The sequence below is a fragment of the Bidens hawaiensis genome, unplaced genomic scaffold (genome assembly GCF_021521415.1).
Source record: "Bidens hawaiensis isolate Kalapana, Puna unplaced genomic scaffold, B.hawaiensis_p1.1 tig00009159_1, whole genome shotgun sequence".
Lineage (NCBI taxonomy): Eukaryota > Viridiplantae > Streptophyta > Magnoliopsida > Asterales > Asteraceae > Bidens > Bidens hawaiensis.
In genome coordinates, this window is record NW_027491673.1 from 549,572 (window position 1) to 618,779 (window position 69,208).

The 69,208-nt window shown below is 37.5% G+C and overlaps 5 protein-coding genes and 2 pseudogenes across 7 annotated transcripts in view; 1 reads left to right on the top strand and 6 right to left on the bottom strand.

The window, feature by feature from the left end:
• Positions 1-26,864: 26,864 nt before the first annotated feature.
• On the bottom strand, positions 26,865-29,663 carry LOC143531393 (subtilisin-like protease SBT5.4). Its single transcript, XM_077026703.1, has 6 exons — positions 28,598-29,663; positions 28,411-28,505; positions 28,073-28,318; positions 27,848-27,962; positions 27,559-27,766; positions 26,865-27,465 (listed from the first exon to the last, which is right to left on the bottom strand). The coding sequence occupies exons 1-6, from the start codon at positions 29,150-29,152 to the stop codon at positions 26,927-26,929; spliced, it is 1,758 nt and encodes a 585-aa protein (XP_076882818.1). The 5' UTR covers positions 29,153-29,663; the 3' UTR covers positions 26,865-26,926.
• A 3,383-nt stretch (positions 29,664-33,046) lies between these two features.
• Positions 33,047-36,891, bottom strand: LOC143531339 (uncharacterized; annotated as a pseudogene). Its single transcript, XR_013135004.1, has 8 exons — positions 36,792-36,891; positions 36,557-36,706; positions 35,744-35,920; positions 34,848-34,942; positions 34,709-34,773; positions 34,345-34,446; positions 33,335-33,445; positions 33,047-33,228 (listed from the first exon to the last, which is right to left on the bottom strand). The product of XR_013135004.1 is annotated as an uncharacterized LOC143531339 (transcript).
• Positions 36,892-38,012: 1,121 nt separating this feature from the next.
• On the bottom strand, positions 38,013-39,915 carry LOC143531340 (small ribosomal subunit protein mS33-like). Its single transcript, XM_077026660.1, has 2 exons — positions 39,560-39,915; positions 38,013-38,321 (listed from the first exon to the last, which is right to left on the bottom strand). The coding sequence occupies exons 1-2, from the start codon at positions 39,766-39,768 to the stop codon at positions 38,198-38,200; spliced, it is 333 nt and encodes a 110-aa protein (XP_076882775.1). The 5' UTR covers positions 39,769-39,915; the 3' UTR covers positions 38,013-38,197.
• Positions 39,916-43,046: 3,131 nt separating this feature from the next.
• Positions 43,047-47,696, bottom strand: LOC143531341 (vacuolar cation/proton exchanger 3-like). The gene is made up of 12 exons (XM_077026661.1): positions 47,424-47,696; positions 46,672-46,739; positions 46,556-46,584; positions 45,552-45,748; positions 45,231-45,464; positions 45,032-45,166; positions 44,834-44,950; positions 44,705-44,758; positions 43,902-44,018; positions 43,726-43,816; positions 43,559-43,630; positions 43,047-43,384 (listed from the first exon to the last, which is right to left on the bottom strand). The coding sequence occupies exons 1-11, from the start codon at positions 47,694-47,696 to the stop codon at positions 43,581-43,583; spliced, it is 1,365 nt and encodes a 454-aa protein (XP_076882776.1). The 3' UTR covers positions 43,047-43,384; positions 43,559-43,580.
• A 1,707-nt stretch (positions 47,697-49,403) lies between these two features.
• Positions 49,404-52,952, bottom strand: LOC143531342 (uncharacterized). The gene is made up of 7 exons (XM_077026662.1): positions 52,881-52,952; positions 52,724-52,794; positions 52,000-52,133; positions 50,708-50,853; positions 50,551-50,622; positions 50,362-50,454; positions 49,404-49,829 (listed from the first exon to the last, which is right to left on the bottom strand). The coding sequence occupies exons 1-7, from the start codon at positions 52,942-52,944 to the stop codon at positions 49,645-49,647; spliced, it is 765 nt and encodes a 254-aa protein (XP_076882777.1). The 5' UTR covers positions 52,945-52,952; the 3' UTR covers positions 49,404-49,644.
• A 3,929-nt stretch (positions 52,953-56,881) lies between these two features.
• On the top strand, positions 56,882-59,488 carry LOC143531394 (pyridoxal 5'-phosphate synthase subunit PDX1.3). Its single transcript, XM_077026704.1, has 2 exons — positions 56,882-57,433; positions 58,926-59,488. The coding sequence occupies exons 1-2, from the start codon at positions 56,923-56,925 to the stop codon at positions 59,339-59,341; spliced, it is 927 nt and encodes a 308-aa protein (XP_076882819.1). The 5' UTR covers positions 56,882-56,922; the 3' UTR covers positions 59,342-59,488.
• A 5,495-nt stretch (positions 59,489-64,983) lies between these two features.
• LOC143531343 (sesquiterpene synthase TPS1-like) overlaps positions 64,984-69,208 on the bottom strand; it is a 4,441-nt pseudogene continuing 216 nt past the window's right edge. The window contains exons 2-8 of the transcript XR_013135005.1: positions 68,581-68,854; positions 68,400-68,505; positions 66,285-66,564; positions 65,979-66,189; positions 65,744-65,882; positions 65,347-65,595; positions 64,984-65,277 (exon numbers count right to left, since the gene is read on the bottom strand). The product of XR_013135005.1 is annotated as a sesquiterpene synthase TPS1-like (transcript). The remainder of the gene's footprint in view (positions 65,278-65,346; positions 65,596-65,743; positions 65,883-65,978; positions 66,190-66,284; positions 66,565-68,399; positions 68,506-68,580; positions 68,855-69,208) is intronic.

Genomic DNA, 69,208 nt, shown 5'->3' on the forward strand with positions numbered 1-69,208 from the left:
TTAAGAAAAATTTAGAAAACTACCTCATCATTCTTATGCCCATTTTATGTTACTTTTACGTGCAAAACTTACCTGGCAACCTTCAAAACCTCTCGTGTAGTTGGTGAAGATTCCTTGCAATGACTCGACGACTCAACAAAACTACAAAAAAACTAAATTTAGCGACCCGACGAAACGAAAATAAAGTAAAAGAATTATACAAACTCTACACTTGAGTTTTCACTCAAGAACCCATGCTAAGCGAATCACGTGGCGGATCGAGTGGAGCTTCCTCCACCTCGGTAAAACTCGAATGCTCTCAAAGATACCGAATCACGATCCGACCATTCATCAACCTTGATCTTCTTCTTTCTAACTCTACGAATCTTCTCAATCTTTCGCATACCACCACCTTTTTCTCCAACATGCTTCACCATTACCCGAGAGCTAGAAACCGCTCGCTTCTTCCCCACACTTAAACTTACAGAACGGGAACAATCAATACTAGGATCCATGCCCGAGATAAATGATTCTATCGAGTAAACTGGGTGACATGGATCAATGAGACCGTCTTGACCACTCGGATGTCTCATGGACTTCGCCAAATAAGTGGCACTATCATCACCGGCTCTAAGAGTGATCTTACCCTCAAACACGTCGATGACCGCCCTAGCAGTGCGTAAGAATGGACGACCCAAAATAATAGGAACTCTTTCATCGGCCTCCATATCTAAAACAACAAAATCTGCGGGAAAAACCAAATTATCTATCTTAACGAGCAAATTCTCCACAACACCCCTCGGATACTTAACGGAACGATCGGCTAAAGACAACGTCATACGAGTAGGGGTGAGCTCTCCTAGGTCTAGCTTTTCATACAAAGAATATGGCATGAGGTTTATGCTAGCTCAAAGATCGGCCAATGCTTGACATGTCGTGTCACTTCCGAAAAGGCATGGAATGGTAAAAACACCGGGGTCGGGTAATTTCTCCGGTACTTTATTAAGAACCACCGCAGAACACTCTCCATTTAGCAGTACAGTCGACAGCTCCTCCAACTTATCCTTTCTTTTAAGAAGGTCTTTCAAAAATTTGGCGTATTTAGGCATATGCTGGAGGACTTCGATGAACGGGAGGTTGACATTCAATTGGCTAAATATATTAAGAAAATGCCCGTAATCTTTCGTATATTGTTGATTTTTCAGACGAGCGGGATACGGGACATAGGCAGGGTTAATGATGTGTGTTGGTGGCCGGACTCCAACCATCTTCTTCTCGGTGTTTTTCTCAACTCGCGGCTCTATAATTGGTGTTGTACTTTGTGACTTACCTGGAGCCTCCATCTCTATCTCCTCATCCACCAACTCGTCATCCCCATATTTCTCAACTTCTATACTAACACTCTCCGGACCGAAAACCCTACCACTACGAGTGGAGATGGCCTTCAATTGAGCAGCCGGATTAGTTTGAGGAATACCTGAAAACTGACCTGGGGGCCTTTCTTCTAAACGACGAGCAATATCACCAACAGTTCTTTGAATATCGAGAATAGAAGATTGTTGATTCTTGAAGAGAAAATCGTGATCGGCTAACTTTTTCTGTGTAACTTGATCTCTCTCCAAGATTAGCTTCATCATCTCTTCCAAACACCCAAGTCCACCGTTCGAATCCTACACATTATTTTGAATATTAGTACCATCGGTTTTATTATTATTAAAATACTGACCTTGTCCTTGATTATAAGAATTTTGAAATCCGGGCGGTGCACCCGACGGACGCCAATTAGCATTATTCCGATTCAGGTTATTGTGAGTGTTCCAATTCTGACTGTCGTTGTTGTAATTGTTGGGAAACCTATTCTGACCAGCAACAAAGTCGACCTGTTGATTCGTCACCGGGCACTCCAACGTACCATGTCCACCCCTACAAAACTCACACCTGTCCACCTTGGCCTTAAGTTCCTTAACCTCTCGGGTTAGTGATTCCAAAGCAGCAGCCACACTAGTATCCAGATTAACCTGGTGTACACCTCGAGCGGATGAGGATGTACTGCTGACAGGAGTGGAATTCCCGCGTCGTGGCCCTTTGGTGAGGTCCGATTGAGCGAAGCTCTCAAACATCTCGTTACATTCGGCGGCATTCTTCCTAGCCAGTAGACTTCCTCCCGCGGCCGTGTCGAACCAAACTTGGGTTTCGTAATTCAACCCATTGTAGAATTTCTCCACGAAAGCCCATGATGTGAGACCATTCTGTGAGCATCGAGACAACAAGCTTTGAAAGCGCTCCCAAGCATGACAATATTGCTCATCCGGCTCCATGTGAAACGAGTGAATCTGATCGCGAAGAACAGCTGCTTTAGCCGGTGGGAAGTATCTCTTGATAAACGCCAACGTAATACTTCCCAAGTGGTGAACGTGCCAGGTGGCTGCGTGTCAAGCCAAATAGCTGCTTTACCTGTAAATGAAAAAGGAAAAAGATGTAAGAAAATTGCATCTTCATTAGCACCTTGCAATTTAAAAGTTTTCAAAACGCGGTAAAGTCGGTTAATATGAGCCGGCGCATCCTCGTCATCGTTCCCATGAAACTGATTAGTTTGAACGATGTTGTTCATGACGTATGACGGAATCTGCCACGAGTTGGGGTTGTCGATCGCGGGGACAACGATGCATGACTGGTTTCCTGTTAAGCCATCGAAGGCTTGAGCAACAATTGTTCTGTCGTCGGCCATTTGAACGTCTGGCTGACTTCTCGGGCTTTCTAGTGGTGAACTTTGTGGTGACGATTTTTGTGACGAACTAGCCTTGGTCTTCAACGAGGACAAATTCAGATTATCCAACGGTGGTCCTTACGAACGAAGATGTGGCATAAACCTGAAAAACGCAAAAGACCAAGTGAGTAGACTCGAATACTTAAAAATAAACTAAAATAAACTTAAAACTTAAATTAGACTCCTACGACTCAAACGAAAATAAAACAAATAGCACGAATATAGCAAGTAAGTCCAAGTAAAGCTATTAACGCAATCGCCAAGAGTCCCTGGCAACGGCGCCAAAACCTTGATGTGCTTAAAACAGTCAATTAAATATTAACTAAATTAACAAGTAATAAAAACTAGACTTAAGACTCAACTACACAAAACACCGGCAAGTGAACCAGTCAATTGTACTAAAGCTAAGTAAGTCTGGAATATCGAACCCACAAGACTCTATAAATTACGTTAATTAACTAATTAGACTTGACTTATGACACGACTATTTATTATTAATGTTTTAAGGGGGATTTTTAAACTAATATTAAACTAAGATTAAACCAAGAAAGTAAATAAACAAGCAAACGAGAGACAAGCAATTAAACACAAGATCGAAAGCAAACGAGAGACAAGCAATGGACAAATAACATGATTATGGCAACTGATTTCTAAATATATTCATCTAACAAAACCCTAAGGACCCTTGACTAAATCAAACGAAATCCCAAAGAACAATTATTAGATTATTAAGCACTCAGTAATATTGATTTCCGCAAAGTCATCAATTATGGTTAATTAATAGTATCTTAGGCAAGCAATCTTACGAAACACTAAACCCTAGATAACTTGATAAACTAACATGACATCATGAACATGGATCAACACAATAAGCAAGAATATTGTCACTATCTATCCTAGCATGCAATTGACCAAGACACATGAATAACTCCTCACCTTACAGCTATTGGAATTTAGCAAAACATTTAAAACCCTAACCAACTATCAACAAGCTTCTATGATCTAATAGGCCTATTCAACCATAATAATCAAAACACCAAGTAAAGATTAAACATGAACCCTAAGATCTAAATAACACAATCAATAGAAAACAAGATCCATGTGAAGCTATAATTAACAATCAATCAAGATAATAAACATTCATATGCATCATGAAAGCAAAACAAGTCATTTACTATTAAATTAACAAACCATAATCAAAACATAAGTCCAAAGCAAAAATCAAGTCTCAAACATGTTCATCAAACCTAGGTAGACATGAAGTCTAGCCTAGAATCATTATTAAAAACAATCTTAAACAAGTAAAACAAAAGAGAATCATGATAAATAACAAGAACGAAGAAAGTAGAGCGATAAAACCCTTAAAACTCCTTCCTTGATTGAACGAATGAAAGCTCCTCGATCTCTAATATAATCAACCTCCAAAGAACCTTCAAAATCTTGGTTTTCCTCTCCAAAAACGGCTGCAAACTCACTTCGGATCGGCTAGGGAATGAAGATGTTTATATAAGCGAGAATGGGCTTGGGTTTGCAATTTTTGGCTGACCAGAAGGCCTAGGCGCCCGGCCTAGGCATCCTGGGCATTTGCCTAGGCGCGGCGCGGCGCCCTTTGGGGGTGAATTTTCGTTTTTTGCTATTACTTCTTGTTTATTCATGTTAGGTCGCTTTCTTGAACTCCAAGTAACGATGAAAAACTTCTAGAACTTCTTTTCCTTGACTCCAAAGCCACCATATACATGAAAACAAATCGAAACTCTAAGTGAACTAATCATGTAGTCATTGACGAGTAAAACGGACAAAACACAAACTTAACCTTCACATGATATGATAGAAAGAAGTAAAGCTTAACACTCAAGACACCAAAAGATATAAAACATAATAAATAGATAAAACTTGACTCAAAACCTAAATTAATAAAAGACAAACAAAACTCGAACTTAAACGAACTTAAAACATTAAGTAAACATAACTTTACAAGGGATTCGCGATGTATAAATAGACGTATATCATCGCATTATATAGTTTCCTAAGTCGTACAAAATAGAAATTCAAATAACAACAATGATAATAATAGTAAATAATAATAAGCCTGTCAACAAAAGGAAAAAAAATGGCCCTGAAAATGAGGTTTTTACACCACTATCGCTGCCGCTCTACCTGACTGCTACCATCGTCGCTGTCACCACTGCCATCGCCACCGATTCACCACCAACACCACCACATTCGCAGCTACTTGACCCTTGCTACCCCCATTATTACCACCATTGCTACTGCCACCACCACCACTATCACTGCCTGACCATCACCCGTCGCCACCGCCACCACCGTCCCCATTGCAATTTTATTTTATTATTATTATTTTTTTATATGAGTATTTTTATCATTTCTATTTCAATTTTGTGATTTTCTTCTACCAAACAAGACAAAAACATGATAATGATTCATTTCATTTACTTGTCCATTTTAGTTGTTCTATAATTTCATTCCTCTTTATTCCATTACCCTCAACCAAACACATACCTAGTTTTCAAATCTAATGTTCCAAAAAGCTTCAACAAATAAATAAGAGAAAATGGTATACTAGTAAATCTAATGGTGTAAATGTTGTATTTTAATTAGAGATTACTCTATAAAATAGTAACAAAGTTTTGAAATTTTTTCAATTAGTTCACTTATAAAATATTTTGTTTTAATTAGGTCGTTAAAGTTTTTTTTTTGTTTAGATATTTTACCTGGATAGCATTATCTAGGGTTTTTTTTATTTTTAAATAGTTTGACATTGCAAAATATTTTTTTAATTAAAGTGAATAAATTAGTAAAATTGAGAAAAGTAACATTTTAAATTGCGAAAAATGGCAAAAAAAAAAGTAGGAAATTTTTAAGTTACGGTTTTCTAGAAGAAACTGCATTTTTTATAAAAAAATATTCAAAAAGATAGTTACATGAAATTAAAATAATTAATTGCTTCCATACAAAAAAATAAAAAATAGGAGCATATTAATTATATTGTAATTTTGTGCAAATTTTCAATTTTTTGGTTCCACTTTTCAGTTTTTTTCGTAATTTAAAAATTATTTCACTTTTTACTATTTTTTTCAATTTTTAAAAAATATTATGCAATGTTAAACAAAATAAAAATAAAAAATAAAAACTAGATAACCCGTTATACATGTAAAATATATAGGATTGAATAAAAAGAAAACTTTAATAATCTGATTGGAACATAATTTTTTATTAATGAAATGAATAGAATGATTTTAAAACTTAGTTATTATTCTATAGTATAATTCCTTTTAATTAATCTTAAATTTGGGGTTGTCACTACTAGAAAATAAGTCATTTTCTCACAAAACTTTCCTACAAATTTCCTTTTTCTAGTAGTGTGTTAAGAATTTGACTAATGCATTAAGTTATAACGGACACAATAACACGGGAGTAAATGTTGGTACATTTTGCATTAATTAGTGTAATTACAAATTATTTGCATTAATTAGGTCAACTGACATGTCAAATAGACTGCAATAAATTATTATTTTTTGGTACCACACATTAATTAGACTGTCTGTATCAGTTCAGGGTAATTCTTTCTATAAACAGCCTAGTCAGCATGCCACATAAGCTTTACATTCATTTTTTCCATAAACACTTTTTACCTACAACAATAACATATTCATTCTTCCCACAAACAACCTCATAATTTTCACATCACCAACATTGAGGACCCACCAACCACCATCCTTGAGGAAGGATCTTTAAGGATGGATGGCCCTCCACAATACATGTCTTTTCCATCCTTTTAATAAATCTCCTCCACATAAGCCATGGATGGCCTTGATACGGAAGGTCTTAGAGTTCAAATCTCATGTTCAAAAATGTTTCGTATTAATTAGTTTATAACAAAAGCAATTAAATGGGTTTAAATGTCCCTATATATTGCATTAAATAGTGTGGTTACAAATCATAGTTACATTACAAAAAAGTTGTTTTTAGTTTTTAATAAATAAAGAAAGATTAAATAATATATGACTTGATCAACAAATTTTGTTATATTCTCAAGTGTTATTAATCTCATGCATACGAACCTAACGAAAAAAATGATGAGAAAAAATTTATATTGGTTTGAATTTTTTTTATTTTTTATTTTGATGTGGGGGGAAGAGTTAAGAACAAATATACAATACTTTTTTGTATTGTTTTTATAATGACATTATACCATTATCCGGCCCAACATGCTGAAATGGGTGTAAATCATAATCGGTTCTTCAAGTATGATTATAATACATGCCAAATCGATCGATCCTGTTGGGCTGAAGCTAATACTATTTTTGTGTCCATTTTTATTTATGGGATCAATAATTATGTATGTAATGGTTACAAAAGTACATAACTTTCATCATTAATTTAAAGATTTTAAACCACTTTTAGATAGATTCGGTGAGCATGCCCTCCACTGTAAGGAATTGCCGGGATTCAAGTATCGTTATGACTGGGTTAGAGATGTGTTATGGGATGTGCTTAGACGTGTCGGGATCTCAGCCAAGAAAGAGGCACCTGTTAACTTTTTGACTGATCCGCGTGAGGGAAGATCTACCCTGCGTCCTGCGGATGTTCTTGTGTTTGGCTGGGCAGGGGGTAAGCATGCGTGTGTTGACCTCACTGGGGTGTCCCCGTTGGTGGGGCTGAGAGACAATGGCTTCGTACAAGGACAGGCGGTTTTGAAAGCGAAGTCTAGGAAGGTTGCAAAGCATGAGACATCGTGTTTGGAGAATCAGCACGTGTTCATTCCATTTGCCTTCGACACTTTTGGATCCCTCGCTCCAGAGGCGGTTCGCTTCTTGGAGCGGGTGCAGAAGGTGGTCCACAGTGACTCGCAGAGCCCGAGGAACCAAGGATTTATATTTAGTAGAATAGGTTTTGCGATTCAAAAGGGGATAGCGGCGCAGCTTGTTGCTCGCTTACCCATTATCCAGATGTAGTTCGGTTTGTATTATATATAAAAAGATCAATATTATCTGGAAAAAAAAAATGTTAAGTATTTTTGTAAAAAGCCTTACAAATTTTGCATTTCGGTTTCTCTGATGGGTTCTTCCTATTTGTATATACACTAAAAACATATTCTTTTTCAAATCTCATATAGGAATTAATGCCGTATATGAATGACAAGACTTTTAATTAAGATGGTCAAATGAAATAGTTGCCTCATCGAGTTAAGACCCGGGTCAATGTGATGAAAGTGAAGATCATTCTTTGTTAGTTTGAACAGTTTAGTTATTTAGAATATGTTAAATAATTTGAATATGGTTATACAAATTTGCAATTTTATAAGATAATCTATGTTGTAGTGAAATATGAATTATACTTGAATTAATATATGCATACACACACGTAAAAGTAAGTTATACCTGCTTAATTTAGTATGTATATATTTCAATATTCTCACTTACGTACACTCAAAGGCTACATTTAACAAATTTCGTTCGTTTGAACTTTACTAAAAATTAAATTCAGTAATTAAGTGGCGTAAGTGAATTAAGTGTACGTTTAATTAGTGAAGAATCTTCACTGAAGATACAAGAAGTAGTGCCGTACCAAATTAAACAAAATCTATAATTAGCTAGAAACTAATTTTAATTGAGTGGATGATTAATTAATTTGGAACTTCGATTTCAGCCTCTACACGCATTGATTTAAATGTAGATTACTAGTGCAGTGTACGTCTCTCTCACTCTCACTCTCTCTGTGTGTCTGTATATATAATGCATGAAGTCCAAAGTCTGTTCATCACCTACTCAATATTTCTTGCAACATGATAAATCTCAATTGTGTTATAGTTTTTCTTATTGCCATCCACATAATCATTGGTAAGTACCTACCTGTGTCTATACACATTACACACACAATATATGTATATACCACATACTTTTTGTCTATATAATTAACGTGTGTCAAATAATGTTACTTATTTATGCGAAACTGCAGCGGTGGCAAGAAATGAGCCATCCCGTCACAATGATGTCACCGATGTAAAGCAGTTACATGCAGCAGCAGGAGAAGAAGGTAAAGAAGGTAGTAATTAGTTAATCACAAGAAACTAAATTAACAAAGTTCAAGTATTTATTTTAATTGTTTTTATTTTTTGTTAGTATCATCAGATAGTTATGGTACCGACAGGTACGGGCTGGGACGTCATGAAGGATGCTCAACAGAAAGCATCTATGTAACTCAAGGGTCGGCTGGTACGCTTCCCAAAGGGATCCCTGCCTACGTGGTTGAGATTTATAACCTATGCAGTCCGGACATAGAAGGATTTTGTAACATCTCAGATATTCACTTGAGTTGCAAGTGGTTCGCGTCCGCCAGGCTGGTAAACCCGAGATATTTAAAACGAATCGCCTACGATTAGGCGATTCGCTTAAAATATCTCGGGTTTACCAGCTTGGCGGACGCGAACCACTTCCAACTCAAGTGGATATTTGAGATGTTACAAATTCCTTCTATGTCCGGACTGCATGCGTTACCAATCTCAACCACGTAGGCAGGGGTCCCATTGGGAAGCGTACCAGCCGACCCTTGAGTTACATAGATGCTGCTTGTTGAGCATTGAAGAAAAACGGATCCGCTCCCCGGGTATGGGTCCTGGATCCAATGAGTCCACAGGGTAAGATACGATAATTACGACCAATGACCAGAACCTGCAAAACAGACACCGTGAGCCTCGTTACAGGAAGGACAAGAGGGGGGGGTCAACCTGTAACCACCCTCCGGCGTGAGAATCAGTAACGTTCGTAAATAGAGAAAGTACTGAAGTAAACAGACTAAGTGTAGTCAGAATGCAAGTGAGTGAATGAATACCTCATACTGTTTGACAAGGTATTTATAGCCGAAGGATGTAGGAAGGTGATTGGGCCAGCTGTCCTCTTCTAGAAGATCTTCAATAACCGCCTAGACGCGTGTCCTTTTATGATAGCTTGAGCTATACGTCCCATGTGCATGGGTATAACAACCCGGACACGTGTTGCCCAATGATAGGACGGATCGCACCCTGGCCATGCGCACGGTTATAACAACCTGGCCAGGTGTCCTTTGTTCATTGGCTGGTAGGTCACGTATTCCTCACGTAACAATCGTGGATATTCTTCTAGAAGGTAATTGGTTGGTGACAGCTGTTCCGCTGGCACTTCCTCTCGATCGTTTGGGCGGACTGATGTCCTATCCTGCGGACGACTTTCGAGGGTGCAAGGATGCTTCCGCGCGTGACATGAGGACATTCTTCCTCTATCGTGATATGCGGGTGATCCGTATGCCCCGCGGGTGGCTTATTAGAGGTTCCTCTGTGACCCGTGGGTGGTACTTAAGGGTATTTGGGTCTTTTTGGTACCCTACCTCTATAAGTCCCCCCAGTCCAGTGTTTCTTCCGCGTGAGGTCTTTATGCGGGTGAAATTTTGGACTCTAATGAGTTTTGGGGATTTTTGAATTTCGAAGTTTAGGTAAAAATATCTTCTGTTGGTATGGATAATCATGAAAAAAGGACAAGTTGACCACTCGCAGGAGCGTGAATAGATGATGGGACGTTTTTGACGGCTGTCACTGTACCCGACTGTGCAGCTTTTTCTCTTTTTCGAATTTCCCACGTTACGTGGCAATCACTAATTGGGCGATGATCTTCTCTCTCCACTGTTCATATCCCAACGCATTAATTGCGATGGGTATAAAAGGAAGAGAAAACTTCCTATTGAAGCTTTATCGCCTTTGATTTTCCTGAACATCCTTTTGCTTTTTCTCTGATAAAACACTGAACTTTCTTATAATCCTTCTACAATGTCGAATGTTCAGACCGAAGTTGATGAGATAGAGATCGCTTGGGACCATTCAGAATATGAGAAGCTACTAAAGACGTATGGCATTCCACCGAAATGGGAACCAGAGTTTCCTTCATCGGGTTCGATAGCCAGTCTATCTCCTCCTGGGAAAATGGCTGTCTATGCCAATTACTTTACATGTGGGAATTTCCGTCTTCCTTTAACGAAATTCCTTATGAACTTGCTAACCGCTTATGGGATTCATTTGTCCCAACTACATCCACGTGCTATGATGCGAATCCGACACTAAGAATTTGTCTGTATAGCACGGGATCTGGTGCCACATGTTGATCGATTCCCAGTTTTCTACCGTCTTGCCATCCGCGATGGTTGGTATTCCTACCATGGTTTTCTTATCGAAGTATTGGATATGAGGTCGAGAAGGTGCCTTCCGACTGGCGTTGCAAATTTTTTTTGATTTCTGAGGACGTGGTACCCGTTGCCATGGTCCATCGTCCGGTCAACTCTCATCTTCCGGACGTTGCTACAGCTGCTCAAGAAGGTCGTGACTGGTTCCGTAATCTGACGATGGAACCAACGCCGACGCGGGCACTACCAGAAGAAGCTTTGGTGTGGGCAGGCATGAGTCGCTTGTGGGCCTCATAATTTATGGAGCCTATTTTTGTTATTTATATGAACGTAAGTTATCCTTACTGTTTTTCCTTCTTTTGCGATGTATTCTATTATTAAATTTTTTATCACCTCAGGTCGAAGTTCGATGTTCAATGCCCTTTTTGAAGATAGGGGTTGTGTCCGACATGGCATCCGGGATGCCGGTGACTTGAGAAGACTAAGTCCCGCTTCCTTTTCCCAAAGAAGGTGCGGGCTGAGCCTATTGTCTCGAACGCCACTTTTGAGACAGGTGCGTATGTTCTAAACCCTCATCCGCTTTTTGCTATTACTTCTGACGGGACGATCGCCACTTTATTGTCGAGTGATGATGACGGCGATAGTTCTGACTTCTCGATCTCCCAAGGGGAGAGGGAATCTGATGATGATACACCTGAACCTTCTTCTGTCTCCCATTTGTTGGCAGAATTAGAGAAAAAGAGAGCTTTTATGGCTTTTCAAGCAGGACAAGCAGGCTTCAAGACTGCGGATGCTGAGGCGGGTCCTTCAAAGAAGAAACGAAAAATTCGCCGTCCTAAGAAGCCACAATATAGCCTTGCTGACCGTATTGACACTGTTGAAGGTACATATTAATCTTTTGAAGTACTATACTTTCATAAAATGTGTAGCTAAAAATAGCTTTTGTTTTTGTAGACTGATCTTTAGTGAAGGTGTCTCTGAGAAGTTGCCTACACCAACTCCTCAAACTGAACAGCAACCATCTCCTTCTCCAGAGAAGAATGTGGAGAATAAGCCTCCGACTCCTCCTAGCAATATTAACACGGAGGATCAACCATCCTCACCTTTAGTAGAGGAAAGGGTGCCAACCCCTCCAATTGATACTGCCACTATGGAAGGATCTAACGTCCAGTCTGAAACTGATACTCGTTTTGACTATCTTTTTCAGGCTGGGGGTGGTACAGGTGGTCAGCAGGACAATCCTGTTGTTAATGAGGAGGATTACAGGACTGAGGAGTCTCCTCCTCAGCCTCCTTCCCAACAACCTTTTTCAACCCCAGCTCGCCTTAAACCTTCGGGTTCTCGTTACTTCGGGGATACGGTCCTGGGTGATACACATGAATTGTTTGTCCCTCCATGGGGCATTACAAACGGGTCACGGTTCTCTCATCCTAGAACGTGTATGGATTTCGTTGAACACTGTATGCCACCTACTGAAATGGCGTATCAACGCGATCTTTCCTGCCATGACCTACATACCAATGTGGCCTACCACCTAGCTAATGCTTTAGCCGGTAGCCAAGAAAATCTAAGTGAGTGGTGTACCTTAGGCGGGAAAGTGGGAGAGGCCCGGCGGGCCACTGAGGCTGCCAAGAAAGAGGCTGAGGAGCATCGCATTGCTGCCCAAACTGCTAAGTGGAAGCAGGCTGATGCAGAGAATGCCCTCAAGAGTGAGCAAGACCGTAATGCTAGTGCAGCACGCCGATGGAAAGAAGCTTGTGAGAGGCAAAATGCCATTCGTGAAGCTGATCGGGCAAAGGCTCAAAAGGATAAAGACGATTTAGCCCGTGCTCAGGAAATCAATTCCTCGTTGAAAAATCAAGTGGCCCTTCAGGGTGCCCGAATTCATGATCTTGAGGCGGAGCTAAGTTACAAAAAGAGCGAGTCGAACTCAAAGACCAGAGTGCTGCTGAAATTCAGACTGCCTATAACTCTCTTCTTCAAGCCCATGAGGAATCCATCGCGGAATCAAAGGAGTTCCGAGCGCGGGCGGAACGTGCAGAGCAGGACCGTCAATGGTTCCTTACTCGGGGCGTTGATGCTGTAAGTTATTCTTTATTACTTGTTCTCTTACTCTCATTCTTTTGATATTGAGAACTTATGTTTTTGTCCTAACAGGTCGTCCGCCATATCAAAGGAAGTAAGGAGCTGAATGATAGTTTTGCCAATGTGATGGATGCTTCCTCTTCACTTGGGCGTGTGGCGGGCTTTCATGAAGGGATGAGTTATGCTCAGAGCAATCGTACATTTAAAGATCATCCGCTTCATGGTGTAAATGTTAAACAATGTCGTGCTAATCGGGTTAAAGAGCATGATACTTTGACCTTCCCTTCACAAGATATGCTCCCGGAACTTGCTTCCGCAGATGACGGCTTGCAACTTTTGAAGATCTATCTTGGTGAAGAGTCTGAGGATGATTCATCGGAAGATACTTCGTTAAAGGGTCCGGAAGACCCATCAACCTCGAATCCTTAGGATAGGCTTAGATGTTTGATACTTGTAATTTTCCTTTTCTCTTTTTGCAATTATGTTTTGAATAATTAATGAGAAAAAGTTTTTTGACTCTTGTGGACATTCAACTGTTTGAAGAAAATATCTCTTAAAGATATTTTTGAAATTTATAACTTTTTGAAATGTTTGAACGTTTGGATAACTATGATGACGTGGCGGAGAGAGAAACTCTTTGAAGACAACTGACAAGACGTGGAGAACGCCGGTGACAGCCTGTTTCCATTATCTTGAAATTCCCGCCTGACGTGTCAGCCATCTGGCGGTCCGCGGTTTCTCTCTCCTCTGTCACTTTATGGATCGCATTAATTGCGATCGGTATAAATATAACCCTTGCGATTTCCATTTAACCTTTATCGCTTTCAGATTTCTCCCAAAGACTCTAGACTTTTCAACCTTCTCTGAGATTTCTTCTACTTTTCTGAGATTTTGTCATCTTTCTGTTATTCAAATGGCTAAAGAAAAGAAGAGTACCCCTACTATCAACGAGGTTGAAGTCTGCCTTAAAGAAGAGGATTATAATGACGTTGTAAACGTATATGGATTGACGACGGAATGGGAACCGGAGCGTCCTGCTAGTGGTTCTATTGCCACTAGTCCTCCCCCAAAGAAAATGGCTGTCTATGTGGACCATTTTACAACGGGGAACTTCCGGATTCCAATTATCAAGTTTGTCGAATCGATTTTGACAACTTATGAGATTCATCTTTCCCAGATCCATCCGTTTGGGATGTTGAGATTCGACATTTCGAATTCTGTTGCCAATCTCGCAACCTTGAACCGACTGTCGGCATGTTTGCCATGTTTTATAAAATGACTTTTCGCGATGGATGGTACAGTTTTGCATCCATCGAGAAGAGGACCATAGGTACAAAGTGGCTCGGTAGTCTCCATGGCTGGAAGCCAAAATTTTTCTGGATCCGAGAAGACGTCATTCCCTTCAAGATGACAAAACGCAAGGCGGACGCTCCCATGCCTGTGGTTCCCGCCAGCGCTCATGAGGGCCAGGCGTGGTATAAAACGCTAATATCCACGCCTACTCCCTTGCGCCCAGTTCATGAAGGGGCAATGGTGAGCGCCAAGATGAGTCGTTTGTGGCCATTCCCCAAGTTAGAACCATATTACGAAATGACCAACAAGAGTAAGCTTCGTGTTAAATCTGTCTTCTCTTTTTGTTGTTGTTTTTTTATTATGAACACCCAATTTTTGACTTGTTTTATTGTTTGTATAGGTGAAGGTTCCGCCTTCAGCACTTTGTTGGATCATGAGGGGGGAATGATGGTGCGCCGCCCCATCAATAAGAGGGATGCATCCTTTCTTGAGCGCGCTCGTTCTAATTTCGTATTTCCCACAGCTTTCCGCCCGGAACCCAAAGTTTCCGAGGCGATGTATGCCAAAGGTGAGGCATATGTTAAAGATTGCATCCAGAAAGGTGAGGGCATTTTGAAACCCCGACCTGTGACTGCTATTACTTCTAGCGGAGTGATTGTACTCTTTTCATCTAGCGAGGAGTCATCACTTTGCGAAGAAGGTTGTTCAACTGATGTTAATAGAGCTGTGGGTTCAACTGCAGGTCTTACCCGTCAACGAGGCATTGCTAGTTAGTCGGCGGGTCAAGATGACGCTGGTACTTCTGCGGACGTCAAGGGTCCGGAAGCTGATGATACCGCCGCTGAGGGTAAACATCCAGTCGTTGATGCGGACGTTTTCAAGGTGGTGGGCAAACGTAAGGTTAATCCGGTGAAGATTGTCTTGAAGAAGAAAAAATCTAAAAAGACAAATCCTGATGCCTTGGAAGCTCGTCTGGAACAACTTGACGCGGAGGATCCTTCGTTAGGTATGCAAAACCTTTCTTTATTATGTTATCTTATTTGGATTGGAGTACTCCTAACCTTCCATTAATGGTTTTCAGTGAACCTGGATAACCTTTCCGAAGGTATTTCTGGTTTAAAAGACTCACCGCTTCGTCCGCCACCACCGCCTCCTAACACTGCCAAGGAACCCATTGAGGTGGCGGACGACTCTCCTTTGAAGAAAAAGGAGGCTGACACTTCTGAGAATGCCCAAAGGTCGCCTTCTTATTATGTTCATTCTTTTAGAGATCAAGGAGGCGTGAGCATGTTCCCACACGCTCCTCAAACTTCTCCAGCTCCTCAGGAGGAAGATCCCACCCCCCATCAACCAAGCTGGACATTACGTCGGAATTCTACATTCCGAGACGTAGATGTATGTTTCGAATTTTTGTGGGAGTGTCTTCCTCCTGCTGAGAGGGAGCGTCGTCGCCATAGTGTTCGTCAAGAGTTATTGAACTCCCATTCTTACTATGTGGCGAATGCTATTTCCTCCAGCCAAGAGATAACTAGAGATTGGTTGGCGATGAATGAGCAGTGGGACGAGCTGGCGGCCTCTGCAACTGATGCCAAGGAGGAAGCTCGTAAAGTGATGAGCGAATCCCGAGAGGTCCGTCAGGATCTTGAGGCGGAGAAGGTTGCTCGGTCCGCTGCTGAGGAAACCCAAGTCGCTCTTCAAAAGCAACTAGAAGAACAAGCCAAAGCGATGGCTGAACAGGCCAAGTTGATTGAGGCCCTTCAAGCTGAATCGGCGGCCAAGGATAAGCGCCTATCTGATCTTAATGCCAAAAACCGTGACCAAGCTTTAGAGTGTGCTAGCCATAAGATGGGGCTTATTCAGGCCAAGGCGGATCAAAAATGGTTATTGGCAGAAGCCATTCCCAAGGTATGTCTTTTGTTTGTTCCCATAAATAATCTAAGTATTGAAGGTCGATTAAACATAGTTGTTTTAACAGGTCATCGCCGATGTTCGGGCTAGCGATGAGCTTGGGAATTGTGTTGTTATCCTTCTAAAAGCTTCTAAACAAGCTGGTCGCCAACTGGGCTTCCAAGAAGGTTACCAATTTGGCTCAACTTCGAAGCGTCTTGAAGAGTACATCCTAGCTGGGCAAGACACTGTTGCCATCCTCAAGCAGAAATCGAAGGATTTTGATTCGTTGAAGTTTTCTTTGACGAATCAGATATCCGATCTCGCTGATAAGGAAGACAGCATCCAGCAGCTAAAAGCTCTTCTTGAACTTGATGAGGAAGAAGAAGATGCGGAGGATGCGGAAGGCAAGGATGCTGAGCATGATGATGCTACCACATAAATTTTTCTGTTCTTGTAATTGATCCTCTTTTTATCTATGTTGTAATCCCTTTTGAGTAAATAAAGAAAGTTTTAATTCTGCATCCGGTACACTTTGTTTATTTGTCATAATATAAGTGTTCATAGGATCTTCGTTGTGTGTCAATAAAGGATTACAAGTCATAAGTGACTGAAAATAAAATTTCCATTAGAAAGGCATAAGCCGAATTACAAGAATCAAAAATACATAAATTGTAAACATTCAATTGGGCACGCAGGCCAGAAGAACAAACTATATATAACATTTCTTTAGTTGGGCCCCATTCCAAGTCCTAGGGATCTCAGTCCCATCCAACTTTTCCAACTTGTAGGCCCCTTTAGATAAAACTTTCTGAATTTTATAAGGTCCTTCCCAAGTTGGGGCCAACTTGCCCAGAGGCTCTTGCCCGGAAGCTTCATTATTGCGGAAGACAAAGTCTCCCGCATCGAATTCACATCTTTGAACCCGCGAGTTATAATATTTTTGCAACTGTCGTTTGTAATTATGCTCGCGGATTGATGCTAGTTCTCTCCTTTCCTCGAGGAGATCAAGGTTCATCCGGAGTTCATGATCATTATCCTCAATCATAAGAACTCTGGCGGATGGGATACCAATCTCAGCGGGAATCATGGCTTCTGTGCCATATGTTAAACTGAAGGGGGTTTCGGAATTACTGGAATTCCTTTGAGTGCGGAAGGCCCATAGTACATGGGGCAATTCATCCACCCATCCCGTTCGTTTCGTCCCTAATCTCGTCTTGATTCCCTCTTTGATCGTCCGATTGGTTCTTTCGACTTGACCATTCGCTTGCGGGTGGGCTACAGAGGTGAAGATTTGAGAAATGTGTAATTCTTTTAGCCATTCTTGTAACCCACTGTACGCGAATTGTGTTCCATTTTCACTAACGAGCTCTAGGGGGAGGCTGAAACGACATATGATGAATTCCCACAAGAATTTTTTAACACTCGCTGCTGTTATAGAAGCAACTGGTTTGGCCTCCACCCATTTTGTAAAGTAGTCGATGGCTACTATTAAGAATTTGACCCGTCCAGGGGCTTCAGGGAAAGGTCCCATGATATCAATAGCCCATTTTTGGAACGGCCAAGCTGAAGTGACTGGAACTAACTCGTTCTTTGGTCGTAGCGTGTTAGGGGCATGCCTTTGGCAAGAATCGCACTTTTTGATTTCATTCACCGCATCCAAGTGCATCCCTGGCCAATAATATCCGGCATTCATTAATTTCGCCATGACCATGCGCGGGCCAGCGTGAAGACCACAAATGCCTTCGAACTTCTCTGATTAGGTAGTTCGCGTCCTCGGTATCCACACATCGTAGTAATGGTCCGAGGAAGGAACGTCGGTACAAAACACCGTCAAGTATCTGATAGTTCAAGGCTTTGTACTTTATCTTCCGAGCCACTACCTTTTCTTCCGGAAGTGCTCCGGATGACAAGTATGCTGTTATGGGTGTCATCCAGGATTCTACTCCCGTTTGGATCACTAAAACTTGATGCTGCGGAACAGACGGGCGATCTAATATTTCGATGCGGATGTCTTTGGCAAAATATTCAAAGTTTGTTGAAGCCAATTTGCTGAGAGCATCCGCTGATTTGTTCTCGCTTCTCTTTATATGAATGACTATGCAAGAAGAGAATTGGAGCATCAGATCTTTCGCCTGTGACACATATGAAGCCATGATATCATTTTTTGCTTCGTATGTGCCGTTGATTTGTCCCGCAATCAACATGGAATCTACTCGGGCTTCCAAATGCTTAACCCCAAGCTTTTTAGCTATCCTTAAGCCTGCCAAGAAAGCTTCATATTCTGCCTCGTTGTTGGTACTTTTGAAGTCCAACTTTATGGCATATGTAAACTCATGGCCTTCGGGATTGACTAGCCTGAGGCCTGCGCCACATCCCTCACTGCTTGAAGCTCCATCCGTAAATAAGGACCAAATCTGTCCTGATTCTGGAGGTGCTTGGGGTTGTTGCTCAATCAAACATTCTTTTTCTTTGTGATGTGGGACCTCTGTCACGAAGTCCGCCAACACTTGCCCTTTGATTGTTAGCCTAGGTTTGTATTCTATTGCGTGTTCACCTAGCTCGATGGCCCATTTGGCCAATCCCCCAGATAATTCTGGCTTGCTGAGAACATTTTTGAGCTTGTATCCAGTTAAGACATTGATGGGGTGCCCTTGAAAGTACCTGCGGAGGCGTCGTGCAGCATAGACCAGTGCCAAAACCAGTTTTTCTAGCATGGAATATCTTGTTTATGGATCAGATAGTGTTCTGCTGACGTGGTAGATCGGTGTCTGAACATTTTTGCGATCTGTCAGAAGGACGGCCCCAATAGAAATGTCTGAAGCTGATAGGTATAACGTCAAAAGTTCTCCCGCGTGAGGTGCTGTTAACGTTGGGAGTTCCATCAAACATTTTTTAACCTCCAAGAAAGCTTGTTCTGCTTCCGCGGTCCATTTAAATTGTGCTTTCTTGAGGCAATTCCTTATAGTTGAGATGAAAGGATGAGACTTGGCTGCATGATTTGCCAAAAAACGATTCAAAGCAACCAGTCGGCCATTGAGTGTCTGAACTTCCTTAAGGAAAGATGGAGAAGGCATGCGGGCTATAGCTTGAACTTTATCTGGGTTAGCTTTGAAGCCCGCATCCGTGACAATCACTCCCAGAAACTTTCCTTCTTCCATTCCAAATGAGCACTTGGCTGGATTCAGCTTCATGTTAATACCTTTCAAGGTTTCGAACGTCTCTTCAATATCTCTCAACATCTGGTCTTCCTCAACACTTTTTATTACGAGATCATCCATATACACTTCTAAATTTCGGCCAGTTTGATCTTTGAACGCAATGTCTATTAATCGTTGATATGTGGCTCCCGCATTCTTTAGTCCGAAAGGCAACATTTTGTAGCAAAAGGTGCCTTGATCAGTGCGAAATGCCGTTTTGTCCTCATCGCCCGCTGCCATGCGGATCTGATGGTAGCCCTTGTAGACATCCAGGAAGCATTTGAATTTGAATGGTGCTACAACATCAACCTTGAGATCTATTTCGGGTAAGGGATAACAATCTTTGGGACATGCTTTATTTAGATCTTTGAAATCAATGCACATCCGCCATGACCCATTGCTTTTGGGAACAATAACTGGATTAGCAACCCAGGTCTGATAACGAATTGGGCGGATGATTCCAGCTTGTAAGAGGTCCTGGACTTGCTCATTCATTGCTTTTGTTTGTTCCGGACCCATCTTACGTTGTTTCTGAACAATTGGCGTAAACAACGGTTTTACCCTTAATTTGTGTTCCGCAATGTTTCGCGGGACACCAGTCATATCCGCGGGTTGCCACGCGAAAACATCAATATTCTTTGATAATAACTGTTTTAAGAAGGTCCGTACTATCTCGGAAATAGCAGGTCCAATTGTTACAGTTTGATCAGGAAATTTTTTGTTCAAAACCCATTTCTCTGGTTCAGTCTTCACAGTTTGTTTTGGAATCTTGCTTGGTTTTGAGCTCTCGGTTGCAAAGCAGTGCCGATTAACATAAATTATTGCTATGCCAGTGCAAGTTGAGACTCCTACTGCACCGTGTGCTGTGGACGGATGAGCATTAAAGTCACCAATCGCTTCTCGTTCAAGAATAATGTCATGTTTTGATGTTGCTGGCAGAACCAGAAATTCGACCTCCTCGGTCCTAGAATGAATTCCGTCACTTAGGGTGACTGGGAATGAAATTACACCTCGCGGGTGCATTATTTCCCCTCCGAACCCCTATACTGGAGCGTGGATGGGTTTTAATCTTTCCTTATCTTCCTCGTCAAGCTGTTCAAAACATTGTTTATACATAATGTCGGAAGTACTACCGGTGTCAAAGAAGACGTATTGGGAACGGTAATGTCCGAATTGGGCAGTGATGATCAAGGGGTTTTTGTTATTCGGGCCCCCCTTGATACGAGGAAAGATCACTGGCTCATTCTTCCATTCCTCATCCTCAGACTCCTTCATCTTTTTCCTTGTATCGTACCCGCCTTGTATCATATGGACGTTTAAATCTCTGACTTGCTTTTTACTCGGGCCCTGGATATATCGTGCGGGAGCTTTACCATTGTCAGGTTTCCCACCTTTTACCAGGTGTCCAAGTTTTCCAGACTTTACAGCCGCTTCAATTTCATTTTTTAATGTTCTGCACTCATTCGTATTATGACCAATGTCATCATGATACGAACAACGCTTTTTCGGGTCAAGGAATGACCTTCTCATCAGTGGCTGCGGTTTTCTAAAATTCACATTCTCCGTGGTGAGAATTTCGGTGGGAGTCTTTGAAAGAGGAGTCCAATTATTGGGACCTCGGTTCGAGGGTCCCGCTTTGTTTTTGTTGCCTATGAGGGATCGTGCATCAAATGGTTTTGATGCTTCCGTACTTGGCTGAAGTCTCGACCAGATAGGACCTTTCGCCTGTCTATTTGGTCTCGGAGTTTAAAACTCGACTTTAAATTTTTGCTTTGAGTTACCACTTCTCAATGTTTTCTCAGTGTTCGCATACACCTTTGCTGCAGTCATGAGATCGTCCCACTCTTTTGGCATTCCATCTCTGCCAGTAAGTGTGCGGACTAAATCATCACATCTGACGTTTTTGCAGAAGGCACCCCGAAGCATGTCTTTGCTAATTCCACCAATGTTCAGGCTCTCGTCATTGAACCTGGTGATAAAATCTTCTATAGACTCGTTATCGCGACGGACGACATCTAAAATTTCTGATTGGTCCCGCGTATGTTTCTTCTGCTGACTGAACTGTTGAGAAAATTTTTTTACCAAATCATCCCAGCTAGAAATTTCATCGTCAGGTAACTTTTCAAACCACTCTCTTGTTGCCCCTGTTAGTGTCAACGCGAACATGTGAAACCAATAGGGAAGCGTCCAACCACTAACACCACCTACTGCCACAAAGTTTTGGAGATGATCACTTGGATCAGTCATACCATTGTATTTACCTACCGATGTAGGTATTTTAGCATTAACAGGAAAGGGTGTTGTGGCAATGCTCGCTATGAATTTTGATTTTTTGGCGAAAGCCGCGGGGCGGTATGGTTTGGTAAAGTCTCGTTCAGCATTGCTATGGTACTCGGTGTGGCGGACTATGTCATGCGGACGACTGCTTCTCGCCTGTGAGCTCATCCTACTATCCCCGGTATACATACTGTAATCTCCCGGGTGATAAGATGAATCGTAACTATCAAACTCGTCCAATTAGGATGGTATCCGCATGTCTATGCGAGGACGAGGGCGTAGCCTCGGTAATTCACCAAACTCTGGCTCCGCCTGTTGGCTGTAACGAATCTGACTTCCTCTCATTATTGGTGGAGGAGAAGGAGATCCCCTAGGAGATTCCTCATAATCCAAAGTGCGAGCGTGAAGTCGTTCATTACGCTTTCTTCGCTCATATTCAGCCACCAAATTTTGTTGTTGCACGTGGAGCCACTCTTCAGGAGTTAATGCTCCTCTGGATCTAGAATTACGTTGATGAGATCTCGTGATGTCAGAATCGCCTGAATCATTTTCCGGATCCAATTCTGGCCGTTTCCGGCGAGTCTCTTCTGTAATTCGTTTTTGACCCAAATTAGAACCTTCCGGTGCCAAGGCACGTCCCATGTTTGTGGGAGTGGGATCGGTTGGTACCGTACATTTTCTAGGGTAAAACCCCCAGGGGTTACCTCAGTGATTCGTGACCCCAAAGCAGTGATACGCTCAAGAGCACGGCCACCCGGAGTTGTGATACGTGCAAAAACACTAAGACCCGGAGGTGCTTCTGTGTTAGTTACACGTGAATCGGGTGCAGGAGTTCCCGTCAGCCCTTCAGGAAGTTTACTCATATCAAACGAACCAAAAAACCAACGGAGAAAAATTTATGCAGTTCTAACACCAACACGGATGGCGCCAATGAAGAAACACGGATCCGATCCCCGGGTATGGGTCCTGGATCCAATGAGTCCACAGGGTAAGATACGATAATTACGACCAACGATATGAGTATAACACCCCAAAAGTCCAATGACCAGAACCTGCAAAACAGACACCGTGAGCCTCGTTACAGGAAGGACAAGAGGGGGGTCTTCCTGTAACCACCCTCCGGCGTGAGAATCAGTAACGTTCATAAATAGAGAAAGTACTGAAGTAAACATACTAAGTGTAGTCAGAATGCAAGTGAGTGAATGAATACCTCATACTGTTTGACAAGGTATTTATAGCCGAAGGATGTAGGAAGGTGATTGGGCCAGCTGTCCTCTTCTAGAAGATCTTCAATAACCGCCTGGACGCGTGTCCTTTTATGATAGGTTGAGCTATACGTCCCATGTGCATGGGTATAACAACCCGGACACGTGTTGCCCAATGATAGGACGGATCGCACCCTGGCCATGTGCATGGTTATAACAACTTGGCCTGGTGTCCTTTGTTCATTGGCTGGTAGGTCACGTATTCCTCACGTAACAATCGTGGATATTCTTCTAGAAGGTAATTGGTTGGTGACAGCTGTTCCGCTGGCACTTCCTCTCGATCGTTTGGGCGGACTGATGTCCTATCCTGCGGACGACTTTCGAGGGTGCAAGGATGCTTCCGCGCGTGACATGAGGACATTCTTCCTCTATCGTGATATGCGGGTGATCCGTATGCCCCGCGGGTGGCTTATTAGAGGTTCCTCTGTGACCCGTGGGTGGTACTTAAGGGTATTTGGGTCTTTTTGATACCCTACCTCTATAAGCATTCTACATGACTCCCCGGCCCGATCCTGTCAGTACCATAACTATCTGAGGATGCAAACAAAAAAACACAATTGAAATTAGCCCTGGCAATTGCATCTCTTTTCAATATGCGATGCCAATACCCACCCCTATCCTTTGGCAGTTTCTTCCATGACATGCTAGTAGCTAGCTAATTAACCCGCAAGCTTATATGTACCTCCCAGAAATAAGATTGCAACGTCATTGTTAATTCAAAATTATAATGACAAATAAATGTTGAAAGAGTTATGTGACTGAGCCAACAATAAAGTAATATCTTTTTCTAAATTTAAACAACTGATGCCATATTTTTATTTTTTTATATTTAAAAATATGCCGTTAGATCATCCCCATTCACAAACCAACTCAAATCAATCTTTTATTATAAAATCAATTTCTATCTCTTCCACCTACCCAACCCAACCAAACTAAACTTTCCTCACTCATTAGCAACCCAAACCACACTATTTTTAATAAATAAATATAATTTTATAATTGTTTTTTATTAATAATTGTTGTTTTAATTATTAAAGGTGTTTAGAAATATAAAAAAAATAACTTCTTTATTTAAAAATAAACAATATATTTAATATAAAAATATTTTAAAAGTATTTGTATTCACCAAACACACTTAAATAAAGTAGATAACAAAATTACAACTGTAACATTAAATATAAAATTACACTTAGAAATGATAAAAACTACATAATTATTCATCATCGCCAACTTTTTGCCTAAATATTTTTATTTTGCAATCTAAAGTTTTTTTAATAAAATTTATATCAGTGTGTTCACAAAAAAAAAACTAAACAAGACTGTGTTTTTAGATTTTTTAAAAACTTATTAATTAAAAGTTATTAAAGAAAAACATTTTTAAACTTAAAATTAATTATTATGAAAAGAAAAAAAAATTAAAATGAGAACCAATAATATAGAGACATGTGGCTGCAAGTTGGGTGGCAAACTAGATTGATATTCCAAATGGTTAGGCCAATTTTAAAGCATTTTTCAATTTTATTTATTTTTAAATAGTGTTTCAAACTAACACTAATTTGCTAATGAGAGTAGTCATATGATACGACAACATATTGGGTACCCTTGACAAGCCCGGTTTTTGGGTTGTGCAAACTGTGCAATGGCACATGGCCGAAAAAATCAAGGGGCCCCAAGGTTTTATAATTGTTTTATATATATGCAGACCCAAACTCAACTTTTATAATTGTGTTTGGGCCACCAATTGACTTGTGAATGCCTCCAAATTTAATATTTTATACACATATTGATTAGTTATAGGATTTGGGTATCGATAGTCAAAAATTTTGGTTGTAATAACCTAATTTATAATAAGATTTAAATTTTTATATGATAATAAGATTTTTGATCCCAAAATCTTTATAACCTGCTTGATATGATCCATAATGACCTGTGATTTTAAAAATAGAGAAATGTTCATAACAATAAAAAGGGAATCTGGAAGTAATTGAGGTAAAAAAAACAAAAGAACTAGGAGACGGTAAAAGTTAGTTGAAATTGATTACGATCTTATAAATTTTACTATTTTAGACTTGGTGTTTGTGTGTATGTTTGATGTTTAGCTTTTGTAAGATGAAATGTAATGTTTAAAACTTTAAATATTTTTGTATTTGTCTAGAAATAATGCCTCCCGTTCCAAATAGCATATACTTCTCCGATGTCCAAAAACGTAAAAAGAAGAACTAAGAAGAAGAAAACAAAAGGCTAACTGAGAGTTTTGCTTCCCAAAACGCTAAGAGAGCCTCAAAATTTACCTAAGTTTGATCATTTTACTACACTACTTTTCTTTTTTGTTTATCATATACAGTTGTATTCCTATTTGGTTTTTTAATATATAATTTATTAATTTATATTATAAGGAGGCCTAAATTTTGTCTCGTACGAGGCCTAATTTTTTTTATCATTTTCGGAGATGACTCTGACCCTTTGTCTTCCACACCATTTCTACCATAAACAAAAATGATTATAAACATAAAAAACATGTAAAAAAGTGTTAATTACTGCACAAAGTAAATCAATGAGTTTAAAGAGTTAACCATGTTTCGTGTTGGACTTAGTGGTTGTTGCACACCATATATACTGTGTCAAGGTTCCCTGTATCGCCTGTGAAACCACATGCAATAACATGTTAATCTCAAACAACACCCCTTACATCAAATAAATTGCTAAGCAAATTATTCGATCACACAATCTCAGCCCTTTTGTGTTACATCCCTGTTTTGTGTAAATCAAACAGTAAATATTAACCCTTAACATTATCCTTCATCTAAATTCAATATGGATTTCTACACTAAACATCAGAGTATATAAATCAAGTGCTCATAAACAACTATGTAACTAAGAAAGCATGTTCGCAAGTAAGAATTCAATTCGGATTGTACAATTCGAGTATCAAAAAAAAACAGCTCCCGGCCATCAGGCTGCCGTAGGTGATTTTCTACCAAAATGACGGCCGGGAAGGGAGAAAACTTATAGTCGGATCTGTTGTAGGAGCTTATCCACTTCTAGATTCTTGGCGAACACTCGGCAGCTGGCACGGCAGCCCCTTCTTGATCAGTACCGGGTAAGTTCGCTTCTGAATCAGCTTCAGTCATCCTTGATCGTTTGCCAACATTCTTTGAGAATATGGTCATTGGTCTTCTCGGCAGTGCTCATTTGTGCTCGACGTACCGCGGGTTTGGTGACCATAGGCATCTCTGGTAAGCCTATTCATTTATTAGCTGTGGCATGGCAAGTCGGTGACCAATTGGTACATGCAGGTGGAATTGCGGTTCGGTGGCAGATTCATGGTTGGGTGTATAAATGCACAATCGGTTAGAGTTGTTATAGTTGCAACTTGGATGATCGCCTGCTCTGTGGTGTTTTGCCCCTTGCAACCTTAACTGGTTTTGGTGCCATGTGGTGGGATTTAGATCGAAACCATTGTCGAGCCGTGTCATGGAGTTGGCTCATGGCTGCCTATGCTTGGCTCGGTGATTATGTATAGTGCATGGGAACCGAACCCGGTGATGCTTCAATTTTGGTGCAGAGAACTGATCAATGGTGCTTGAACCATCCTAAACCGATTTATGGGCTAAGGCGAGGATGGGAGATACACAGTGTCGTGTTTTGGACCGACCATTTTAAGAGTTTTTTTTCTTAGATCATTGCCATAATGATCTATGTTTGATGTATCAGTTTATCGGTGGTGTATTCTTCGTGTTTGATTCGTCATTTTGTTACAAACTGATTGTTATTGAGATTTGGTTAGTGAAATAAAGACATTTTTTACATTAATTTTATTTTTTTATTGCGTTCTTGGTATTTTTTTTACTTCAGAGAATTCTTTACAATTTCGGCCGCGTGTTGTCTTCTCAAAATGCATACCGGTATAACAAATAACCCTTGTTAAGGAATTGAAACTAAAAAGCTGAATAATATTCCTTACAAACTAGTCATTACTTATTACATCTACTACTAATAACTGTTTAGGCCACAGAAACCACAATGGGGCTCTTCACATGTAAATACTTGCCATTAGACCATACTAGTTCCCCAAAAACATGACCTTTAATTACCCTTGTGCCATCAGCTTTCATGGTCAACTCAAACTTCTGTTCTTCACCCTTCTTCCCAAATGCAAGAATGTTTGGTTTCACATCCACAGATATCCCAGCGGGGCTCTTAACATGAACTGTATATGTGCTGGGTGGACCCACATTCGTCAGTCTTCTTGTTACGGTGACAGTGCCTTTAAGTTTATGGACGGTTATGGAAGGGTAGTTGAAGTCTAAGATGCTGCTCTTTCTTGGACATTTGTAAGGTTGACCCGAAAACTTCTGGATTATGGTTTTGTTGTATCCTCTAGTGCATAGGAAGTCAAGATAATCATTTACAGTTAGATTGTAAACTAGTCCTGGATTTATGGCTTGATTTGGATTAATCTCTCCAGCTCCACGGCTAAACGGATCTGCCTCTTTTTTAGTTTCATTCATCATCGGGTGCCCCCTATTGTCTCTTATACTTGCTGTACAAATACACCGCAAGATATTAATTAGTTATTAAATTAACATGTTAAAAATTGTTAACAACTAAAACATATGATCATTGTGAACTTCACCCGTGGTCATGATGGCGGATTTGATGGCAGCAGGGCTCCAGTCAGGGTGGACACTTTTGAGGAGACCAACAACTCCAGCAACATGTGGGCAAGACATTGAAGTGCCTGATAATATGTTATACGGTAATAAGGTGCTATATGGTACTACTGGTTGTACATCTTCAGAGAATGCTGCAATAATATTGACTCCAGGGGCTGTAATATCAGGCTGCACATTTTTATAAAATTAATGTAGTTAGTGTTCAATTACTATCCTGCAAAGAAAAATATCAGTTGGTAGATCAAACACCTTAAGAATCTCTGGTGTGATTGAATTCGGACCCCTAGAAGAGAAGTTGCCCAACAACGGAGCTGGCTCTATGTCAATAGCAGGTACAGGATAGATTATGCGCCCCAATGCAGAACTTCATCAACATAACATATATGTCAGTGACATCAAGAAAAAGAGAGACATATAATGATTAGAGGTGGCAAAATGGGTCGGGTCGAGCCATGTTGAGTTGAAGGTAGTTACTTGGTAGAGTTAAGGTAGGCGTAAAGGCGAACCCCGTCAGCGTATGTAATATATATTGCGGGCAGCACATAAGTATCAGCTACTATGTTGTCGCCACTGGCTTCATCATTGCAAACAATCATGCCAGCAGCACCAGCGAGTAGAGCATTGATACCTTTGGAATCCCTATCTAGGCGTCCATTTAAGCACACCAAGATCTTCCCTTTAACCTTTTGTGGGTCAAGTGCATCTTGATCGCAAAGCATTCTACACGCACACACACATATATTAACCGTCAGTATTTCAATAGAAAACCAAGAGAAACTAGGAAAATGTTTAAAGAAAATAAAAGTCCGTACGCATCCATCATTGTTGCGTTTTCAACTTTAGCATTTGCAGCATTAATAAGAGTATAAAATCCAGAATGTGGCAAGGGTTTGGGCTTGCTTAACCCCTGTTATAAGACATAAAAACTATATGTTATATCTCAAAAGAAAACAAGAAGGCAACTGGTAATTAAGTAAGGATTATGGGTATGTAATTAACCTTCAAGTGAAGTCCATTAGCAAGGTGAAGAAAAGATTGAAACTCATGGTCGATTGTGCTAGCCCCTACGGTAATAACCCAAGGAGCCACATTAGAGACTGTTCCTGGTTCGGGTCCATAATTCCCAGCAGAAAACACAACAGTGATTCCTTTCATGACAGCATGGAATGAGGCAATGGCTAGACTATCATCCTTGTAATCAATAGGGTCTCCACCAAGAGATGCTGAAATTACATCAGCACCGTCATGGATGGCGGTTTCAAATCCTTTCAATATATCTGCTATGTCGCATTGAGCTCCTATAGAGGAAGGTGGCCAGCAGACCTTGTAAGCAGCCACTCGGGCACGTGGCGAACCGCCTTTGGCAGTTCCCATCCAGACTCTATTGAAACTCACATTTGGAACAAAGTTACCACCCGCAATTGATAATGTATGGCTACCATGCCCATTATGGTCGCATGCGCTATTCATTGAAGCATTTAATTTTCCATACAAGGCCTGATAACCTTTGTTATAGTGCTTGGCACCAATAAGTTTGCTGCAAACATACACCATCAATATATAAATAGTAACGTATCTACAATTAATATTTTAATGTAAGTTAAACAAACAAGAACACAGAAGTAATATGCTTACTTGTTACAAGGAACTAAGGTTTGGTTGTCGCATCCACCCTTCCATTTAGATGGAATGGGCCCATACCCTCGCCACTAAAGCTTTTCGATTCAGGCCAAACACCTGCCAAATGATTCAATTATACAATCAACATATAACACTCAAAATGGATTAGTAAGGTACAAAACAAGTTACCGGTGTCAATATTGGCAATGATGATGATTTCACCATAGTTTGCTTTTGTCCATATGGAAGACGAATCAACGAGCTTCAAGAAATCCCAGGAACGGGTTGTGTGTAAGTTTATGCCTTTATTCTGGATCACCGACACCACGTTTGGATGTTCTACATGTTATAAATGTAAGTTAAATGCACATTATAGATTTATGGAGAATAACTCAGATATGAAACCAGACAAGAGCAATAAACCGAGACAGGAGCATAAATCGGGTACAGGAACACAGTCATCTCGGACTGGAAGAGGAAAAGTTACCCTGATCGAAATTTCGAACAATGAATTCTAGGACAGGAGCAAGTAAGCCATGATCGTGTATAACGAATTCTGGACACAAATAGGCAACAAGATCTTGAATCTGGAGTACAAACCATGACAAGAACTTGAGCCAGAAATATTGTAGCATATATATCTTGCAATACTCTGGCTGAAACCAACTTATTGGGCAATGTATCACAGCTAACCAAGAACTTGTTGTGCACTGAGGCTGAAGTGCTCTTATAATATTTTTTAGCCAAAAATGTCACAGCTCTCCAAGAACCAGGCATTTCTTCATGCGCAAGAAACATGATTTTTATTCTTCACGAGTAAGAGAGCTAGGAAGATTTTCTAGTCAAATTTCATAAAAGAAAGAAACTAAGTACTATGTAACGACCTAATTGACCTGACTAAAAACATTACAATAATACCCTTGAACTAAACACAAATGACTAAACAAACATGCTCTAAGAAGAAGCGAAACTGCAACAGTGGGTCTGATGTTGTTGACTAATGTTTGATTAGCATTTAGCAGTCTCTGTTGACCAACGGTGACCGAAGGCTAGTGGAGGGACAGAGTTCGCGAAAACTAGCAAACACAAACAGCGCGCCAAAAAAATTTAAGGGAATCGATGATTTTGGTTTATAGGTGATCCGTTATTTAAAATGGCGGATCCTAAAAGTTGTACAGGTGTTGTCAGCTCCTGCCTGACTACATGGAAATTTTGTTGGTGTTGAACTATATATTTGAATTGGCGGAACTAGTTTGAATGTTTTATGATCTGCCATTTGAAATGACTATACTCGTGGCACAAGTATATCACTGATTTGATGTAACAACTTTTTTCATTGGATTTGACATTGCAAACGGCGTATCTTAAAATATTCAAACTAGCTCTGCCATTTGAAATGGTGAAACCCCAACGAAACTTCCATGCCGTCAGACAAAGAGCTGATGCCACCTTGTACAACTTTTAGGATCCAATATTTCAAATGATGGATCACCTAGAAGCACAAAAGAAATTTTCTCTCTCCTAGTAACCAATTTCTCCAACTTTTTTTCCATTTTTAAAACCAAATTCTAGAAAGGAATCCGACAAGCACATTGATCTTAATTCTTAAATGTCATCTTATAATAGAAATGGTGGCGTGAACAAATTTACTTTGAATTTTGCAATACAAATGATCAAGTGGCTGATATTCTTATCAAGCATTGTCAAAGGGAAAATCCCATGTTAATTCAGGCATAAAATGGGTGTGAAGATTTCGGAATTAAGGGTAGGTATGCAAATCAAGTTAAAATATACAATGGGTTGATTGTTATCTTTCCAATTTTGTTAAAATAATCAATGCATTTCCATGTTTTCTATCTAAGATATATACTTAAAGCATTAATTGTGTGTTTCCTTGTTTATGCATGCAATCATAAAAGTATTATCTTCTGATTTCAAAGTTTGTTAGTTGTTAATTGGTCGAATAACCAACATGATTTTTATGCAACACATTAGAGAAATGCTATAAGAATATAACAAACCTGCAACTATAGATGCATCTTCTTCGTCGAGAATCGCAGCAAAGCCGTTAAATTGTTTATTGTACGAGTAAATCAAGGCCTCATCAACCCTTTCTTTGCTGTTTTCAAAACACAATGAAGGAAAAAAAAATAAGTCCACTACTTTAATTAAAAGTAAATTTATTATGTTTTGTTTTTGCATATAGATGTATCATTTACCTCCCTAATATTGAACCAAGAAACTCAAAGTGAGAATCTTTAATTTGAGATGCTTCTAATTCATGATCTAACCCTCCCAAGTAGACTATATAAGACTGAAAATCCAAAAATATATAAAAATAATAATATATTTATAGAAAAAAGAAAAGAAAAGCAGTGAGAAAATGAATGCTACTTCACCTTCTTGCTTTTAATTGCCAAAGATGAAGACTGCAACACACATACAGTGATGACAACGCCCAGAAGAACACTAGACAACTTCATCTTCTGCATTTTTTAATTAATTGATGCAAGATAAATATTAATAACATAAATTATCAACGCTAATTCATAATATTGATAATAAATAATACATAAATAATAGTAAATAATGATTAATCTTGCAGATAATAACTAGCTATATATATCAATAATTTGTAGATAATAAAACTATATTTATGCACAAATAAATAACTTTCCAATGTTTAAATACATATAGGGATGCATACGAGCCGAGTCAAGTTGGCCTTGGGCTTGGTTCATTTATTTTAACAAGCTGAAATGTTGAGCTCAAGCTCGACTCGTGAAAATTAAGTTCGAGTTAGCTTGTGGCTCGTTTATTTATTTTTATATAAATCAAAAGATAATACTTTTAACATATGTAGATTTTATAATTTATATATGTTCAATTTTGTGATATACTTGTACATATAAATTATAAAAAAAACTTGGGCTTTAATTTAAAAGTGTCCTACGAACCGAACTTAACTTGGCTTGGACTCGGCTCATTTACGAACGTAGCCGTCTCGGGCGTGGCTCCTTTACTTACAAACGAGTCAATCTCATGTTTGTATCAGATCTCATTTTAGTGTAACATGTTTACATGCATTGATCTGGAGGAGCCAACGGTCTCAAAAGAAAACATGCATCCGGAAATCCGGTAGTAGTTAATGGGAAGAAAGACTGCATATATAAAAAAGATAAAAAATAAAAAATTTCTACCTCGCGTTTATCCCCTAGCCAGCTTGTTGTGTGCTGCGAGGATTGATATAAGCTAATTAGCCAGTTACGGTTTTATTATAACCAGGCACCAAAACAATTATAGAAATTAATTTAACCATTTTAAACACATTTATAGTTTATATTTATTCGTTTCAAATCATTTGTAGTTACACCATTATTGCAGATTATATGCACAATTACTCCCATCTAAAAAGCTAATTGCGTCCGTTATTAAAAATACAATATTTACACCATTTCACTTATCTATTTCTTGAACCTTTTCATTTATATATTATATATTTCTTTATGAAATGAAACCAAGTATAAAGGGAGTTTATCCTTCTCTATTTGTGTATCTTCTCTATTTTCATATTACTTAAAAATGAATTAACCACGGAAATACAGAATGAAAGAACAAATAAACAACATGCAATTTAATCTGTTTTCGTACGCATCTTCTATGGGTTTTTTCGGATTTCCATGCTTGGCGCTCGATTATATACCTATTTTAAGTTTGTTTTCCTAATCTTAAAACCTTAAAACCAAAATTATTTATCAGCCAAATAATGCATTATGTATCAACCACATATGATGCATTAGATGCTTATTTCCACCACCAGCTGGTACTTACAAAGTTTTCAAGATGACTAATATTATTGTAGATTACATAACTTGCAAATAACAGTTTTAGGTTGATGTCTCATCATATGATGAGAAAGTCTTGAGAACATAGACAGGATCTCCCACTTTAATTATCTTTCCATTGTCTTCATGCAAATCATGGCATACCATATTTTGTCCAAAGAACACCTGCAAATATCTCATTTTAATTATAATAATAATAATCATGATTAATGTTAAAATGAATAAAATCAAAACATTTTTAGTTGTAAATGTTAGAAGGGAAGAATTTCACCATCCCTTGCCCCTTTTTGCCGGGACACAAGACTTTTCCTAATCGAAACTTCATTAGAGTTTCAGTCGGTTCGGAAGCTGAAACCGCAGTTTCTTGGTCAATTGTTGGTACCTGAAAAACATTTAGCAAAAATTTTGTAAGAATTAAGAATAAAATGTTGATTTTATTAAAGAAAATTACATAAAAGGGTCACCAAGTTTGATCAAATATATATTTCAGGTAATCAACTTCTTTAACATGGAAAAAGTCAAACTTGGTCAGCCAAGTCATCATTTTGACCGGTAAATGTATCGGACTACATTAAATTAAGATTTTTGAAAACTAGTGTTACCTTAAATCAATATGTTTGAAACTTTGATGGTTCTTTATGGCGACATAAAATCATCAAAGTCTCAAAATTTCGATTCATGGCAATCTTCAAAGTTAACAGGTTTTAGGAGTCAGGTCAGAAAAAGTCAAACTTGTTCTGCCACGTCATCATTTTGATTTTTGACTAGTAAACGAGTCACTTTAAATCAAGATTTTTTTAAAAATGATGCTACCTTAAATCAAAATGTTTGAAACTATGGTCGTTCTTTATGGCAGCGTAAAAACATCAAAGTTTAATTTTTTTTATTAATATAAATCTTTTAAGTTGACGGGTTTTAAGCACAGGTCAAGAAAAAGTCAAACTTGATCTGCCACGTCATCATTTTGACACTTAAACAGGACAGACTACCTTAAATCAAGATTTCATGTATGTTATCAAAGTTTCAAAATTTTGATTCATGGCAATCTTGCAAGTTAACGGTTTTAGGGGTCAGGTCCGGAAAAGTCACTTGATCTGCCACGGCATCACTTTGACCAGTAAACGGGTCAGATTACTTTTAATCAAGATTGGTAGCCTCAAAAAAAAATTTATCAAAGTTAGTTATCTTTTTACCCAATTAGCCCGTTTTGTTAACGGGCAGCTATTGCTTTATGAAGATAACTAACAATTAACAATGAAAAAAACAGGTATACTCGTTTACCTTACATCGGGAGCAAAGCTTTATGCCGCTAAATGTTAACTTTCAATTCTAATCTCCTTCCATAGGTCCTCAGAAAACGGTTCACAACCGTCAACCAAAATGCTGAAATTTGTAAACACAATCCCAAATTATGTGAAAATAATATTCGTGAACAATGAAAGGATTTAACAAGATTATATACTTCAGCCTGTGAAAATAATAAATGAGTAAATGGGTACATTTTAAAAATGTCTATTTTTTTTGGTTTTATAAATAATAAAGATGGTAAACATGATTACAAAAGCTAAACTATTGACTTCATAATCTATATATAACTATCGCCAAGTCTTAAAACAAACTAAAGGTTGTAGATAGAATTACATACTTTGGTCTAAACCGGTTTATTGGTACGGGTTCCTTGAGACGTTCATTCAACGAATCTAGAGATCCCTGCCAAAAATATATAAAAAAAGATTATTAATTATTTACAAATAAGTAATACTAAAACAAGGTTGAGAACAAACCTGTGACACTAAAAGAAATGGAGCTCCATCAGAAAACATAATTCTAAATCCCGGACCCGGAGCATAACTTGGTTCCACAGGTCTAGTCTCCAACTCTGTATAGATATACTTTAGTGTTACCATTATAAACTATTAGTGGGTCAATGACTCAATATGATTTGGAAACTTATATAAATTCACTGATAATCTTATTTTCCAATATACGATTGAGGTTAGGCCTGTAAACGAACTAAACATTCAATAAATAATTTGTGAGCCGTTCAATAGGAAGTTCGCTTATGCTCGTCTATTTAAAAAGGAACGAACATGGACAAAATATTTTGTTCATTTGGTTAAACGAACAACCAATCGAACATAAATGCATTTCTCGTTGTTCATTTATGCTCGTGAATTTTCGTTTATGTTCATTCATTTAAATTTGTTTATGTTTGTTCATTTATGTTCGTTAACTTACGTTTTCTTAAGTTCTTTCGTTAATAATCTTCATTTAAAATTTTTTTGGCCCATTACAATTTAGTATAGTTTTAATAACTTTATAGGCCCAACACATTTCTTTTCATATTACTTTTAACTAGTTTTAGCCAAGTTATGTTCGTTCGTTTATGTACGTGAACGGTTCGTTTGTATTTTAAACAAACGAACATAGACGAATATGAACAAGAACACCCTGTTTGTTTAATATTTCGTGTTTGATCTTCGTTCGATTAAAGTTAAACGAACGAACACAAACATGGTCCATTCATGTTCGTTCGGTTCATTTACACGCCTAATTGAGCTACTCAACATGTTTGACCCTTTTGCCTTTTAGATTTGACCCATTTCATGATATTTGTCTGAAACGTTAGAGATAAAACATAACCTGAATCATAAAAGATTTACAAATAGATTATTATTACCTTCGTTAAAACGGACTAACCGACTTGGTTTACCAAGATAATTAGTAAACCATTTAGATGCTTCGTCTCCCTCATCTAAAGCCGATCCAGACCATTCCCAAACCGAGACACCATCACATGTTTGAGATGGTCTACACAATGAGACCTTGAGCTCATCCATCCCAGGTGCTCTTATAACTAATTATTGTGTTAGAGAACAATAATGTAACATTAAACTCGGATTAAAAAATAAGTAGAAAAATGATGCTAGAGTGATCATGTCTGGCCCACGCTCCCCTGACTCCACTCTTTCGTCGAGGGGAGCGTGGGCCAGTTCAGGCTCTACCAAAGCCCAATCACCCAAATGCTAAGCCCAATCCAAGGTTATGTCATTAGGGGCAGCAATTTCTAGCACAACATGAATATAAATCAAGTTTTGGGTTGGCCAGCAGACCCGTTAAGAAAACAGGCCATGTTCACGTTGACCTATTTAAAAAACGGATCATGCTTAGGTTGACCAATTTAAAAACAGGATCATGGTCATGTTCGGGTTGGCCCTTTTAGAAAACGGGTCATGTCCGGATTGACCCGTGAACCCGTTTAAGTTCGCATTCTTTAATATAAATGTAGAAAATGTCAAATTCAGAACCCTAATCCAAAAATTAAAACTCTTTTTACATCCCCTCAACGGGTCGTATGCGTGTCACACGATCCATGTAGCCCATTTAAGTGTGTGCAGGAGGTTAGGGATGATGTTTTTGACCAGAATAAAAATATGGGTCCTAGATTATAACCAAGAAACATGAGAGATTGTTGTTATTAATAATTAATAACCTAAGTAAGATGTGTTGGTTGGCTTCCAAGCAAGTGCAAAAGCATCATGAGGCAACTCCACTTGAACTAAAGCCAACTTTGGCTCCACTCTTTGTGTACAGGCTCTGCCTTTGGAATTAACAACAAGCCACTGTCTATCCCATCTAAACCCTGTTTGTTTGTTTATCGACATCAATCAATCAATGAATCCTAAGGTTCAATAAGTAGTAATAATAATTAAGGTATGAGTGACTACCTGTGGAAGAGAGTGGTGCTTCTGTAACAGAGATGCCTCTGCAGGATTTGATGGGATATATGAAGATAGATTTCACTTTGACTACCATAACTCAAACCAGAAAGCAGCACAACATTGTATTCTATTAAATCAATCAACTATAGCTTATATACACATGTTATTCTAGCATGTCTAGGAAACTTCTTTTTATGGCTCCCATGCTTTTAGAAAAAAGATATTTGTGTTATACTTATTTTCAAACAAAACAATTAATTATAATTAGCTCAAGACACCTAAGTCAAGTTCGTTTTCATATCTGATACTTATGTTAATTGTGTCGTCTCTAACATGTTTGCTAAACAGGTTAAGACACAAACTGAAGTCCTACTTTTTTTTCTTTTTTTAATGAGTTCGGCAACTCAAGTGTGTTTGGGTGAGCTTTTATTTATTTTTACTTTTTCCATTGTATGGTTTGACATCGTGATCTTCTGTTTCACACTTTAACCATCTTATCATCCCAACAAAGTAAGAAAATGAGTTTTTAAAAACACCCCCTCAGTATACATTTATTGGCAAAGGCCACCCATGCTCGCAACAACTAGGCCCGGCTTGGATGGGGAGGCAGGAAGGTCAACTGGCCTTAGCCTGATCATCTCGGTAGGCCCCAAAAGTTTAAAATAATGTATTTAAACTTTAACACCACCAACCATTTCAATAATCAACCAAATTATCAATTTTATAGCCCAAATCATAAACAATAATTCAATAAGTAAAGGCCCAAATCATAAGCAATAATACCATATTAGATTATTTTGCTACAATATTTATGTTTGTTTTTGAAATTATAATTATCATCGTATCATTTACTTTTTAAATATAAGTTATCGAATTTATATTTTACTTAAATCTCAAATTTATACTCGTTTTCGGTTCAACTTTTTAGTGATTTTCGGAGAGGCCCTAGCGACAACGGTGGCCCGTCATTGGGAAACCCACTGCCTAAATGCTTACTATGGTAAAACTTTTGGCTCGCACGCGTCTTTTTATCACCAACGAGGCTCAAACCAACTAATTCACTAAAGAACGTTACAAGGGTACCGTTTTGAGTAATACTCTTTTGGTCCATGTGTAGTACCTAAAAACGTCGGTTTCTCTTTATTTTTTATTAAGCAGCATTGCAATCTATCAATATTATGTGTAGGAACCTAAAAACATATAAACTAGATCCCTAAACAAACTTCATCAACTACATGTGGGTGTTATTATGGCATTTGTATTCATTGAGCATTTAACAAATACATTATCCAAAATCAATAGCTCTAAGTTATCATAAACAAGATCCAACAACATGAAAAATACAGCCTTTTAAGTTTTGTAGGTCAAAAAAACTTGAAAACAGCAGGCAGGCATTGAAAGATATTTATTTACTACGCTTTCTCTTTGTCTTTCTTTGCCCCGTCTTTGTCTTTACGTTTAGCTGCTTTCTTTCCATGTCCCTTCTTTGGCGGTCCCTTCCCACGACGCTTCAACATTTCAAGCTTCGATAAACGCCTGCAAAATTGTCCGTAAAATATTAAGTTTAGTTCAAAATTTGACTGCATTCATAATTATTACAACTTTGAGAAGTGAAATAATACAACTTGCTAAACAAAACTCTTAGTGACACAAAATAAATTAAATTAATGAAGTTTGGATTTAACATTTCATTATTCTTAATGGAGGTAATTTACCTATCATTAAGTCAATTAATAAAACCTTTTTAAATCCTTTTGTTAGAGAACTATATTAATATGTTTTTAAAAATATAGGTATTGTAAACATATTTAATGCACTAACTAGTTGATAAAACTTTAAAAAAGAACTGTAGGTAGGTGATTACACTCACTTGACCCAGTTTAACATGCAATAAAATCACTTGTTTTGATCAAAACCATTTTGACCCATTACCCGATTTTGTAAATTTTGCGAGTCACATCATTCCAATATTCACATATATCAATAATATAATGTCATAAGGAGATATTAAAAATGACAAAATACTCATTTGTGTGCTTAACTGCTTATTACTACCTTCAAAAAAGTGATAAGCACAGCTGGTATTCAACTACACGCATAATCATGAAGAATAAATTTCAGCTAAGAAAGTTACACAGGGCAGATCAGGAGGGTTGAGTAACGGATAATGGGTTGGTCAAACCCTTTGACACAATTCCTTCTAGCTATTCTTTAACCATTTGACCCGCTTGAGATATAAACATATGACGTATCTCAAATCAACCATATCATGGGGACACGACCAGAACCTAACACGAAACTCGATTTGTCTAAACAGGTTCGAGTCAGTTTCGGGCTGAAACCGCTAACACATTTAGCTAAACAGGTTGTGTTCATGTCAATCCAACAGATTCGCAAATTGACCCATTTCACCCATTATTTTATATCAGAGTACTTTTATGCCAAAGTTAAAATAATAAAAACAAAATTGTATAATTTAATGCTTTAAACAATAAAACAATATGTAAATTTAGACGTTTAAATCAACAATATGTAAAAAAAAACATAAAACAAATATCTTTTCGAGTTAAACGGGTTGTGTTTGTCTCAACCCTCGAATACGCATGTCATGTTTAGGTTCACATGTGTGACATGATTTTCAAGTTCGTGCCATGTTTGACCCGCCAACCCACGTACACGACCCGTTCAGTAGCACTAGTGTCAAAATTCCAACCTCTACATGTAAATATACATATAAAACCAAGTCTAGAGAGAGAGTGGAGAAAGAAAATTACTCTTGTTCTTTGCGTTGCACAATAGCGGGGTCCTCTTTTAGGACGTCATCTGGATACCATGATGCAATTTTTTCTCCAATAAATTTCTTGCGTAAAATCTTGTGGGCTGACCGTTGACCGGTTGGGTTAATAATATGACCAAATATGTTGGCCCTTGCTTCTGTTACTCCTCTAACAGCTGCTTGCGCCAACATGGTTCTTAAGCTCATCTTTTGAATCTCTAATAAAACAAGATCTAAACATTTAGTACATTTAAATTACAAATTACCTATTTGCAGTCCCACTGTTACTAATTAATGATAATATTTGACATGGGAAAATATCAAAATATGTCACATTTCCTTGAGTCAAGCTTCAATATTGTTAGATTATTTTGAAAATTTTTAAGAAAGGTTTAAGAAAGGTGTTAATTTTGAAAATTTCCTTGAGTCTAGTGATTTTTGAAGCTAAACAATATCAAGCGAATCAAATAGAGCACCATTGAAACTAGGTTACTATTTCATGATTTTCTCCTAATTTCAATTGGTTCACAAGCATCATGTAGATTGTTTAATTATATTGTTGCAAATTTCAAAGGGCAGAGTAGTTAATTTGATGCACATAATCAGAGGTGTCACGTTTAACCGAACCCCAACCAGAAAAAACCCGAACCCGGACCTGAACTATAACCCAGCCTGAAAAACACAAACCAAAGTAATTCGGGTTGATTTTTGGGTCTGATTTATGGGTTTCGGGTCAACACAAATAAACTTTTTTTTAAAACATAATATTATTAATTTAGTAGTAAGTTGAATCGAGTTTGATTATGGTACACTCTGTTTAATCGATTATAACTTTTTAGGCTGATTCATTAACAAGTTCGATTATCGTATACCCTATTTGATCAATTAGTAGATTTAATCAAGTTCGAGTTTGATTATGGTATATTTTGCTGGACTTAACTGTTTAATCGAGTATGGTTTAACCAATTATAATATTGGTTTAAATTATTTTGAGACAACTTAATCGATTGGTAGGAGTTCGTATATGGTATATGACTTTTCACTTAACTGCTTAATCGAGTATCGTTTAACCGATTATGGTATATCTTGTTTTTCTGTTAACCAAGTTTCCGGGTCTAAATTTAAAACCGTGTGAGATATGGGTCGGGTTTCATGTCTAAATTTAAAACTCTGAAACCCGAAGAACAGCCCTACACATAATACAGTAAATAATAAATCAACCATATCTCCCAAGTCCCACTAATCAACAATCAGGATCCACATTGCAGTTACAAACAGCCCTAAAGTTTATAAACTTAATATGCAGACCCGAAAAGTGGGATTTGAAGATGAAGACATATGGTCGAACAGTTGGTGTGCATTCTTGTGTTTATGTGATTGATAATACAGACATAAACCCAATTTCATAGATATCACAAAGCAATACTAATAGGGCAATTACAAACAGGAAATGAAAATCGTTACATACAAATTAGTGATTCCAGTTTGTTTCGTTTTCATAATCGAAAACGACCCATCAAACGTTGGAAATTAAATCCCTAAGCATACCCAGAAATGAAATGAAATTAATTAAGAGATAGAGATCATAGCAAACCTTTGAGTTGAGCGAGATGAAGGCGACGGTGGTTTGCTTGCTTGCCGGAGTAAATGTTGGATGTTATTATGTTGGGCTATGGCTAAGCATTTGGTGTTGAGTCCCGGATGTTTAGGCCCATTAGTCCATTACAAACAGCCTCAAGCTCCGCTTGTTTTGACTTGTCACAGCTCGAGCTTGACTGGGGCTTGGGTCGTTTAGGATTTATTAATTTATTTATATATATTTTTATATCTAAAGGAAAAACTTAAACTAGCCGAAGCTTGGCTCAAGTTCGTGTAACACCTTAAACAAGTCAAAGCTTGAATAGATTGGGCGTGAAGTGTGAATTTAGTGCATAGAAATCCAAAAGAATTAAAACTTAAAAATATATAAGGGTCGTCCGTCAAGGCTCGGCGAGCCTGAACGAGCTTCCAATACAAGGTTTAAGCTTGGACTCGATAACTAAACGGTCTTTATTTAAGGCTCGAGCTCGTCTCGTTTCGAAATTTTTACCGATCCAAACTCGAGTAGCTCGCAAACAAATTGGCTCTTTTCCACCACATATGGTGATGGAGTACTAAGAACACTTATCCAAAAATATATAAATTTGCAAATTAAAAAAGTTACATAAAAAGTTTGAATATTTTTATTTGTTATATTAATACTATTTTTTTCATATTTATAAACACTTTTATAATAATAATAATAATAATAATAATAATAATAATAATAATAGTAAGACACAAATATATAATGACTTTTATAAACAAAATAAATCTTTGGATTTCATCTAGTAAGGTGGAGTTAGTGGGTTAACTCCGGTGAGGCTAGATTAGATCTACACTCTTTATTAAGAAAACAAATTGATCAAAAGTTCTCTCTCTTAGATTGATTAACTACTGTTTGATCTAGAGCAAGAATATAATAACGAAAATTTTAAATTTTAAGAATCACAAAAAAACAATTAATAACTCTAATGATCATTTCTACATTACGCCCTGCTTGCGGTGCGCGCATATAATGTATATATGTGTGAACCCTCGGGTGGGCAAAAGTAAAATTGCACTAATTTTGACGTTATTTTACTAATCTCGTGAAAATAACGTTAAAAGTGGCGGAAGGTTAATCAGGCATCATGTGGTGGCGTTGATAGCCGAAAGACAAGGGCACATGCACCGATCAGCCGGTGTCCCGATGATTGAGTGCTATGTGCCTTATGTCCAAGGCTTGATGCAAAACTACTATCGAGCCGGGGGTCTCACCGGAAGCAGCCTCTCTATCCCTATGGGATAGAGGTAAGGCTGTCTACATCTTACCCTCCTCAGACCCTACCATAGCATTGCTATTGGTGGGATATACTGAGTACGATGATGATGATGATGATGATGATGATGATCATTTCTACATTGAACATACACACAATACAATACGCAACATTTCCATACGTGGTAATATCCATCAACATCAAACACTTGTTATTAGCACCAAGTTGTTTGTCTTAGGCTCATCAACCTCGGTATCAACATACTTAGATTAGACTCGTTACATATGAACGCAATGCAGCTTGCATAACTCAAACACAGAAGACTAAATCAAAAGTGACAAGATAACATCAATGGTGAGATAACAATACATATCACCAATATATTTTCAGAACATATCATATACGCAAATGAAGAAAAAATCAACGCTGTCCAGATAAAACTAAGCATTTGACACAGAATATTGAACCACGCAGAAAGAAGGAAATTAATTTGAGAGGCAACCTTTTACACAATGTGGTTTCAAGGAGCCAAAAGCAAAGATGGCAGCAGAGGAATCTGATGGCTAGGCGAAGGGGGGGGGGGTTGAATACTCCGGGTTGGTTGGAAAGTCTAAGTTTGTCTCGTTGAGTTTACTTCGTAAAATTTTTAATAAGTCAGCATAATAGATCTTGTGGCATCTGTTTATTTAATATACCGATTTAATCGCGTTCTGATGGGGAGTGTTATAATGGTCATTACAAGTTCTATCAGTTCAGAATACTTATGGTCTTATAAATAATCACATGTCACTAAATCAATAAAGCATGCATGTTAAGAGTGGTACTTTTCACTTTCCAGTGCAGCTTCAGAACTTGTAAGGTACAAGCCTGTATATCAACTGAAATGAGGTTTCCTCTAAATCCATTCAAAGAATAACAGTTAAGATATGCGTATGCATCTTAATCTTCAAGCATGTAAATTTATCTCCCTAGAAACTAAATCCCTGCAAAAAAGTAACATCTAAAATTAGACACGAATTTTTGTTGGCCTCAAACTCTCATTCTAGTGGTAATATGGCCCGTTAAAAATTAAAAAAAAACATAATCCAAATCAACCAATTTAAAAGTAAACGGGTCAAAATAACTACTTTTAATATCACATCTACAAACAAAATTACCTGACTTTTCGACTCTATAAATCTATTGGTTTGATGGTTGAGGTGCCAAACCCGTATTGTAGTTCTTGTTGCCTAGCAAAAAATATCAAGAAACAAATTAATATATGTTCGACATTAAGAATATAAAAATTGAATAAAGAATTAAAAGTTGAGTTGTAAGAACTTACCAAATGGCAAACCAGTAATTAAAAAACTTGCCCCAATAATTATGTAACATAACAAAAGAATCACACCTTTCAGGTAGTGAGAAGTTCCATCCTGAAATTATATTTATTTAGTATATATTCAGATTGAATAAATTGTATAAAAAGTATATAGAACATTTACAGAAAGAAAGACTTACATGCAGTGTGAAAGCTGTTACTATAATTCCTAAAGAAAGCGATCCGGTTTCAAGAAGCTTAAAATCAAGATCCATGTCGATATTGATTATCCAAGCAAATATTACACTAAGCGGGACCTAAATCAAATTAAAATAGCATTTCCTAAAATAAGTTACATATCATAAGTGCATATGAAAGGTCAACCTTCACGGGTTGGTGAAGTGGTTGGGCCTATAATTCCAAATGTTTAGTAAACAATTCGTTAACTGTTCAGCAGGAAGTTCATTTATGTTTGTTTATTTAATAAACGAACATAAATGAACAAAAACTTTTATTTATTTAGTTAAGTGAACAAATGTGAATACATGTCTCGTTCATTCATTTGAATTCATTAATGTTCATCTATTTACTTTTGTATAAGTTTGTTCATTTACATTCATTAGTATATCCATTTAAATTTTTTGCCAATTACAGCTTAGCATAGTGGTAACTTTTTAGGCCTAACAATTTGTTCTTCACATTACTTTTAACTAATTTTAGCTCATTTATGTTGTTTGTTTACATTTGTGAACCAATCGCTTATACATTTAACCAATGAACATAAACGAACACGAACATGTTCATTTTCTAGAATGAACACAAACAAGAATACATGTTTGTTTAAATGTCCATGTTTGATTATTGTTCGGTTAGACTTAAAAGAACGAATATGAACATGGTGCGTTCGTGTTCATTCACATGTTACAAAAAAATGTGTGAATTTATTGGCTAAACAAAAATAAAAATAAAAAAACCATGAAAGGTAAAAATAACAAAAACTCACCACAAAAACAGCAATTTGAGTTGCAGACCCAAGTGCCACCCCCAAAGTTATATCCTGCATTCATAAAACTCATATTTTAATCCATTATGTTAACAACTAATGCTAATAAATAATTTTAATAATTAATACCAGCTTATTTTTAAAAGCAAAGATAATGGCTCCAGCATGTTCAGCTGCATTTCCTACGATTGGTAGCAAGATGATACTGATGAAGCTCAATGGCACCCCCCATGAAGTTGAAGCAACCTGTTTAATAATATATTAAATTCAAATAATAAAATAAATAGGAACCATGAGCATAACAAACAACAAACCTATTATTATTACCTCAATAGTGTCTACTAAATATTCAGACAACAATGTGATGACAGCTGTCATTCCGGTTAGCCAAATGAGTCCACCCCAAAGCCCTATTACAGGGCTTTCATCTTTGCTTGTATCCAGGTTATCATCTACATCTTCCTATATGTAATTGTATCAGTTAGGTGTACCCTACAGGTGGTTCATGCATAAGGATTATCGTTACCTCTTGCGATTCGAAGATATTGTTGTGGGACCACAGTTGAAATGCCAGATAAGCAAAGTAACCAAGCAGCATGATGATGGAACAAGCTCTAGACAAATATAATGTAGCTTTTGCAACATTTGCCACGTCAGCGTCTACATTTTGGTCATATGTAGCAGCATATTTATACAACATAGGCATTATATTGCACAACAATGCCATTAACAATAGAGATACATTCACATCTGACTGTTTCTGTTTAATCATCAACATAAATGTTAAAAAATAATAATAATATGAATTAATGTATGGTAAATTATAATATGAGATGGGATTTTTTACCCTGTCAAATTTTTGATCTGTTGAAATATTTGCAATGCCACCACAAAGGAGAGAAGTTCCAAGAACCAAAAGTAAGTTTGATAGAATTGACCCCAAAAGAGAGTATTTAACAACATCTATTTTATTTTGTAACAATGCAAATATTGCAATTATAAGCTCAATTGCATTCCCACATGTTGCATTTAGTAACCCTCCCACTGCAAAACATATCACATTCCTTATTATTATCATTATTATCCACATCCGTTGTAACTAATTATTGATAAAAATATAAAACGCTAACAAAAGTTCAAACTAATTTTCCCTTTATTTATATACTTGACGAGCTGTTTCTTGATAATTTATAATAGTAATAAAAAATGTGATTAATATTTTAAAAGAAAAAATTCAGACAATAGTAATCAAGTTTCTCAGTTCTACAAAAGTTACTCACATATCATTTTGTATCTCTAAAGTCACTAGCTTTAATTAGTTGTTTCAATATAGTGAAGAAGAAAAAAAAGATTGCATATCAAAAAAATATTAACTTCTTAAACTTAAGTGACACAAAAGGAACATATATGAATTTTTATTTATTAATTAATAATTTATTTTTTCAAATTGACTTAAAATGAACAATCATGAAAATTGCTTATTATTTGTGAATTTATTTTTCTAAACCGCTACCTCCCGCTTCAAGTTAATTAAAAAAAAAAGCAATCACCTAACTTCAGTTCATATATATGTTACATTTTAGATCATTTAAATCTAAACACTTTTATATATTATTTTTAACATTTCACAACAATAAAAGTATAAAACAACTTATGGAAGTTGTGACTTTAAAGAAAGAGAAGTTGTTACTTTAAAGAAAGACAAAAATTGAGTTTGGATGAATTTACTATAATAAAAACTATGTATTAAACAAATTCTATCCAAACAATTACTTAAAAAACAGAGATGAACTAGTTAAAAATAATAATAATAATAATAATAATAATAATAATAATTTTTTGGTATTTTACCTGTTGCACCAGTGTAGAATGAAATTTGCCTGCATTTAAAAATCGGAAAAGAAAAAACTAATTATTTAAAATGTATCTATTTACATGTTTATTTTTATTGAAATAAAATTTCTTACTCTGTTAGAAAGCTCACACGCTCTGCAAGCGGAATCAATCCAACCAAACTCATCGAAAATATCCACGGCTACTTTTCAAACAACCAAATCAAAAAAACAAACAAATCATTCTCAAATTTATCAATTTCACAATAGTTCAATGCAGAGGTGCAACCCTAAACCAGTTTAGAAACCAAACCCCACAATCCTACTCGACCCGAAACCAGCTGTACTTGGTTTGGATGTTTCAACCATTTGGACAATTGGACCCTATCTTTACTTTTGATCCAAATGCAAACAAGCATACATTAGCTTAGTATGATACCCAGTGTTGTAAAACTCGCTAGTAGCTAGTCGGGATGTAAGCAATTAATCGGGATTAATAGGATTGGAATTTAATTTATATATAATATACCAAATTTTAAATATAAAATTTTCAAGTTTGACCAATTTTGACCAAATAGAATTAATCAGCAATTAGTCGGTGGTATTTTTTAGTCTTTTACAACCATGTTGATACCACAAATTAATAAACTAATCCGAACATGAAGAATAATTTTTGAAAAAATTCGTTATATAACCATGTGCAATATGATTTAACTAATGTTTTAATTACTTTCAGAATTACAAAAAATGAATAAAGTTTGAGGCTTTTAGTTATACAAGTATACAACCTTGTGCAATATAACTAAACCCGGTTCAAACCGGTTCGGGTTGAAACCCTAACCCGGTTCATGCACCAACGTAGAGCGGCGGACTGATAATACTAATACCTGTGACAGCCGGAGGTATCGGGCGGCGACGGCGGCCGGAACGGCGAGAAACAGGACGCATAATTTGGTACCCAAAATGACTTCGTAGAGAGTGGAAATGAAACTCATTAGAATTGAGGCCGGAAGTTTGGAGGTAAGAGGCTTATCGGGCTTTATACGGAGAGAGGAAGAAGACAGGTTGTGTGCCGTCCGGTGGCCGGTGCCGGATAGTCGCTTGCCGGATTCCACAAGCCAGGGTTCCGATAGCTCCGTCACCGGAGGAGAAGTTGCCATTGGATTATTATTATTTTTTTTCAGTTGGAAAGTTGTTTGGCACTTTGGCGTCTCTGTTTATAAAGGATAAATTTATTATTTTAAATTTTATAATGATAATAGCATTTGCATAACTTAAAATCATTGTTATCTACTTCTCTCTTTAAATTTTTATCTTTCTTTTCTTACGTCACTCCCAAACTAACCGAACACTATGTTAGGGTTTTTTTATTATGTGGCATTTTTAATGATGTGGCTAGCGTACTAGTTGTCTCTCGCACGTCACAACGGAAAGCGAATTACTGCTCGTTAGTTCAACATCTTGTACTACGTTTAACACCTCTTGACGTCTCATTAAAAGTGTCAATATTTTCTTTTTTACTTGTCTCATTACAAATGTCCACTTTCAAAATTTATTAACCAATTTTCAAATTTACCCTTAAACACACACAACTAGCCTTAATAAACAATATTGATGAACCCAATTTCCAAAGGCATTATTGTCATTTGGTAAGAAAAAAACGTACTCATTCAATCCACCTTAAACTTAGTGTTTTTCAAACCATGACACTTTTAATGGGACGGAGGGAAACTATATAGTGCTTCACCATCATGGATCAATATTTCACCGGTCCGTAATAACTTCAATGCCACCAACGTTGTTCAGTTCAAGGCAACAGGTGTACTTTGCTCCCGATAATCGTTGACATAAATCAATTAGAATTATAAACCTAGTATACTTCTCTAACAAAAACTTTGTAGCAACAAAAGTGCTCAATAATCGGATTCCGACTCGTGATAGCAAGATCATGACAACCAAAGAGTATACTCAAGGATGTTGAATACTATACAAACTTTTAACTTTTATAAGAAGGCAACATAGACAGAATGTGTAGTAAATGACTAGCAAATTGTTATTGAATGTCTTGTAACTCTTTTAAGAAAGAGGGCGTCAATAGTCCGATACGTCTAACTTGTTACAATTAATGTTGTACATGATGGTTGGCCTATGTTGATGACTCTTCGTAGACATCCAAATGCTTGTTTCCTTCTTTACCTACCGGTTATGGTGTCTTGTTTAGACGTGTCCTTGTGAGCACACACCCTTTGAATATATGTCACACCCCCACATGGTGTTTTTAGAACTTTCGATGGTCCAGACGTTGGTTGGTAGCTAGATGATTCTTTACTCGATCAGATGGCTCATTAACATAGCACTTGGAGAATCTTGGAGTCAAGTAGGATGTTATCCATCAACATCAAAATGCAACTTTTATCATAATATAACATCAGTTGATGCATCTACTTTCAACCAATTACTAACACACAAATACACTTTACCACTTTTATTTCTTCATCAAAACAGTAAAAATAGATACCGATCTAAGTGTCGTGACTAAACCAACTTCACATTTTTGGTTTTTGGTTAAATACTTTTGTGTGGATATGAATTGATCATAATATTAATTATTGAACACATTGATTAATTGGATAAACATTTGGATCAGTTTGTTATCAAGGACTAGTAGCAAAAACATTTTTAACTTGATTATATATAATATTTTATTTTATGACATAAAATACATTTTAATAAATAAAAAGTAAACGTACGGGTTAAATAGATGAACACATGAGGCCGTCAAATTTACACGAACACATTCTGTTTAAGCCAAACACATTCTGACCAAACTATCCCAAACAATCAAATCACGTAAATTTTGTGTCAGGTACATGTCATGTTCTCATGTCCTGTCAAATATAATATCCAAACCCCTAGCTGAAACTGCTGGTCTTTTATATGAAATTGTCCTTTATAAAAACCAATACATGCCGAGTAAAATGCTACATATTTGTTTCCAGTCAAATCAACTAGCGCCAAAGTAAAAGTTCAGTTTGATTCGGTTAAGATTTTTCGACAATTTGATCTGGTTTAAATGCATAGAATCGGTTTACTGTTTGAACGGCATACCTAAACTCCTAAATTATCATTAATTGCAGGCTTGGCGGGTGTGATACAGTACACCCGAGAACCCAGATGTTGTACTTGAAGACCAACGGTTTCACACCCCGTGAAGAACAATGACTCGTCTTCTTTCCCAATTCTGCGTCTCCAACTCATCAAGAAAGCAGGCCGGGCCAATTCCAAAAGACCATCTAAAAATACAAAAATATATATAGATTAATAAAATACGTTTACCCTTCACCAAAAAGAGTCAATTTTGGTTGTGTTTTTAATTTTTATCTAAAACAGTTCACATAAATAAAATAGTTAAATAGAGAAACCTTTCAACGTGTTAAACACGTTGAAAGTCAACCAGATTCTGTTTTTATATCATTTTCTATAAGTATCATTGTAATAAGACTGTTTTTATAATCATAATTAACACATTGATCATTCATAAAATAGTAAAAAATAAACAAAAGTGTGCTTGCAGGTCAACTAATAAAAGAGGCAACCCATACTAATAATAATTAAACAGACATTTAGAGCCAATGAAGGGTGTTTATCGGTTCGTTTTCGATTTAATTGATTTCAAACCAAATAATGAATAAACCAACACAACCCGGCCCGTTTCAACCGCCACCAAACCCACCCAACTTGACACGTTACCTGGTCCACTCATTTTACTACCTATAGTTTCACAAATTAAAAATAAATAATAATTTACAGCATAGACATTGTAACCTTGAGCCTGAAGTGTTGTAACGGTTTCCCATGGCTTGTATGAGTTTAAAAGGAAGCACAAAGTCTTTATCAAATTTGGATATTGTTTCACGTCTGTTAAAAAAAAGTTAGAAACCAATCAATATATTGTTTATTATATTTATTATAATATCATTAAAAAATGAAAATAAGATTAAAGGGAGGCGTTACATAATAAAATGTCACTAGCGATAATAAGGTCCCATTCTGGATGAGCATTTGGAAAAGTTTCACCCCATGAATCTGGTAAACAATAAAACAAGTCAACTCAACTCGTTTGGCCTGTTTAAAACATTTTACAACTGTATAAGTGGACAAGATAACTAACGTTTGATATGAGGAAGTACGGGTGTTACTTCATTAACCCTGCAATTATGAGCTATGTTATCTTCAATCTCCTGATCATCATAGTCTGAAGTTGTAATGTCTACCTCATACAACTTCTTTAAAAAGATAGCTAATGCACCGGTCCCACTGTCATAAATGTAATGATGATATTAGAATTTAGATATACAAGTTTTATGACAAATACACTTGATTAAAGTATTAAACAATAGACCAAGATATTGTAACATTAAGGTTGCTAAACGGGTCGTGTTTGCAAGTTGGTGAGTCAAACGCAACACAAACATGAAAACTGGGTCACACGTATAGGCCTGTAAAGAAAAACGGAAGAAGCATGTTCGTGTTTGTTTAAAGGAACAAACAATCGGACACGGACAACTAAACAAATGGAGTTTTCTTGTTCGCATTCATTTGTTAAGAAAGTGAGTGTTTTAGCGTTCGGTTATGTTCGTTTGTTAACAATGTAAACGAAGAGTGTACAAACGTAAAGGAAAGAGCATATTAAATATGGATGAATAAATACAAGTGAGCTAAAAATCGAATATAACCAAATGTGAATAATGATGTAATTAGCATAAAAAGTTATTAAAACTAGCCTAAATTGTAGCGGGCTTGATAAATCTGAATGAATATATTAACGAACGCAAACAAACAAACTTAAACACACGTAAACTAACGAACATAAATGAGCGTAAACAAGAGAACATAAATGAATGTAAACGAGCGAACACAAACAAACGCTCATGAACATTAATGAACGAACTACACATATGTTCGTGTTCGTTCGCTTATTCAATAAACGAACTTCCCAGCGAACAGTTCAATGAATGTTTGGTTCTTTACAAAGCCTACACGCACATGAAACCGAACACGACATGTGTATATATGGGTTGACTCTAACACTACCCAGTTAACCAGATAAAAAAAATTTGCACATTAATACTTTACGTTCTAAATTTACATGCTATTTTTATTTTTTTAAAGCAATTATGATAATATTCCACACATGTAAAACTTTAAACACAAAAACATTTTTAAAAAATAAATAAATGGGTTAAAACGAGTAAACCCGGACCTGCAAACCTGCCAGGTTCGACATACATGACCCATTTAGCTAAAACGGGTTTGCGAGTTCGACTCGAAACCATTTAGACTAAACTAAAACCTTCAAATTTCATGTTAGGTTTGTGTTGTGTCAGGAAGTCACACCCTTATATAACATCATTAAAAGGCAAACAAGTACATATATATTGAGGCATAACCAAGTGAACTTGCCTGCCCAACTCAAGGATGTGGCGTCCTTGTATTTTCGACCGGTTTTGAACCAACCATTCAGCGAATGCAAACGTTCCAGGCCATAGTAGATTGGCATTCATCTGGTGAAATGAAAACTCTCGAATCACCAATTCCTGCGATCAAATTAAACGAATTATTTCCATCACGACAAACTAAGAGTACCTCTAATTAGTACTACCAATACCTAAAACAATAATCAGTAATTAACCTATGAACATGGAAAAGAAATCATGAAAACCAATCATTTTGTTGTGTGTGTTTTACATACATAGTCATGTCAGAAACAGATCACTTATTTATCTCAGTCGTGTATCTACTTACACTAGCATATCAGACAGGCATGTCATTATCAGTTTGAAGACTAATGGGCCACCACTAAACAAACACTACTGATGTGCAATCGAGACACCACTGACATGTCATATGGGTTGTAGGCAGAGATGTTAACAAAAACAGGTTTTAAACCAACCAGATAATGTGGACTAAATCGATACGATAGGTTCGAATATCTTTCCTCCAAAACCGGTTTGCAGGAAAAGTGGTCAAACGGGTCATTCATTTTAAGTATTGTAGAGGCGGTATGATGTGGGTGAAATGATAGGGGCCAGCCAGCATATAGAATGAAAAGTATTTATTATTTAGGGTTTATGCGGAAGCAAAGATGAATGAATGGGTGTAAGTAATGAATAGAATGAAAACTGACCATCTGAGGAAACTGATGGGTTCTCTGAACATAGGTCTGAGAGTTGTCTTCTGTTGTTGTTTCTTCTTCATCTGCAAGCAGTAACAAGAGTATATATATATATATATATTTTAATCATTGAATTGAAGTTGTAGTTGTGTGTTTGAGTGAAGATTACCTGTAGATGTTGTGTCATCATCATCATGAAACAAGGAAGATGGGGAAAACAGAGCAATGTCCATATCTCGATGCCCTAGTTCAACTTCAAGATTATACGAAACTTTTTGCTGTTTCGGATTTTGCTTCTTTTCACTTATAATTTCATTTCTTTTTTTTTAAGTTAAAAAAATTAACTACTCCGTATAATTTATTTTGGATTACTTTTTGTTTTAACTTTTGAAATAGTGTTTTTTTTATTAAACACTGTATTTCTCTCTAATGTCCAATTAAATAATATTTTTTATATCTTTATTATTACAGTAATCTCTCTTATCTACTCACAACCAATTCAACAAATATTAAAAAATAAATAGGGGAAACAATATTTCCCCAAATGTTTCTCCAAATTTACAAAGAATCACTACATTTATCTCTCCACTCTATAATTTACACTCACAACCTCACCCTATAATTTGTAAACTTCCCTCACGTAATTATAGGGAGTGGGATGAGAATGCTCTAATCCTTTCTCAATTCTCCATATCTGTAATTAAACTAAAAATATCATATTTTCTCCCTCGTTTTTAATTAAATAATATTTTTTTATACTTTTATCATTACATTTTTTTTCTCCTTCACTTATAATCACTTTCAAAAATATTAAAAAATTATAGAGGAGAGCAGTGTATTTCTCCAAATTTTACCATGAAAAGTAATATTTTCTCTCTCTTTCTCTCACAGCCACTTTTAACCATTTCTAAAAAATAGGGAACCCACTCACTTAATTTTAAGAATCGTTTGGGATTGCTCTTAAACAAATTTTTTAAATTGATTATTGGTTAAATTTAACAGATTAATATACACGCATCTTTTAATTCAGAAAAAACTTTACTTAAAGGCATGGACTAAATGTTAAGAGCATGAACCGGACATAAGTTGGGACTTGGGATACTTTAATTGTCGCATTCAAAATATTTAATATTGTTTTTTTTTATTTTAATACGTAAAATAATAAGTTTTTTTTTAACTATTTATTTACTTTTAATAGACAAGTAACCATAAGAAAATCTTATATAATAAAATTTTATCCCTGCATATTATTTTAAACTAATTAGGAAGTCTTACAGTGTTTAATAGTTAAACGCTATGACACGAAACATATCAAGTGGTGACGGTTATTAAGAATGGTAAAGTACATCGGTAATGCATTGTTGGTGTTTTTCTCTGCATAGCTCTGGCACTAACGATGGTCCCGATTATACCTCCCTATGTGCGGCGTCTAAGGCGTATCCGTTAAGGTGTGCACGTGCGGGTGAGTTCTTCCTTTAGCGTTTTCCCTTTATGATACCTTGGCCATTTTCATGTTCAACCTGAATTCGGGATCATATCTCTTTAATATATTGCTTGTAAAACTTACATGGATTGTATCTTTGGGTCTATCAATCATAGACTTTCACTTTCCACTTCCAAGTTTAAAATGAAGTTCACGTGAGAGCTCACATTTTCCTCTCGTCTTCAAATAAAACAAATTGTAAAAAGTTTTTTTTTTAATATAAATCTAAATACATATATGATCTTTTCTAAAAGCTTGATTTTATGTCTTGCAAACCCATTAGCACTCATGTGTGGATGGATATGAGCCCAACTATCTTGAACTATAAGTAGACCTCACATATGATTCTCTATTTCTCTTCATGCTTATTATATACCAAGGATGTTTTTGAAAGCAATCTTTCTATGAGTGAGAAGAAGTCTGACATAAACCCGACTATTATCGGTGAAGACATAAACTAAAGGTGGCATGAGTAAAGACTAGGCATCAGACTTGCGTTCATAGGATACCACCATGCATATTTTGAATAATAATCAACAAATACGACATGATAATTGAATCCATCTATTGAACTTTTAATAGGTCCACACGCATCAAAGTACACAAGTTGTAAAGGTTTGTTTGTGATAAATGAATTTGGTCTAAAAGGTAATTTATGACTTACCGATATAACATAATCATAATGAAAATGAACATTTGAGATTAGGGATTAGCATTTTGTCTTATATACCCGTACACGTACACGTACCTATACCCGTACCAATTTAACATATTCGGTACGAGTATTGGTACTCATTTTTGTTGAATTTTGGTACAAGTACAATCGGTTACAGGTACGGATACGGTACGAGTACATTTGGTATTTTGTACTTGTTTGGAGTAAATAAAGGTTTAGTTGGATTTCTTCATATTTAATATATAAAATAAATTCTCCAACCATGTTTTTATTGAACAAGTACCAAACGTTTCTTCAATGTTAAATAATATAACATCCAAGACTCGAACCAACAAACAAATCACTTAAAGTCGGCGACTGAATTAGGGTTCTTCAATACTATCTTATCATTAAATCGACGGCCAATTTGACACATGTACTAATTTGATACTCGTCGCGTACCTGTGAAAGTACCGATACCCTGACCAATTCAGGTTGTCTGTTACTTGCACCGGTACTGATTTCAATATCGCCGAATATTTTGAGATAAAAAAACAAAGTGGTACAAAAACGGGTACCGTACCTAAATACCCATACCAATACCCGTACCATAGTGAGATGGCTGTAGTCATCAACTAATTGTCCAATGATGTGCACAAACATAGTCTTTTTCTTCAAAATGTGCGAGAGCCAGGTCATTAGCAATTGATTTCATGTCTTGAAGAAACTTAGTTACAAACCAAGTTCCTTGAGGGTTCTGAGCTATCTGAGATTTATTTGATCTTACTTGTCCCAAATGTTTCAGGTTATTCCGTCAGGTTCAGGTTTTATTACCATCCATAGATAGTTGTACGACTGATCTATGTTCTACCCTCCTCGGACCCTGCTAACAGCCTTACCATTAACATGATATTTACTAGATACAACTGATTGATTATTATGTACAAGATATCAAGCTAAGTCTTTAGTTGGTTGTCGGTCTTAAAGTTGTCAAGAGGATATTTCGATTTACCTTTGTGTCATGGTAGTTTATTTTGGTATTAAGTTAGTTTGGAAAAGAATTTCGGTATGTACAAAACAATTAAACAACTCCATTCCTTCAATATAATATTGTGGTGGACATGACATGGTTAGCAAAAATAAGGTATTATTTTAGGATAATGAAAGTTTTTGCAGCCTCGTCTGGTGGACTGGATGTCTGACGGCCCACGTAGCATATTCCCGTTTCACTCGTTCTTCACCCTTTTTTCATTCCTTATTTACAAACTTCCTCCTTCTTCTTAATTATCCAAACACCCCCTTCTTCTTCTCTCTTATCACAATTTCTCCTTTACATTAAATTAAAAAACACTTGTATTATCAGTTATACCATAGTGTGTTATCAAAAATAACAAGCATATTTAGTTTCATGATTCCATTAACCACTATACATAGTCTAGAAATCGTATGCATTCGTCTCGATCTAAACTATTTCAGGTTGATATTAAGTAGCTCACAAAACAACTTATTCATTTACCCTTATTTGGGCATACCAGTTAAAAGCTTAAATGAGCCAAGCCAAGGCATGCTGTTAGGTCTGTAAACAAACCAAAGAAGGACACGCTCGTATCTGTTCATTTAACCTTAAGCAAACACGAACGCTTAATTGGATAATTATTTGTGTTTATGTTCGTTCGTTTAAAATTTAAACGAGCAACTCACTAACATAAGTGAACACATATGAACAAAGATAACAAACATAAACGAACAAATACAAACCTATCAAGTAAATGTCTCATCCGGATAATATTTAATAATATGTAAACAAACATAAATGAAGTTCCCGTCAAACAGCTTACTGAACGTTCAATTCGTTTACAGGTCTGCATGCTGTTTTGTTTAAGAGAGTTTGAGTTTGGCTCAAAATATATTATAATGGGTTAATCAAGTCAATACTAAAAAACTAAAGGTCCTAAACCGCCGTAACCCGTTATTTAAAATCAGTATATGAAGGCAGCCATAACCGCCTCATTCACCATTCTTCTTGTCACTCCCAAAACACACACACCTAGGGTTAGGGTTTAACAAAAGCCAATGGACGGAACTGGAGTAGTGGCGGTGTACGGCAACGGCGCCATAACGGAGAGCAAGAAGTCCACGTACTCCGTCAAGGTCGGGCTAGCTCAGATGCTCCGCGGCGGCGTAATCATGGACGTCGTGAACGCCGAGCAAGCGCGTATCGCGGAAGAGGCCGGCGCGTGTGCAGTGATGGCGCTGGAGCGTGTGCCGGCGGATATCCGTGCGCAAGGCGGCGTGGCGAGGATGAGTGATCCGCAGCTGATTAAGGAGATTAAGCAAGCGGTTACGATACCGGTGATGGCGAAGGCGAGGATTGGGCATTTTGTTGAGGCGCAGATATTGGAGGCGATTGGTGTGGATTATGTGGATGAGAGTGAGGTCTTGACCTTGGCGGATGATGCTAATCATATTAATAAGCATAATTTTAGGATTCCGTTTGTCTGCGGGTGCCGCAATTTGGGAGAGGCGTTGAGGAGGATTCGGGAAGGCGCTGCGATGATTCGGACCAAAGGCGAGGCTGGGACTGGTATGGTTTTGTGTTGATATGGCTTGTTTGTTGATGATATGTTGAATTCTGCCTTTAATTTAATATATTGTATTGTTTAGGTTAAAATTGATATAGAATTATTAGAAATTGATGCGAAATGAGTCAAAGTTTGGTAGTTAACTAGTATTTGCAATGATTTGTTGATGATATGTTGGAATCTACCTTTAATTTCGTGTTGTTTAGTTAAGATTGATTTAGAATTGGTAGCAATTGAGATACGAAAACGCCGCTAAACGAGTCAGAATTAATTAATTGATTGTAGATTCTCAAACATGAATTATTTATCAAGAACAATTTGTTGTTTTGTGTATATTTGTCTTATATGAAGGAATACTTAAAGCTAACAGTTTTTACTTGTTTTGTTTTTATTTGTCTTATTTGTTGATGATATGTTGGAATCTGCTTTTAATTTCGTATTGTTTAGGCTTGATTTGTTGATGATATGCTGAAATCTGGCTTTAATTTTGGTGTTGCTTAAGTTAAAATTGATATAGAATTATTAGAAGTTGATGAGAAATGAGTTGGAATTAACTAATTTGTTTGAAGTATTATGAACTATTTTTTAAGAACAAGATTTGCTTGTTTTGTGTATATTTCTCTTATATGAAGGAATATTTAAGGCCAAACAATTCTTGCTTGTTTTGTGTATATCTGTCTTATATGAAGGAATACTTAAAGCCAAACATTTTTTACTTGTTTTGTGTTTATATGCCTTATTTGCATGTGAGATATGATATTCATGAGGTTTGAGAGTTCATCCACTTGATTTTTAAACTATTTGAGCCCTAAAATATGCTAAAATAGTCAATTTTTGTGTCCAAACTGTCAATAGACATGTAATTTAGTGAGGAAAATGGTACAAGATATACCATGAATAGAAGAGATATTGAAGTTAAAAGGCTAATATTTATTTTTTTAAAGCTATGTCTTTTGTATGCTTTGAGTTTTAACAGTGTTATAGTTGGTCTTTTGTTTGTCTGGTTTTGTTTTTGTTAAAAGCGTACATGTATTTGTGTATTATATATGTTCTTTTTGCATTTGAGATATGATTTTATTGAGATTTGAGTATTCATGCACTTCATTTTTGAACTATCTGAAACTTTGAAAATGCTAAAAATAGCCACATTTAGTTTCCAAAGTGTCATGATGATGTACCGTGTTGATGTGAAAATTATGATTTTCAGTTTTGAAACTTTACCTTCCGTTTGTTTTAGCGGAGCGTTAGAGTTTTTGTTTTGTTTGGTTTTATTTATGTTAAAAGTTTTCCATGTATTTGGGGAATCTTAGAACATAATGACAACTTGACAAGTGACCAAGTTACATTTTTTGAAATGCTAAAATGAGTCTCAAAGTTAATACAAATAAATTAAGAATTTACTATATCTGTATTATTTATACATGGAAAAAAGCGTATTATTCACATTTATGTTATGAATAATAATATTCATGTCTTATTTATTCAACATTATAGGTAACATAATCGAGGCGGTTCGACATGTTAGATCCGTGAACGGCGACATCCGTGTCCTTGCAAACATGGACGATGACGAGGTGTTCACATTCGCCAAGAAAATAGCCGCCCCATATGACTTGGTCATGCAGACCAAACAACTTGGGCGGCTCCCGGTGGTTCAGTTTGCAGCCGGTGGTGTGGCTACACCAGCCGATGCAGCCTTGATGATGCAACTGGGGTGCGATGGTGTGTTTGTGGGCTCAGGTGTGTTCAAGAGTGGTGATCCGGCTCGCAGGGCCCGTGCTATTGTTCAAGCAGTCACACATTACACGGACCCTAAGGTGCTTGCAGAGGTGAGCTGTGGGTTGGGTGAAGCCATGGTTGGGTTGAACCTTGACAAGAATGTGGAAAGGTATGCGAACCGGTCTGAGTAAGGGTTCGGGTTCACAGAATTTGGTTCGTCTGGTTTATGTAAGGTTTGAAAATGGTTAGATATGCTTTATTTGTTGTTGAAGAACGTAGGATTGTTGGAAAATAATGTTATTATATTTATATAATCAAAGACATAAATTTTATGATTTGTCACCTGTTTGAAGCTTAAACCCGCTAACACCATTTGTTGTGGGGCTGTCGATTAAGTTACCGCGTGACTCTATTGGTCGCGAGGGCCTATTATTTCATATATGTTCGTATATGCTCATGTATGTTCGTTTATTTTTGTTCAGTTATGTTCTTTTAGATTTTTAACAAACAAACACAAATGTTCATTTTTTTAAATAAACGAACATGAACATAAATATTTGTTTGATCGAGTGTTCGTGTTCGTTTAAAGTTAAATGAATGAACACGAACATGCCCTTGTTCGTGTTGTTCGATTCGTTCACAGGCTTTCGTTATGTACATTGATAAATACATCAGTCTCAATCTCTAGGTAATTTTGCCGATTTTATTTGTGTTCGTTTGTGCTCGTGAACCGTTCGTAAACACATTCATTTCGTTACCGAATGAACACGAACATAACATCTCGTTCGGTAAGTGTTCGTGAATTGTTTGTGAACACATTATTTCCTTAACAAACGAACCTAAACAAGGCCTTGTTTGTGTTCGTTCGGTTCGTTTACAGCCCAAGACACGTGCGTGGAAAACTGGAGAAAGTTGGAGACCTGTTAGATGCCAATGAAACAGAGTCCATCAAAGAACTATTGCACCGAGTGCTAAAAAAAATTCCGAAACACAAATCTTTTCTAGTTTCTTTCTATTCCTTGCACCTGTCTCTTTAAAATGGAAAATGGACTTCGGAACACAACGTGAAGTCCTCAATATATACGTATATAATTTTACATACTGAAATTTTATAACATTTGTTGGTTACAGCCCCCACTCCACACACACACTAAGGTTGAGGGTAGTGGGGGTGAACAGGGGGCGCGGCCGCCTGTGTGGTTCGCGAACACCGCTACATCCCTCGGGTGAGTCGGGGCGTGACTGTGACCGCGGGGCTAACTAGCCGTTGGAAGGTTTTGGTTTTTAAAAAAATAACCGTTGGGCTATTTTAATTTGTTTTCTGTTTTTTTTTTTTTGTTTTTTTTACAAACTCATTATAAATAACTACCCCATTTTATAACAATAACACACCATTTTCACTCATTTCACTCTAATAATTTAAGAATCTCTCAAGTTACAAACCATGTCGGGTTGGGGTTACGGTAATATTAACATCAACGACACTCAATTTCCCGAGGGATTGAACTACATGGACGACGAATCGTTTCAAGAGTTCATTGAGATGTCACAACCTGGTTATTCGGTCCTGGAAACACAACCGGAGCCGGCACCGAAGAAGCCGGCAAAACGATCCCAAAAAAAGGGGAAGAAAACCGGCAAAGCGGATGGTCCTTCGGCACCGGAGAAGCGGAAGTCTACTCCGTGGTCTAAAGAAGAGAAGCTTGCATTGGCGAAAGCTTGGATTGAAATATCCCAAGATCGAAACGCAGGTAAATTATTTCGTGAATTTTATTGTTTAATATATCTTTTAAGTTTTGTGTGTACTTAAATACATTTTTTGTTACTTATTTTGTAGCCGACTTTCAAAAAGCTAGAGTTTTTTGGGCCAAGGTTCAGGAATGTTTTTATGATCAAGTGGGGAGTAGGGCTCCGGGTAGGGATCGTGGGAAAAAAACGGTTGTTGATGGCGACTATAAAAAAGAAATTAAGGAATTGTCAAGTGGCCTCCTCTCGATTGGTGAAGCTCGACACAAAAGAAACCGTTTCAAGAGTTTGGCTTTTCTAGCTAAAGACTTTAGCCACCTACCGCCATACGACCAAACGCTAATGGAGAAAGAAAAAGAACGTATTCGAAAAAAATTGACAACACCAAAATAAAAACGTTATTTATATGTATTATTGTCCTTTTTATTTTCCTTTTTATTTATATTTTAATGAAGTATTTTAATTTATATTTGTATGTATAGCAAAAAAATAATAATAAATAAATAAAATCAATCAAGCCCCGGATCATCTGGACCACTACACCCTTTGGGGCTTGGTTGAGGGGCTCGATCCTGTGCCACATCAACGCCTACGTGACGCAAATATATTGGATCACTTGGGGCTCAACCAATGCCCACTACCCTTAGCCGAACACAAACTTATGTACGTATGTAATTATGTATATGTGAAAGCTTGCAGAATTTCACTCTAATTTACACCCTCAGCCTTACAACTTTATTGAATAAACAAAGGCTTTATATAGCCATACATGATAACAAGGTGGGAACATGCAAAATAATAAAATACTACTTTTCTATAACTAAAAGACTAGTTGAAGAAACACCAGAAGACCCCGGCAGATTAAGGATAATCTTAGGGTTAAGTAGATGTTTCCCACGAGGGTTAGGTCCGGCAAAGATGATTATTCTTCTTGACCTGCAAAACAGACACCGTGAGCTCGTCACTGAGAAGGGGGGGGGGGTTCCTCCTTGTGACCACCCTCCGACGTGAGAATCAGACTAGATTGCTCTGAATATAAGTGTATATTGAGATAAATAGCTAGAGAGAAGATAAGATGATGATACCGTTCCAAGGTGTTGGAGTATTTATAGCCGAAGGTAGGTTTCCAAGCAGGTACGGCCAGCTGTATAGTATTCCTTTTCCACCAACTACGGGCTATGTACGTGCCACGATGGGAGTTGGTGGGTAGGCAGCGGCTGATAGTGACATGGCCGGCTGTATACTATTCCTTTTCCACCAACTACGGGCTATGTACGTGCCACGATGGGAGTTGGTGGGTAGGCAGCGGCTGATAGTGACATTTTGTACTAGAGCGTGCTCCTCCTCGTACTATTGTCGGTGAGCTGTCACCCTGTGATTGGTAGGTGTTTAACCTCTTCGCAAGTCGGGAGCGTTGCATTTCACTTGTATAGACTTCGCGAGGTTTTGGTAGTTTTGGACATAGTGATCAGTTATGTTAAACTACCAATTCCACCTTGAAGTTTCAAACAATCTAGTTCTCAACGTTCCCGCCATGCGGAGGTGTTATTTCTCTTTCCGCAAGCATGGCCCATAAGATCCTTCTTGGCTTCAATTCCCTGCAAGTGCTAAGTATGTGAAGGGTTTCGCCTTGACACTGTACTCGCACTTGTCTTATGGTTTTTTGCTTCCCAAGGTAAGGGGGTATATTCCCTCTTATTCTTGAATCTTTTTGAAATTTGAAGAGTTGGTGAAAGGATAAGAACAGTCCAAACGGTTGAAGTGACGTTGGCGTCTCCTGACGGTTTCTTCTGACAGTTTCAGGACATGCAAGAAGTTATGGCGACGTGACAGTATATGGTCATTCCAGACGCTTTTTCAGGCGCGTGGGCGCGAGTTTTCGGGCGCGTGGGCGCGAATTTTACGGCACGCGTCCTGTCGACGGCTGTTGCCAGCTTGCGCTTTCCACGTGTCGTCGTTTCATTGCACCTGCGCTTCTCTCTCTCCGCATTAAATTCATCGCATTTATTGCGATGAGTATATAAAGGGGGAAGAGGGTGCATCTCAACTCACACCTTCACCTCCTTCTTCTTCTAAGCGATTTCCGGCGAATACTCTAACTTTTCTGTCGAGCATTCTCCTGAAATCGTTCTTCAAACCCAAAACATGTCTTTCATTCATGATCCTGAGGTTACTGCTGAAGAGTCCGACGTATACCCTGAGAACCCGATGTCCGCGTTTGACAAGGACGACAAGAGTACTGCTGGCGAGTGCCAATGTGCTCTTTCTGTCGATCTATACAACTATATCGTCAAGAAGTTCATGCTCGATCCTTACGAGCCTGAGTTTCCGGAGCCTCACCAGACGGTGTATGATGCCCCCAAGGGCAAGATAGGGGTTTATGCCTCATTCTTCATGTATGGGAATCTCAGATTCCCATTAACGAAGTTTGTATACCGTGTTTTGGAGAAACACGGTGTACACTTGACGGAGGTACACCCAATGGCGATCGCTAAGGTCCGCCATTTTGAATGGGTGTGCCACATTCTAGGCATCGAGCCCCGTGTCGACCGCCTGATGACCTTCTACTCCTGGAGGTGCATCCAAGGCTGGTATACCTTGGTCACTCGGATCAAGGGTTTGAAGATCTGCGCTACCGAGCGCAGTCTTCGGTCTTGGAAACGGGAGTTCTTCTACATCTCTGCCCGTGTCGTCCCCATTGCGATGACATTCAAGAACGGGAGAGCACTCCCCAACCTTCACGCCTCCAACTACCAGGAGACGGAATGGTTTACCAAGATCTCCCAGATCCAGACTCCGGTTTACCGCTTTGCGGAGTCTGGGATGGTGATGCTCGGGATGAGCCGGGTATGGAAGGATGCCGGTTCTGGGACGCCGCAAGTACCTATCATCCTTGAATACGGTTTGAATTCTACTCCCTACGGTATGCTCCGTCTTGTTTGCTGATTTAGGGTTTTTCTTCTAACTGTTTCTTTTTATTTTCAGAGGGGAACAACTTGCAATCGCTTCTGCAACCGCGGGAGACTGGTGGTCCCGCTCGACTGGGTACTCGTGATCTCGACGAGAACGAGTTGCCCATTTTGAAGCAAACGGCGGACAGATTCGTGGAGGTCTATCCGTTGGGCCACGAGATTTTGAGCGCCGCGCGGCCAGGTAAGGGATTCTTTAATCCTCGCCCTCTGCATGCTTAGACTTCTGCTGGAGTTCCTCTAATTTTGTCATCTTCTGATGAGGAATCTGCAGATGGGCCTTTCTTCGTGAGGAAGAAGAAAGCTGCCGCCGTGAAGGGCAAGGCGAAGGTTACCTCCGCCGTCGACCTAGGAAATCAGTCTGACTCCGAGACTGAAAGCGAGGAGGCGGCGGGGAACCCTGGTGGTGGTGAGACAATTGTCTCGGAGGTTGAGACAGTTGTCACCTCCGAGCAACCAAGTTCTACGACGGTGACTGGCGTGAAGAGGCCAGTTCCATCAGGTTCATCCCCGCCCGTCAGAACCTTCAAGATTAAGAAAACCCGTAAGTATACTTTTTATTTATCTTTCCCGCATTTCTTTCCGCCATTGTTTTTAATACTGTTCTTCATGCAGGCGTGGATGCAACCGCATTCCAAAGTGGTGCGGGAAGGAGCAGTTCTGGACCCACGACGGTAGGTTTGGTCAACCTACCCGAGGCGATGACCCAGGCAGCTGCGCCTGTTTGCAGTGTTGGTTTAGTTGCTAATCCCGTTGAGGCAACTTTTACTCAAAGTGCATTATGCATGTTCCAAATACAACAAACTCGGTCAAACTCAACGTCCATTTGCCCTCATACGTAACTAACATGGATAACCCACCTTCCGCTATCCAAACCATGACCCATTGACTCGTACTCGTGACCCGTTAACCTGTGTGACCCATAAACAAACCGAATAACCCAACAACATTTGGTTAAAAAGTTAGTATATCTTATAAAACAATAATTTCATTGATGACAATGCTTTTATTGAAAACACCAAGTACAAACCACAAATCAAAATACAAACAATAATTAAAACTACTTGACTCAAATAACTTGAGGTCTTATTTAGGGCCTTATGAGAGATGATAGGAACTCAAACACTCATAACATTTATGAAACAAGACTTGATATAATCTTTCAGTTCTTCTCCAACATTTTTCAAAGTATCATCATACTTGTATAATGTCTCCATTAAGCGTGCCAGGTTGACCACACGCATTTTAAGAGCCATCGGAACATCTTTACATGTAAGCAATTCTTGGTTCATATCTTTCCATGCATCTTCTACTCTTTGCTTGAACAAATCATAAACACACTCTAGTGTCACATCATGTTCCTTCATGTAGCATTCCACACTCGACACAACATGCTTCCTTTGTTGCTCCTCCTACATTTTTGTCCATGAATTTTACCACTCTATTACTAGAAAGAGAAAAGTTGTATGTATACGGTATACCTTATGACCAACAATATCATCCATAATTCTATTAATTACAGACGCGGCTTTAACAATAGCGGGATTGCTAAGAGCCCATTTGAATGACTCTTCTGAGATAGCATCACCCATGCTCATAAAACTTGATGTTGTAAGCATTATGTAGCCACAACTTATGAATGAAACTGATTCATGCTCCTCCAATGTTGGTACATACCCCTCATGTATCCATTTTGCTTCAATCATGTAATATCTATTCAACTCTTTAATCTGCAAAGAAAATTTCATGAACTCTTTGGATTATACACTTATGAAAATTGCCTTGAAACACTTGCAATTCTACAAACATCCTAGAAATAAAAAAAATATTATCGTGACCAACATCAGTATAGAAAGAACATAATAAACACAAACTGACCGCCTCTTTGGCATAGTTAACTTGATATGCTTTTCCTTCGGTAGCCAGGATTTCCTCTATTTCATCATAACAATCCAAGAGTATTTTGTATGTCAGCTTCATGTAATCTGGAAGTGTATCGATGCAGGTAATTGACCACCTATATTTAATGTACAATTAGAGTATAATTAATGTCATCAACTAGTTTTGATTTTAAGAGAAGGATTATGATAAGTTGGTGTAGACATGTGTGTACATACCTTTGAACTGCTTCCGTTCTTCATAAGTACCGTAGGAATCGTAAGTGTCATCTAAAATTGTTGCCATTTTTATCACTTTTTTTTAAAAACATTCTCGAACGAGAATATTGAGGCTCAAAGTAGACACCTACAATCCAGAAATAGGATTCAACCAATCTATCTCTTATATAATGCAGATTCTTTGGAGGATTAAAAGCTTTCCACCACCTACAATAATTTAGAACATATATAAAGACAACAAAAATAAACACCATTTCAAACGTGTAGTTATTATAACTAGCTAATAAATGCGCAAAACGTACTTAGAAAGCTCGCTAAGCTCCTTTTTGTGCAAGGATCGAACCCTATTGAATTCCAACTTTGCAAGTCTTAGTAAGGATTCATTATGTGAATCTTGTTGTTCATAGAAAGGTATGTATCGCAAGGCTTCTAGTCTTGGCAACCTCTTCCATATAGGGCGCTCTAGCGCTTCTTGTATGTGCTTCGAAAGAGAAAGAGTACAGTTCCATCGAACGGGATCCTTTATTATTTTATGAAGATGTTGTTTTGCAAAAACAAGAGCTTCGTCTAATACGACTTCGCCTCTTGATGTGCGAAACGCGGTCTATAAAAATACTAACCTAACCTAGACACTCTAGTTTTAAATTTATAAATATAGACTCTCCTAATGCTAGACCACTAGACATGCAAGTGTACCTATCGACTGTAGTAAAGCCAAATGAAGTCCGGATGTCGAACCCACAGGACACTAGCGACACCTAAACTAGACTCTGACTAATAACTTATATAAATTGATTTTTGTCTTTTTTATTATTAAATATAAAATAATATAAAATAAATAATACTTACTCTAAACTAGACACGGACAAAATAGAACTATAACTCAAATAGGGGAAACAACTACCTAGGTAAGGAATCTTACTAGTCAACTCGTAAACTCTCGGAATTGGATTTATGATTGGTACCGTATTCTAAAAATATGAAATTTAAGGAATAACTATAGTACGCTAGATCTCCTCCCGGTCTCACCAACAATACCAAAGAACCCTAAATATCATGTAAGCTCAACGGTTTAATGGTTCGGATCACCTCCCGTCTCACCTCACCTAACTATGCTAAGGTACCCAAAGATTAAATTACCTCTCGGTCTCTCTAATCACAATATACCCTAAGGCGTAAAGGGGTATTCTTATTGAATTCGGTTATATCTCGGATCTGTAAGAATCTAAAGGAATCTAAGGTAACTCACTCCTGTGCAATCACTACCCAAACCCGCAAAAGACCAAAACAGATGACACTTAATTACATCCCGGTCTCTCAAGTGACAGAATATAAGGAATCTCTAAACTCTCAATTACCGTTCCTATTGAATACGTTAACAATAAACCATAAACTAGTTACAAACACACAGTAAGTAACCTAATACGCATCCATACATGAAATACATTCACAAAGACACATATGGAACAATAAATTGATAATAAATTAATACCAAATACGCATATGTATCACAACCAAATAAAATAAAAACTTTACCAAAACATGAACCAATCAATAAGAAATCCAAAACCAATAATAAAACAAGTTTAAAAAGTATTCATTCAAACCCAGGCAATATAACAGTTTAGCCAATCATAATTACGAATGAAACAAAGATTAAATATATATTGCTGTTCATCATAAAAAGAAATAAATATGATTGAGCTACTAGCCTGGTTAAATTAATTGAGCAGCCTGCTTGCTTAATTTAATTCTTGCCGTGAGTTTTATGACGAGCCTGCTAGCTTGAGGTTGTAGGCTGCTTCTTTCAAAATCCCAAACGCACCAGTGGAGCAGGAGCGGCCCCCCTTGATTTGGCGTCTCACCCCTTCTCAATAATATCAACTGTGTGTTTTTTTCCCAAAAGTTATTCGTTTTATATCATAATAATATTTGGTGCGCTACACCAAACCATCAACAGAAGCCCATGGACCTATTTAATTTCTCCCAGCCCATGATTCTTTTATGTATCTTGTACACTCCAAATTAATTAATTCCCTTCTCACGTGCTGAGTCCACTGCATGTCAAATTATACGCACAACAAAACAAATAAATCATTCCTTTAATATACTAAATTATTGGCTTACGTATGTAGCCAATTTGTTATGTAGCTTAATTTTTTTTTCTAAAACTTAATAGTTATATTATAAAGTAATATATTACACATTTAAACATGTGTATTTGCATTACAGTTAATATTAATAATATGTATGTATTGTAGAGTTGATTTACTACAACTTTTTAGCATTTTGTCTCATCAAGCCTATAAAAACACACATATGAACCATTTAGAATACTATTCAATAGAAACTTGACTCGAAAGTAGTTAAAAGTGTAGAAAATATATAATAATCGTATATAATTTTGACCACATCACCTCTCACCCTCATGTATGCGGCCTCATATAACTCGTATTTCTTCAACGTCACCAATTAAGGATTCCCTAAAAGATCCCTCACCATCCTTGTACTTATTGAAAATATCTGATTTCATCATATAAAAATCGTTAATTTTTTAATCCATTGTGATTAGTAAATTGAAGTTATATATGCACTCGCCACATGAAACATAAAATCCATGTTGTCGAAGGAGTCGAAAACAAAGGGAAACACTACCACCGTTCCAGTCATCACCATATACAGTATATATACGGTGGAGTGCTTGCTCAATCTCTTGTTCAAAACAGTAGGCAATGCCGAGGCGTTGGATGTCATTGACTAGTTTTAACAGGTAAGTATGTTTGGTCGGATCATCCAACGCTGCCCGTATTTCTTTCTTCACTTCTTCTTTCAGACTTTCTAACATTTGCTTTACATTAGCTTGCTCTTCTTGCTAAATTAAATGGTTGTCATATGAAATTAGATTAGGTGCAACTTCCAAGTTAGATCATAAGCATACTCGCATGCAAACACCATTTTCATAGTTCATACCATACCATTAATATTTAAGGGCTAGTTTTTTGTGTTGAAAAAAGGTTAATTTTAAAGTCCCAGATCGGTAATCAAACACGCACTAAACGAATAAATCTCGTTTATATTAATCAGAAAATATGACTCAAAAAACTGATTACAAAACTCTCAAACCCTAACTCGGTTTGACTCTTGATGAACCCTAACTCGGTTACATCTCATGTGTGTCTCTAGATAAACCCTAACTCGGTTACATCTCACGCCACACAATCTATAA

Bases quoted from the DNA above. Each gene is read 5' to 3' on its own strand.
- LOC143531393 (XM_077026703.1), bottom strand. From the start codon at position 29,152: ATGGTGTATGTTTGCAGCAAACTTATTGGTGCCAAGCACTATAACAAA. The intron at 27,963-28,072 runs GTAACTACCTTC...ATGTTGATGAAG, and splicing joins GCCTACCTTAACTCTACCAA to TTCTGCATTGGGGCGCATAA. The intron at 27,767-27,847 runs GTGTTTGATCTA...AAAAATGTGCAG, and splicing joins TCACACCAGAGATTCTTAAG to CCTGATATTACAGCCCCTGG.
- LOC143531340 (XM_077026660.1), bottom strand. From the start codon at position 39,768: ATGAGCTTAAGAACCATGTTGGCGCAAGCAGCTGTTAGAGGAGTAACA. The intron at 38,322-39,559 runs GTAATTTTCTTT...ACAATTTTGCAG, and splicing joins GTGCAACGCAAAGAACAAGA to GCGTTTATCGAAGCTTGAAA.
- LOC143531341 (XM_077026661.1), bottom strand. From the start codon at position 47,696: ATGGCAACTTCTCCTCCGGTGACGGAGCTATCGGAACCCTGGCTTGTG. The intron at 45,749-46,555 runs GTAAAATACCAA...TATGTTTTGCAG, and splicing joins ATTCTACACTGGTGCAACAG to TGGGAGGGTTACTAAATGCA. The intron at 44,951-45,031 runs GTAATAATAATA...ATTATTAAACAG, and splicing joins ATTTAGTAGACACTATTGAG to GTTGCTTCAACTTCATGGGG.
- LOC143531342 (XM_077026662.1), bottom strand. From the start codon at position 52,944: ATGGACATTGCTCTGTTTTCCCCATCTTCCTTGTTTCATGATGATGAT. The intron at 52,134-52,723 runs GTCAGTTTTCAT...ATTTGATCGCAG, and splicing joins CCCATCAGTTTCCTCAGATG to GAATTGGTGATTCGAGAGTT. The intron at 50,623-50,707 runs GTTAGTTATCTT...ATTGTTTACCAG, and splicing joins CGTACTTCCTCATATCAAAC to ATTCATGGGGTGAAACTTTT.
- LOC143531394 (XM_077026704.1), top strand. From the start codon at position 56,923: ATGGACGGAACTGGAGTAGTGGCGGTGTACGGCAACGGCGCCATAACG. The intron at 57,434-58,925 runs GTATGGTTTTGT...TCAACATTATAG, and splicing joins CAAAGGCGAGGCTGGGACTG to GTAACATAATCGAGGCGGTT.